This window comes from Rattus rattus, chromosome 6 (assembly GCF_011064425.1).
Source record: "Rattus rattus isolate New Zealand chromosome 6, Rrattus_CSIRO_v1, whole genome shotgun sequence".
In the NCBI taxonomy this organism is placed as follows: Eukaryota; Metazoa; Chordata; class Mammalia; order Rodentia; family Muridae; genus Rattus; species Rattus rattus.
Genome location: NC_046159.1, coordinates 42,136,661 through 42,208,749, shown reverse-complemented (window position 1 = coordinate 42,208,749; position 72,089 = coordinate 42,136,661). Strand labels below are relative to the sequence as shown.

The window sequence follows — 72,089 nt, the reverse complement described above, 5'->3', positions numbered from 1 at the left end:
CTAGACAAGGCTGCCCACTCTCTCATACTTATTCAATATAATACTCAAAAGTCCTAGGCAGACTCATCAGACAACAAAATGAGGTTAAAGGGGTTAAGTTTGGAAAGGAAGAAGGCAACATTTCACAATTTGCAGATGATATGATATTATACTTAAGTGATCTCAAAAGTTCCACCAGAGAACTTTTAATCCTGAGAAAGAACTTCAGCAAAGTGGCCAGGTTTCAGTTAACTCAAACAAATCAGTAGCCTTCCTCTACTCAAAGGATTAACATGTTGAGAAAGAAATTAGGGAAACGACACCAACCACTATAGTTACAAATAACATAAAATACCTCCATGTGATTCTGTCCAAGCAAATGAAAGATCTAAATGACCAGATGCTCAAGTCTCTGAAGAAAGAATTTTAAGATCTCAGAAGATGGAATAATTTCCAATGTTCAGCAATTGCCAGGATTGATACATTAAAAATGTACATTTTGTCAAAGCAATCTACAGAATCAGTGCAATCTCTATCAGAATTCCAACTCAATTTTTCATAGAGTTAGAAAGAGCAATTTGCAAATTCATCTGGAATAACAAAAAACCCAGGATAGCAAAAACTCTCAATAAAAGGACTTCAGGGGGGAATCATTATCCCTGAAATCAAGCAGTATTACAGAGCAATAGTGATAAAAACTGCATGGTATTGGTACAGAGACAGACAGATAGACCAATGGAACAGAATTGAAGACCCAGAAATGAATCCACACACCTATGCTCACTTCACCTTTGAAAAAGAAGCTAAAACTCCACCGTGGAAGAAAGATAGCATTTTCAAGAAATGGCACTGGTTTAGCTGGAGGTTAGGATGTAGAAGAATGCAAATCAATTGCTTCTTATCACCCTGTACAATATCAAGTCCAAGTGGATTAAGGAACTCCACTTAAAACTAGATACACTCAAACAAATAGACGAAAATGTCATCAAGAACCCTGAACTCATGGGCACTTGAGAGAATTTCCTCAACAGAACACCAATGACTTATGCTCTAAGATCAAGAATCTACAAAGGGACCTCATTAAATTGCAAAGCTTCTGTAAGACAGAGGACACTGTCATTAGGACAAAATGGGAACCTATAAATGGGATAAAGATCTTTATCAGTCCTACATCTCATAAAGTGCTGATATCCAATATATACATTGAACTCAAGAAGGTAGACTCCAGAGAATCAAATAACTGTACTTAAAAATGGGGTACCCAGCTAAACAAAGAACTCTTACATGAGGGATATTGAATGACTGAGAAGTACCTAATGACATGTTCAACCTCCTTAGTCATCAGAGAAATTCAAATCAAAACTACACTGAGATTACATCTCATACTAATCAAAATGGTTAAGATCAAGAACTCAGGTGGCAAGAGATGGTGGCAAGGATGTGGAGAAAGAGGAACACTTATCCATTGTTGATGAGATTTCAAGCTGGGACAACCACTCTGGAAATCACTCTGGCAGTTCCTCAGTAGACTGAGTATAGTACTATGTGAGGACAGAGCTATACCACTCCTGGGCACATACCCAAATGATGCTCCAACATATATCAAAGATACAGTCTTATTTATATTAGCAAGAAGCTGGAAAGGACCCAGATGCCCTTCAGCAGAGGTATGAATACAAAAAATGTGGTACATCTACAGACTAGTGTACTACTCAGGTATCAAAAACAATGACTATGAAATTCATAGACAAATGGATGGTACTAGAAGATGATATCCTGAGTGAGGTAACCCAATCACAAAAATTCCCACATAGTATCTACTGTCTGATAAGTGGGTATTACAACAAACCCTCGAATTACCCAAGATAAAACCAACCGATCACATGAACCACAAGGCGAAAGACAACCAAAGTGCAGATTATTCAATTTTTCTTAAATTGGGAATGAAAATATTCAAAGGAGGAGGTATGGAGCAAAGTTTGGGGCAGAGACTGAAGAAATGATCATTCGGATTCTGGCCAACCTGGGGATGCAGCTCCTATATATACACCCACCACATCCATACAATAATGATGAAGCTATCTTCTTGACTTTCTCAAAGAACCAATTTTGGTTCTGTTGATTCTTTCTATGGTCCTTTTTGTTTCTACTTAGTGGATTTCAGCTTTGAGTTTGATTATTTCCTGCCTTCTACTCCTCCGGGCATATTGGCTTCTTTTTGTTCTAGAGCTTTTAGGTGTGCTGTCAAGCTGCTGAGATATGCTCTCTCCTGTTTCTTTCTGCAGGCACTCAGAGCTGTGAGTTTTCCTCTTAGCGCTGCTTTTATTGTGTCCTATAAGTTTGGGTATGTTGTATCTTCATTTTCATTAAATTCTAAGAAATCTTTAATTTCTTTCTTTATGTCTTCCTTGACCAGGTTATCATTGAGTAGAGCATTGTTCAACTTCCATGTATATGTGGGCGTTCTTCCCTTATTGTTATTGAAGACCAGCTTTAGCCCGTGGTGGTCTGATAGGACGCATGGGATTATTTCTATCTTTCTGTATCTGTTGAGGCCTGTTTTATGACCAATTATATGGTCAATTTTGGAGAAAGTACCATGAGGTGGTGAGAAGAAGGTATATCCTTTTGTATTAGGATAGAATGTTCTATAAATATCTGTTAAGTCCATTTGGTTCATAATTTCTCTTAGTCTACCTATGTCTCTGCTTAATTTCTGTTTCCATGATCTGTCCATTGATGAGAGTGGGGTGTTGAAATCTCCTACTATTATTGTGTGAGGTGGGATGTGTGCTTTGAGCCTTAGTAAGGTTTCTTTTATGTATGTAGGTGCCCTTGTATTTGGGGCATAGATATTTGAGATTGAAGTTCATCTTGGTGGATTTTCACTTTTGATAGATATGGAAGTGGCCTTCCTTATCTTTTTGATGACTTTGGTTGAAAATTGATTTTTATCTGATATTGATAGCTACTCAGCTTGCTTCTTCTGACCATTTGCCTGAGGATTTGTTTCAAACCCTTCACTCCTAATTGTGTCTGTCTTTGTCTCTGAGGTGTGTTTCCTGTAAACAGCAGAATGCAGGATCCTCATTCTGTATCCAGTTTGTTAATCTATGTCTTTTTTTGGGAGAGTTGAGACCATTGATGTTGAAAAGATATTAAGGAATAGTGATTATTGCTTCGGTTGTATATTCATATATGGATGTGAGGTTATGTTTGTGTGCTTTTCTTCTCTTTGTTTTGTTGCCAAGCGACAATTAGTTTCTTACTTTTTCTAGGTGTATCTTGCCTCCTTATGTTTGGGCTTCCATTTTATTATCCTTTGTAGCACTGGATTTGGAAAAGATATTGTGTAGATTGGTTTTGTCATGGAATATCTTGGTTTCTCCATCTATGTTGATTGAAGTTTTGCAGGATACAGTAACCTGGGCCAGCATTTTGTGTTCTGTTCAGGAGGTCTGTTTGACAGTCCAGGATCTTCCCCAGCTTTCATAGTTTCTGGTGAAAAAGTCTGGTGTGATTCTGATAGGTCTGCCTTTATATGTTGTTGGCCTTTTTTCGTTGCACTGCTGTATTCTTTCTTTTATTTTTTGCGTTTTAGTGTTTTGACTATCCCCTTGTGTGAAGTGTTTCTTTTCTGGTCCAATCTATTTGGAGTTCTGTAGGCTTCTTGTATGCCTATTGGTATCTCTTTTTTTAGGGTAGGGAAGTTTTCTTCTATGATTTTGTTGAAGATATTTACTGGTCCTTTGAATTGGGAGTCTCTCTTCTATACCTATTATCCTTAGGTTTGATCTTCTCATTGAGTCCTGGATTTCCTGTATGTTTTGGACCAGTAGCTTTTTCCGCTTTACATTATCTTTGACAGTTGTGTCAATGATTTCTATGGAATCTTCTGCTCCACCAATTCTCTCTTCCATCTCTTCTATTCTGTTGGTATGTGCTTGTCTACAGCTCCTTGTCTCTTCCTTTGGTTTTCTATATCCAGGGTTGTTTCACTGTGTTCTCTCTTCATTACTTCTATTTCCATTTTTAATTCCTTCAACTGTTTGATTGTGTTTTCCTGGAATTCTTTCAAGGATTTTTGTGATTCCTCTCTATAGACTTCTACTTGTTTATTTTAAGATAATTATTGGTATATTATTGTTTTATTTTTGGGCAAGTAGTCTGATCAGTATTTGTAAACATTTCCCAGAAAAAACTTTTCCAATAAAATTTTTTTGAGGCAGAAAGATTGTAAGAGGCAGACAAGGTTGGTAACTAAAAAAAAATAACTTAATTCAGACACAACAGACTGATACACATATCATCTCACAAGATTTTGATAATAGACAGGATCCAGCACTAATTCAAACCAGAAAAAATTACTATCAGGGAAAAAGGGAAAGGAACACAATGTCCCTTCCCAACCATGAAGTTATTTGCAATTGGTACCTGCTGGCAAAGGAAAAAACAAAACGTTTTCTCTAATGAAGTGTCACAATTGAATATTGAAATAATTTTGTGCATTCCAAAAGTAGTTATGAATTACTTCTAAAACTTCCCTATTTTCTTTTCTGGTTTCTTTTCTTTTTAATTAATAAATGAATAAATAAATAAATTAATTAATATTCCAAACTTTGTCCAACCTTGTGACCTGCACCCCACACAGTCCTTTCTCCCATCCTCCCTCCCCATTTCCTGAGAGGATGAGGCTCCCTTTAGGACCCTGTCCCCCAGAGTGGAATATCAAGTCTCTACACATTTAAACACACCCTTTCTCACTGAGGCAGGACAAGGAAGTCTTGTATTTTTTTGGATGAGTCTCAGGCAATAAGAGCTCCCAAAGATCCAGGTTAGTTGGCTCTCTTGGTCTTCTTGTGGAGTTCCTATTCCCTCCAGTGTCTGCAATCCTTTCATCATATTTTCCATAAGAGTCCTTAACCATTGTCCAATGTTTTTCTGTAGGTATATGCATCTTTTTCTGTCAGCTGCTGGTAGAACCTCTCAGATGACATGCTAGGCTCCTGTCTGCAAGCATAAGAGAGTATCATTAATAGTGTCACAGACTGGTACATGCCCATGTGATATGTCTTGAGTTAGGCTGGTTATGAAATGGTCATTCTTTCAGTGTCTGCTCCATCTTTGTTTCTGTATTTCTTTTAGTCAGGACAAATTTGGGTTTGAAAGTTTTGTGGGTGGGTTGATGCCCTTATCTCTCCATTGGGTCCTGCCTGGCTACAGGAGGTAGCCTCTTCAGCTTCCATATCCACACTGTTAGGCATCTTAGCTAAGGTCAGCTGCATTGACTCCTAGTAGCTTCTTTCATCTCAGGTCTCTGGGACTTCCTAGAGAACCTACCCTCAGGTGCAGTATTTCCTTCATCCTCCTGCCCCTCTGGTCTTGTCCCCTGTCTCTACTAAGACCTGGTACTTACACCCCAACCCTCTTTTTATCCCTTCTTCCATCTAGTTGCCCCCTCTCTCTGCTTTCTATGGCTATTTTATTCCCACTTTTAAGTGAGAGCAAGCATCTTTGCTTGGGCCTTCCCTCTTGTTTAGTTTCCTTGGGTCTTTGTGGAATATTATGTTTATCCTGAATATATATATATATATATACATATATATATTTGTATATTTATAAATATATATATATTTATATATATTTCGATATATATATATATATATATATATATTGAAAACAAAACCAAATACACCAAACTTCTCTTCTGTACCTGTCTCAGTTTCATATTCTTTTGCACTCTTCCCTTTCCAGTTTATATTTTCCTATCTTCAACCCATACAAAAAAAAAAGAAATAAAGAAAGTGCTTTTCTCTTTTCAGGATAAACTCTTGCAAGATTTCTTAAAATTGAGCCTAGTATCAAAAGATTTAAGACTGGATTAGTCACAGCACGCTGAAACAAAATGGCTGTTATTTGAATTCCAAAATTAGAGTTGAAAAGGGAAAGTTAAGTATGTTAAACATGTTAAATTTGGACAGTGTAGAAATGTGTATCTTATTCAACAGAACTGGAATGAATAAAGAATAATACAAAATGGTCTCAATCTCAAGAATTTGAAAACTTTGGTTAACAGTAGTAAAGAGATTATGACATGAACATGTGGGAGTCAATCCTTTACATAGTCAGCATGTAACTTACACAGGGATGCTGCATCAGGTGAGTCAGTGATGGTTGATGAGCCAGATGTGAACTGACGTGTATTTCCAGTGGGGAAATTCCAGAGCTGCAGGTTATTTACTATTGTAAATGTAAGCTCTGGGACAGGTTGTACATCACACAGGACTTTGCCTCTGTAGTGATCGTGATGGTAATAACCTTCATGTTCATTCTCCTATAACTGTCCTTTCCTCAGAGGAAACTCTTAGCATACAATCTCCATTTATAACATACACATTTTATATGTGTATTATATTTTACCTTTCATACTGCAATGATTGATTAATTGAAATTATTAAATCTATAATTACCTACATAGACAATATGTTCATTTTGTTTACAGATACCTTGCCTAGGAACAATGTCATATAAAATAAGTCAAGTTGGTTAGAGGCCTTTATAATCTAAGCTTATATAAGTTTCCTTTGAGGTACTTACACAAAGAAAATTTGTTTCATGAAACTTAGAAAAGAATTATTTTTATAATTCAACAAGTTGTATATATGTATATAATGCATTGTGTGGATGATGCCATAATTATTTTTCTATTCATCTATAGATTCACAAAGGCCATTTCCCCCATTGATCTATCATGCATAATTCTGATGTAAACAGTAGTGTGCAAACTTTTACAGTGCTGTCAGGCCTCAGTTCTCCTTGGGGTGAACTTGGACAGTCAAATCACAAGCATGTCTCTGGGCTCTCTATTAGGTTCTATAGTTTCCATGGGCACTACATCATTTCCATTCACAGCTACTGATTTCTCCATAGCTACAATATTTGTCATTTTTCAATTATCATCTTAATAATAAATGTGAAGTAATATTTCATTATTGTATTGATTTGAATTCCTTAACAACTGAATGTTGAATCAGATCGCTTCATCTCTGTAGATATTGAAATGAAAAGGAAGCTTCTGCTCCTTCAGAGGCTGACAGTAGGCACTTCTCACAATGTCATATTCTGTTTGTGCTTCATATTTCATTTCAGCCTGAAGAAGTACAAATTGTGTAGAAAAAGTCTCTATTCTCTTCCTACAGATTTCAGGGATAATGCTGCCAAGCTTTGCAGAGCAATCAAGTACAGGGTGATACTGGTACCAGTATAACTGGATCAGGTGCTAAAGATCAACATGTGATATTCTGTACAATTGCTATGTGGAATCTTCTTTAGAGAATCCATACTATTACTCACAACATGCTATCACCATGAAGAGAAGAAAACTCAAGTTGTTTAAAAAGACAAAGCAGAAAACACCATGCTTTTCTACTTCTTGCAAATGGTTATGGGGCCTTACCAAAATAATATAGGAAAGGCTGCTTCACCAAAGCCACACACACACACACACACACACACACACACACACACACACACACACACACACAGAGAGAGAGAGAGAGAGAGAGAGAGAGAGAGAGAGAGAAAGAGAGAGAGAGAGAGAGAGAGAGAGAGAGAGAGAGAGAGAGAGAGAGAGAGAGAGCAAAAAAGTCATTTTGTATTCTGGGTAAATTTAAACAGATTTTTCAAAGTAATTAAATAAATTTTGGAGATAAATCACTTTCGTCTTTCTACATCTTCATACATTATATTTTTTCTGAGGCTATAACTAGGAGAATTCTGAAAACTCCTTTGTGGTAGAATATCTCATAAGAAAATTACACAGTTATAATAGACAAATAAGATATTTTCTTTTCAATCAGGTACTGTCAATGTTGTCTTAGCAAATTCTGTGAATGAGGAAACCTGGGTTCTTTGTTGAAAGCCTAAGGAACAGGACAGGACTTTAGGACTGAGGAAGCTGAAATTCAGAAAACTGAATTGCTCAATGAGAGACTGCACTAGAACTTGTAGGCCATGGTTTTTATTACAATCTAGAGACAGATACTATTTTTTATTTAAGAAATAATATTGTTCCAGTGAAAATATTTCTAAGAGAGACTATATGTAGATTTAAATACATATTCTTAAGCTGAGGCCTCAGGTCTTGTGTTCTAATATGGAACAAACATTGTTTAAATCTTCTCACTCTGAATTAGGTCAGAGATTTTTGTGTTTGCCTACTTGAGACCTGTAACTTTGTTGTAGAGATCCCACTCATCTAACCAAGCATTAGACTAAGTAACAACTGACTGTTGTGAATTATACATGTGATTAAATAACGATTTATTTTTTCTAGTTTTTAGTGTATCAGTATTCTTGTAGTAAATGGTCATAACAGAGTCATTGTCATCTGGAGACATGAGAATTACTTGCAACGTCAGTTTTCATTGTTCTGTTTCCAAATTTGACAAATCTAATAAAAACAACAAAAAACAATAAACAAAGAAATAACAAATCAGGTAGGCTTACGACCAGGTGTCATGCAGAAAAAAAAAGTGTAGCAAATAGAAATAGTTTAGAAAAAGATGGCCATGGTTTTGTTGTGCTATCTTGGAAAGCTTGGTTTTGTAGACTGTGTGTCTCCATTTATGCAGACCAGTCTTTCACACTGGAGTACAACTGTTCACAGCTGTACAGAAAGGCTTTCTCTACACACAGAAGAAACACATTTAAACACCTCACAGCTAAGAATGACTTTTTCTCCTTCTTGATATTTTTGACACACAGCTGTACCAACCAAAGGATTTGCATATTGCTCCCTAGAGTAGTCCTCTCATTACAAGACCAAGACAAAAGCTAGCTCTTCTTTCTGCCTTCCCTATTCAGTATTCTTCATATCAAGTGTTCAGAATGAAGTTTCCTGCTCAGATTCTTGGGCTGATAGTGCTCTGTATTCCTGGTAATTAAGAAACAAAGATGAAGGAAAATGTGGAGGAAGGGCGATTTCTGGGGTCCTATAGATGTGGAAGCATGTTCTTTTCATGTTTTACATTGCCATGCATGTTCTCCAAGAGTGGGCTTGTGAAGTTTAGAGGGTGAAAAGAGGAGAACCTGGGCATTAGTGGTAATTTTAACACGTTTCAAAGCAGAATACTAATTAGTAGGAAATTAATTAAGGAAGGGAAATAATTTTATACTAGCATTACTTTTGTATATAACAATTTATTTCTCTTATTGCAGGGACTACTGGGGATATTGTGTTGACTCAAGCTCCACTCTCTGTAGCTGTCACTCCTAGAGAGTCAGCTTCCATCTCCTGCAGATCTAGTAAGAGTCTGCTACATAGTAATGGCAACACTTACGTGTATTGGTACCTTCAGAAGCCAGGAAAGTCTCCTCAGCTCCTGATATATCGGATGTCCAACCTTGCCTCAGGAGTTCCAGACAGGTTTAGTGGCAGTGGGTCAGAAACAGATTTTACACTGAAAATCAGTAAGGTGGAGACTGAGGATGTTGGCGTTTATTACTGTGGACAGCTTCTAGAACGTCCTCCCACAGTGTTACAGCCTTGAACAAAAACATAACGCTTGAGGTGACATAACTGCCTCATAAACTGCTTGTTTCAGCTGTAGCATGGTATAACTGACGTGACAAAGTGAATATATATTTTAAGAGACACTTATTTTCCTCTAACTCAGCTATTGACACAATGGACCTTGGAAATTGGGCCTTCCATGAGGGTTCAGGCTGGGAGGAGGAGAAACAGTAACTTCTCTGCAGGGACAAGATTTCATACTGTCTTATCTGACAAAGTGCAGTCAGTTATGTCAATGATAGGTAGGACCAAACCTTAAACAGCACTTCTACAGTGTGCATCTCTTTGACTTTCCATTTCTTATTTAATCTCATTTCAGAACTACATGAGACTCAGATAGTTATCTAAATGTATTTGTTTCATTGGTCAATTTTCTTTTTTCTGGTTTTTAATTTCAGTTTGGCTTATTGAGGGCAAGTTGCTAGTCTAGACTTGGGGCATAAAGTGTACATTATGTAGCAATAGGAGATTCCTTGAGAATTTATAAAAGAAAGATGATGAATGATCCAAGATAATGAGTAGTTGATTTAGTGCAGAGAGAAAGAGTGAGAGAAAGAGAGAGAGAGAGACAGAGACAGAGAGAGACAGAGAGAGACAGAGAGACAGAAACAGAGACAGAGACAAAGAAAGGGGAAGGAGACTTATATGTCTGAACCAGGATGCCTGTTGCTTATACCTTACCTTTATGTCTTACCTTCTCTCATTTTCATGGTGGGAGATCATACTTTGAATGTCCCTATCATGTACACACTTGTCAGTGTTCATGATACTGGGAGTGGGAGTACTACCAAATTCTTTTGTCCTGTTAATTTATTCATTTTAATATCCCTGTCAATGACCCTGCTCCATCTCTGCCCCTCACAAGTCTCCCTTTCCCCTTCTCCCTTGAGAGGGTCAAGACCCTCTTTGGGTTTTCCCTGACCCTGGTGCATTAAGTTTCTCTAGGACTAGGTTAATCTTCTCTCACTGAAGCCAGAAAAGGCAGACCAGAAAGGGACTGGACTCCCCAGACTAGCAACAGGGAGCTCTCATTTTTAATTTTGCCATACCACCAGTTAACATATGAAAGAGGGGTAGAGCTACTATAAAGCTCTTACTAGATTCTAACATCATATTTTCCTTTTTTTTTTTTAGGAAAGACTTAATGAGCTGGGGAGTGCTGGCATATGCCTTTTATCTCTACATTCTCAAGGCAAAGACAGAGGCAGGAGTTTCTCTGAGTTCAACTCCATCCTGATCTGCAAAGTGAGTTTCAGAAGAGCCATGTCTACGCAGAGTAACCATGTGTTAAAAAGTCAAAATTGAGAGGGGGAGTAATTCTAAGGTGGAAAAAGGTAAAGAAGTAGCAAGAACATAACATAAAGGACAGACTGGCCTCAAGTCTATGATTTCGTGAATAAAAACCCTCAAACATCAATATGAGAATGTGTGGGTGTTTTATATTTCTGCAGATTAAGATAGAATCCAATAATATTTTCTATAGGATACCAAGATTGTCTCATATGTGAATCTCTGACACCATTTAAGAAACTAATTGCATAAAAAAATAAAAATTAAAAAAAGAAACTCATTGCATTATGCACCTAATACCTACATAGAAAATCAAGAATTTCATACTGCTGTAATTTTTCCATCATTTGGTTCAATGGTGGACTTTATTATTGCTTGGCTTTCCTTGAACAGCTAAATATATCTATACATGTTTCCCTCCATTGTAATCTGACATCAAAGTGCAGTTGTAGTCTTGCCTTGGCTTCCAATGGCTCCTCAGTTCATTTACCTAGAATGAGGCAACCCCACTTTGTTCCTGGTACTGCAGATATTCTGCATGGATGATAAGAACAGTAGAGATGAAAAAGGGGACCCAGAACTAGGGGAAATTCCTTAATTCAACAATATTTTCCACAGAGAGCTCTTAATGCAATCTACTTCAAATCCTGGGCAATATGACCCATTCAGAGAACAGCTACCCTACTACAACAAGCCCTGAATATCCTAACACAATGAAAAGAAAAGAAAATAACTTTCAATGCAATCTTATAAACAAAATAGAGATCTTTAAAGAGGAAAGGAATAAATCCCCTAAAAATACAGGGAAATACAGTTAAACAGGGGTATTTGAGAAAGAAATAGAAAACATCCCTTAAAGACATAAAGGAAAATACAATTGATAGGTGAAGGAAAAGCCTATAAATAAAAATAGAATCTTAAAGTGAATACAAACTGAAGAAATCCTGGAGATAGAAAACAGAGGAAAGAAAATAGGACAACTGACATAAGCATCACCAACATAACACACTAGACATAAGAGAAAATCTAAGGCAGAGAATATACAATAGAAGAAATTTATATATCAGTCAAAGAAAAATCTTAAAAAAATTGACACAAAACATCCAGAAAATTTTGGAACTGTAGAATAATAGAGAAGAAGATGAACAGTCCCAGCTCTAAGGCCCAGAAAATATTTGCAACAAATGATAGAAGAAAAGATTTGCAACCTAAAGAAAGAGATGCCTATCCACATACAAAAAGTGTATACAATACTAATTAGACTGGAACAGAAATGGAAATCCTCCTGACATATAATAATCAAAACACAAAATCTACAGAACTAAAAATAGCAGTAAGAAATATATGGTAGGTAACATGCAAAGGCAGATCTATTAGAATTACCCCCAACTTCTCAACAGAGACTCTAAATGCTAGAAGGTTCTAGACATATCTTGAGACCTCTAAAAAGAACACAGCCACCAATGCAAGCTATTATTATAACCAGCAAAATTCTCAATCTTCATAGATGGCCAAATGAGATATTTCAAGAAAAAACCAAATTCAAATAATATCTATCCCCAGATTCATCACTACAGAAAATAATAGAAGGAAAACTGCAACCGAAGAGGATAACAACATTCAGGAAACAAAGGTAGTTAGCAATTCTATGCCAATTAAAGCAATGCACACACACAAACAAACAAGCAAACAAACAAACACGCACACACAAACACATATTAAAAAACACAGATATTAGCAATCATTGCTCAATAATATCTTTCAACATCCATGGAATCAATTCCCAAATATAAAAAAAAGCTAACAGAATGGGTTTGAAAACAGCATCCATTATTATATGAAGTAGAATCATGCCAGAGGAATAGGATCCACAGTCAGGAAACCAGTTCAGGGCCAGCTCTCACTCCAGGTGCTGTGGACCAGCATTAAGATTTAAAATATTTTTTTCTTATTCGTTTACTTTGCTTTGTTTGTTTATTTGTTTTTAGACAAATATTTGTTTCTCTGTGTAGGCTTAACTGTCCTGGACCTCACTATGTAGGGTGGGCTGGCCTCAAACTCACAAAGATCCACCTGGACTCTGCCTCCCAAACGTTAGGATTAGACATGCGTACCACCACAAACATGTTGAAATACTACTTTCTCTCCTCTTTCACATATATCTTGTGCTCTCCACAACAATTCTTCACAGACCTTGAATGAGCAATTTTTAAATTCATATAGAAATATAAAAAACCCTGGAAAGCAAGAAAAATCAAGAACCATAAAAGAACTTCTAGTGGTGCATCATCCCTGAATATGAGGTGCAGTAATTCTAATAAAAACCACATGGTACTGACATAAAAACAGACTTGTTGATCAATGGAATCAAATCAAAGAAACTGAAATAAATCCACATACCTATTGACACTTGATTTTTGACAAAGAGCCAAAATCATACAATGAAAAAAAAAAATAGAGCATCTTCAATAAATGATACTGCTGTAACTGGATGACTTCATGTTAAGAATGCAAACAGATCCATGTTTATAATCCTGCACAAAATTAAGACCACATGGATCAAACACCTTAACATAAAACAATGTATATTAAATTTAATAAAAAAGGAAATGGTGTTCTTGGTGTTCTTTTGAAGATGTCAACTTTAGAAGGTAAGGTTTTGGTTTTTGTTGTTGTTGTTGTTGTTGTTTTTGTTTGTTTTAGCTTCTGTCTCCAATACTGAATAAATTGAGTATATCCAGGCAGCTTTTCAGAGGATGCGTCTACATCTGCTTTACATTTAGGGTGCTCAACAATAATACATCAAACCCACTGCACAGTGATATAAACCACCCTTGACCTAATCCCTCTTCTTGCTCATCACAGCATCTCTCCAGTTTCCTCCTTGCAGAGGCACTTTACTGTGTCACCTGACATTGCCCATGACAGCATCAATTTGTTTCTAATTCGGGAAATCATAGTATTGTATTATTTATTGAGTTATTTATAATTATTACTGCAATGTGCCAGATGTAATATCCAAGTGATTCAATATCGATCCTTTCTGTTGGCATGTATAGGAAACAGAGTTACCATTACTTATCTACCAAGTCAAACATTAGCAATGACCTCAACTGATAATAGCACAAATTCAAACTAATGTCTATGCTTTTGCTCTTCTATTTGCAGTGTGCTGGTCAATTTAGGTTCAGTGACCAATATTCTGGAAGAAGTTCCATTATGACCATCCACAGTAGAGTCTGAAGATGATGAAGCTTAAATTTGCCTATAGCATTATAGTAGACATTACAAAGGGATATGTCAAATTATAAACTAATCAGGGAAGTAGAGGTTGGAGGCTGTTTTGCCTCAGTTGCTCATCATTATTTTTCTATATTACCAGACTGTTTGCATGTGAAGTAGTGGATGTTCTAGAAAGTGGCAATATATATGCACATCAATCCTTGTCTCTCTGGTCCTCTGACAGCATTTAGTGTGCATCTACTGCACACTGCCAGGTGTGTGTGCTCACTAACCTTGCGAACCTTCAACAGTTCTAAGAAGTCTAAGAAAGATAGATGCTGATGCTTCAAACTATATTGAACACATCACAGGAGAGGTTCAATCTTCACCTCATATGGTTTAGAGCAGGTACTAATGGAGGGTGAACATCTTCTCCCTTGACTTAAAATTTTGGTGAGAATCTTTATTGAGAAATTCTACAGGAAGCAGATACTAAGTCCAATGCCTCTTGAGTACCATAATTCTAATCATCTCTGCCATATGCTTCTGGTTTCATGATGTTCTGTATCATTAAGTGACAAAAATGAGTAGATGGAATGGGAGAGTAGGAGGGCACTGTAGAGAGACATAGAAATATCTTTAACTAAAGGGATTAAATGCATTGTACTTGTTATGTTTATGTTCCCATGATAAAATAGTTTTTGAAAAAATAGAGAGGAAAGAGATTATTTTGCTTATATGTACAGAATACAGCCTGTCTTTGACAAAATGTAAGGCAAAAACTCAAGTAGGAAACTGGAGATAGAAACTGAAGTAGTGATCATGGATGAATGCTGCTTACTGGCTCATCCTCCTGGCTTGATCCAAATAGTTTGCTCAGTGTTCTTCTTTATAGACTCTAGAAATCTTTGTTGAGGTTACTACTGTTCTCAATGGGTTGGGCCCTCTCAAATAAATCATGAATCAAAAAAATGTCTCTCAGTCTTACCCAGAGGTCAAATTGAATGGAGACAAAGAGTTTGCTCAGAATTTCTCTTCAAAATGAGGGCAGCTTGATAGATCAGTTGATAATTTAACCAGCATATACCTATCCCATAAAAATTATGAAAAATCCTAAAGTATAAAGATATTTCTTTGAAGTTAGTGAAACTGTATTGTACTGACATACGTCAAATACCCGAATCAATGTAGTAGATTAGATATGCTAGAATTAGGCTGCCAATTAGTTTTTTAAGGGAAGAAGAAAAGAACACACAATTGAGAAAGACCATCTTTTAAAAATTAATTAATGAATGAAAATATTTGTTATTATAAATGTTTGTATATGAAAGTCTCTGTGTATATGTGGATATGTGTGCAAGTATAACATATGACAGGAAAAGAAACCTGATTCATGCAAATGGAGTTACAGGTAGTTGGCAGATACTAAATATGGGTTCTGGAAACTGCAAAGCACCATGGATCTTCTGGAAAAGGAGTATACGTTTCTAACCGTTGAGCCAACTATCTAGTCTTATGTATTTAGTTGAAATTACATTTACTTAATGTGTGTGTGTGTGTGTAGTACACAAACTTCAACACATATGTGAATATCAAGAAACAACATGTGGGACTCAGGGCTTTCATTCCATTGTGTTGTTCCAGGAACCAAACTCGGATCTCAAGGCTTGTCCTAAGGGGTTTTTGACCTGCATCTTTATCTATGTAAAATTCTCTGGCTTAGAATAATTTTTATTTATCTATCTATTACTAATAAATTAATTTTATTAATTTCTTATGTTTTAAGATAATTGTGAGAAAAACTGAACATTTATAAGCAATTACCGAAAAACAAACCTTAGGATTAAACCTAAGATATATGTTTATGAATATACTAGAATACAACCAAGTTGAAATGCTTTAGCACATCATTTTATTTACTTTACTTGTGGCTAAGAAAGCATCAGAAAAACTTTAGCTTTCCTTCCCTACTCTCCTTTCTCTTTTCATGAACATCATTTCTGTACTGCCTCTTCAGGGAACTCGGACATCTCTTCTCTTTTTCAATTTCACTGAGAATTTTCAGAGAAAGGCAGTTTCTATTATGATTATTTGTTTTTTGGTGAACACTGGATATTTATTACTTTTCTGCTCTGATACCATCAATCATTGAGTTTCCTAGATTGAATTGATATGTGTGATGTCCAATCAACACCTCCCACAGGTAAGTCATAGTTAGTTACAAAAATACTTCTGTGTCTCAAAGTTCCAGTCATTCTGCAACTTTCCATAATTATTTTTGAAATAAAAAACTTGGAAAATCATTTTCTGGAATGTGTGATCAAAACTATCATATATTTAGTAACAGGTACATATTTAAAGGAAGCAAATGGTGCCAGAGATTTGGGTCTTTTTCATGGTTTCAAATTTAACTGAGGCTCCTTCATGCAAAACAACAAAATAAATGGGGTAAATAAGTAGGGGTTACAATGGCTGAAAGGGCACATGGCAAACAGCATGTGGGAAGAGATGTAGTGGCAAAGGAGCTCCTTGGAGAATACCCATCACCCTGTTCAGGTTTGCTCGGGAGTGGCATGACCCCAGTGACATTGTCACAGAATTGCTTGTTGCTTCTGATGTGCCTTCTCATATTTGTCTTTGTTATAGTCCACATTTAATTGACTTGGCATAAGTGGACACCAAGAGATGCTCACTTCCTATCAATTTGTGTAATTACTTCCTGAGTGAAGGGCCATTCTGTTGAGCTGTTGTCTTGCAGATTAATATGGACATGGAAATAGTTGACATAGTGCTGTCTAGGTGAATTAATGATTTTATGGAATTTTTTGCTTGATTTAGGTACTTTTTAAAAGATGTTACTTCATTTTAAATAGTTTTGGGAAGTTATGGTAATTGATTGAAAACTTAGGTAGTTAAGAGAGCTATTAAAAATTTAATAAGTTAGAAGGCTGTTTTAAGTTACAAGTAATAATAATAGAATGCTTGGTGTTAAATAGAGAAAGCAGGAAGTGAGGGTTCTCATTATAAAGTGGTTGTAGAAGCGAAGGATGAGCTAGAAGCTTAATGATCAAAGTAAGCCCTAGGTGGGGCCAAAGTTTTTCATCTTGGATCCCCAGGGATGAAGTAACAGGTTTTGGTCTAAAAAATTAGGTCAAAAAAGAGCAAATGTAATAAGAAAATAGATGGTTAAACATTAACCAAAACAGAAAAAAATAATAGATGTAAGAAAGTTGATTTCTCCCCTTCTAATAGCTTTTGTTGTCAAAAGGTTGTTGACTTGGCTTTTTTATACCTTGTTAATCAAGAATTAAAAATAACTGCTTTGAGGTTTCTATTAGCTTTTGGAAAGAAATCATAAGAATTCTTTAATTATACATGTGCAAAACCCTGTTTAATTGTAGATTACTTCTTGAAAATGCAACTTCTGCATGAGATTGGGACAAGCAAATGATCAAGGGAAGAGTGTCTCTGTCTCTGTCTACACTCTCTGGTTGGGCCAAAATGTTTTCATCCTTTTGTGATCTAGGGATGAAGGTATCTGGATCTTCCCTGCCAGCTGCCTCAACATCCTCAGGTTTTTGTCTATGCTAGGAAATATTTATGAGTCTTAAACTAAAAAGAACAAATGCTTCCATCACTATGATGTCCTATAATAATTAATAGGATCAAAAATAGATAGAAACGGGTTATCCTTATAAGTCATTACACGAAACAAACCTTCAAAAAATGTAAGATGTAAGCAGTATAAATAGTCTTGCTCCTTAAATGTGATAAAAAGTGCATTATCCATGATAGAGTAGTTCCATTTGCTTTGGTTATACTTTATTATGTAGGTGATAGAAACAAGAATAAAATACTAAAATATAACAAAAGTCCTTCTGTTACAAATAGTTTAGTTTTGGATAAGATAATTTACATAAAATATAATTCACCATTTTTGAAAGCACAATCTGATTAGTTTTGATCAATGTGTTCATAAATCTCCATAAATTTTCTCATATTATTCAAAAATTAATCCAATCATTAATTATAATCTGCTATTCTTTGTTTATATTATTCTGAAATTTGATTTTTGGAAAGAAATATACATTTCCATCTTTTGAATTGATTTTTGTTTAATTATTCATTTTGAGTTACATTTGTTGTCTCAGGTAGAAAAAACAATAATCAAAGATAATGTTTTAAATATATCTTTTTAACTGTTGACTATTTTACATCTAAAACATGAACATCCATGCTTTTTTCTTTTTTTTCCTCTTTTTTTTTTTTTTTTTAAGTCTGACAGGGATCCTTTAATGCACTTGGGGCGGAGCCATAATTTTCACATGGATAGGAAAAAAATCTCATCTTCATGAACAGTTATAGAAACAGGGCTGTGATGAGGTAAGGCTTGAGGTGAAGGCTCTCTCTCTCTCTCTTGACAGTCACTCTGATGTGTGTGTGTGTGTGTGTGTGTTGTGTGTGTGTTCAATGACTGACAGGGGAGCTGGATACACTTGATGGACGGTTCCCTTTCAGAGTCTTCTTTTTAACACTTGCACCCCTGTAGGTATCTGGGACCTGGTCGATCTTCCGTGCCCTCATGCACGCTGACTCCCAATGCTTTCATCATTTAATGACCAAGAAAAGGGCTAGACTCACAAAGCATGGCTACCCATGACTTTAGCTGGATCCCAGGCAGCTCACTTTCAGTAACATACACTTCAAGGAAGAGCCTCAGAAGTTTCTGGGATGGGAATCCCCGCTGTCGCCACGACTGTGACGCCATCATCAAGATTCCAGGTCAGCACTTTGAATGCAGTGGCCTGGGTCCCTCAGGACCGCCGCCATTCTGTCGTGCCCGGTGACACCATCGGGGGACGCCAGTGCCCAGAGCACTTCACTCTTTAATTGTGTCCTGGTCTTTGTGTCATCCTCTTTTTGTGATGCCCACAAGGCACATTGGTCCATACTTAATGAGGACCTTGCTGCCCTGTGATGTCCCTTGTCATTCCATTTGTGAATAGAAAAGGTTTCCTGTGGTCAGGTCTGTCAGGTAATAGCCAGGACACGCCTGATGTAGGTCTTCTTTGAGTTAAGTCTGGGTAGGAACTCACTACAGAAACCTGGAGGCAGGAATTGAAGGAAAGACATTGGACTACAACCTAGACCAGCTGTTCAGGTAGAGCACTACCCACAGTGGCCTAAGTCCTCTCACACCAATCATTAGTCAGGAAAATACCCACCACAAACAATTAAGCTTACGCCAATTTGATGGAGAAAATTCCATAACTAAAATTCTTACTTCTCAGATCATGTATGTTTGTAGAAATCTGAGAAAAGCCATCAGTACATTTGAGCTCTTGAGTACAATTAAGTATGTGAATAAATGGAAGATGTAATAAATATGTTTCTTTATGATGTGGCTGACCAACCCTCAGGCTTTTAGAGTCCATTTTATACATAAGACTGCAAACTTATAGAGAAATGTAAGGAGGCTAGAGGATCGATTGTTATTAGATGTAAGAGGAGACACGGAAATGGGTTGTGGATACTGGACGAAACTACAAGTAACTAGAATCATGGAAACAGATTATGGTACTTAGATAATGGACTGATTTGACAGAATATCCAGTAGGTGGCACCAAGAAAACATGTCTTTCCAGTTAGGGGGGTCCTTAATGGAAAGGTTTGTCATCACTACAGTGCTAGAGTGAAACCAGGTTTTAAGGTTATTGATTTTGCTACCCTCTACACTCTGCAACCTAAAACCTTAGCATGCTTATTAGCTTCTGTATAAGAGGAGTCAGCTGGTCTCCACATGTACTCAACAAAACGAGAACAGAATGTCTTTTCACACATGGTTCAATTATTCATAAAAACTCATACAGGACTTTCAGAAAGGTCATTTCTTTTGAGCTGAACCAAATCAGAAACTTGATTTGCCAATGTTTTATGAATCCAATGCCTTGAATTCCTTGATAAGGCCATTAATTTCGATAATATACATTCACCCATGGCTTTGCTCACTCAGAGTGTCCTCTGCTTTATATCTTTGTATTTTTATCTTTGTGAATTCTTATGGTATCATACACCCATACCAGGTAACAATGACTGCTTTTCATTAGAAAATATAAATGATGTACCCAGAGGTATGTGTACCTTTGTAGAGCATACATTACTTATTTACATATTTTTATCTCTTTCAAAACTCAAATGTATATCTGTATCTTATCAATAATTAAGTCTATCTCTGATTATTGTACTTTTACACTTCACTTCATTAATTGGTGGTATACACAGGTAACCGAGGACTTAAATTTCAGAAATGAGCCCAATAACTCTTGCTTGCCTCAAGGATATCTAAATGAGAAAATAAAGATGACACCTAAAGCATCTTCCTATTATTTGAATGGCACCTGTGAAAGATGGACAAACATGCAAAACTACCAAGAAATACATGTCATAAACTATGTATGAAACAAACGAATTTTAAAAAAAATCAACTCCCAGGACAGCAGAGCCAGCGTGTTCTTTGAATCCTAGAAACACATTTTCTGCAGAAAATTTGATCATACAGAGAACATTGGTTTGAGAGGCTGGTTCAATGTCAGTTCCTTATCTTGAGACAATGTTGCAATTGTGCCCACATAATCTGGAGACTCTTTTGATTTGAAAGTAACTAGAGAACAACCTCTGGTCCTGAGGACTTGTTAATAGGCTGTCACACCTGGGCAGAAGTCAGTCCCACCAGAAAACAGCACAGACAAGAGAGCTCCTGCCTGTTTGGGCTGCTGATGCTGTGTATTCCAGTTATTGAGGACAGCATTGCTAATGGCAATTGGTCAGTGGTGCCTGGCTTGTCAAGAAACTTCTGTGTTGACCTGTGCAGGGAGTGTTATATAGTTTTGTGCTGTTTTTTCCCCTCATGCCACATTCTAGATGTGACATCCAGATGACTCAGTCTCCATTTGAAACTGTACTTTTAAGAGATACAGTCACCATCAAGTGTCAAGCCAGTCAATTGGCAATGCATTAAACTGGTATCACCAAAAACAAGGGACATTTCCTTAGCATCTGAAACAAGATGGATTCATTTTGTCTCCTGGGACCACATCAAGGTTTAGTGGCAATGGGTATGGAAAAGATTGACCCTTGGTATTATCAGTTTGCTACCACAAGACATTGCTAGTTATTACTGTGGACACCACAACAGTTAACCCATCCACAGTGGACCAGTCAAAACATAAACCATTTAGAAAACCAAAAGCATGAGGCAGGGCTGTCCCAGCTGCTCTTCCTGGTGTCCTATGTGTTCAGATCATTATTCAGATGAAGATGGTCTTGAGGGGTACTATGCCTTTGGAATAACTGGCTATAAATTTTCCTCTTCTTACTCAGTTACAACTGCAAAGGCAAGATCAGGTCATTCTTGATTTATTAAAGATATAATTTATTCAAAGGGGTATTTCATTTATGGCATCAATTTGTGTTCACACAAGAAAAACAAATTCAAGGGAGATTTAAAATAGAAGAAAAGAGGGAGAGGAGGGCAAGAAGGAGAAATACGAATTTACAATGATGTCTCCTATGAGGACTTTAATTGACATATATAGGATATATGTTAGAGCCTAGAACTTAGATTGCTGGTAGGCAGAAAGATGGATAGAAGGGTCACAAATGGACAATGAAGTTGATACATTTCTAGATAACTAAGATAGCAAACGTTCAGCCTTCTGGTTTGACTGGAGACAAAGGCCTAAAGGCCTGACAGGCTTTTACTTTTCTGCCATAAAAGGCCTTCCAACTGTCTTTCAAGTTCAAGGCTGGATAAAGACATATTTTCCACCAATTTGTGTGCTTATTAATTTACTTACCTTTCTTCAAGCTGACATATCTTAAATCGGGATAGGAAAACCCCTCAAAGTTCCTTAAAACCTCTAGGTGTTCAGGGGATTAAAAGCTTCAAATGGACTCCAGGGTTAAAATTTAGGTTGTCAGAGGTGGGGACAGATGAAGTTACTCATGTTACTCATGAAGTCTTTGTGACAGCTATCAAACCCATATGTCACCTTTATGCAATTTTTATTATTATCAGTGTATTATTATATATTGATACTTAGTAGTCTGATCAGTATTTTGTATAATGCAGCAGGAAAAGTTAGTTTTTTAACTTCCTTCTTGAGGCAGAAATGTTATAAGAACCAGAGGTGGTGGTAGGTAAGTACAAAGAATTAGCACCACCAAGTAACAATGCAGCTGATACACATACAACCTCACAAAGATTGTGATAGCTCACACTCACCTGTACAAATTCATCCCTGAATATGGAGTACAGAGTAAAAGAGAAAATTCTCAACAGAGGAATCTCTAATGTCATCAGGGAAATCCAAATCAAAATGTCTCTGTGATGCCACGTTACACCCATCAGAACTGGAGAGATTAAAAATTCAAGGGACAACATAGGATGGTAAGGAAATAGAGCAAAGGAACACGCCTCCTTTGCTGGTGGGAATTTAAATTTGTACTATCACTCTGAGAATCCATTTTTTTTTGGTTTCTCAGAAAATTTGAGATAGTTCTACATCAAGACCCCATTTGTATATATTTCCTGGGCATATAACCACAAGGTGTGCCACCAAACTACAAAAACATTTACTCAACTATATTCATGGCAATTTTATTTGCAATAATCAGAAGATGGGAACAACCCAGATGTCTCACAGCCCAGAAACAATTGAGATGTCCCTCAACTGAAGAATGGCTAAAGACAATGTGTTATTTTTACACAATATAATACTACTCTCCTATTAAAAGCTAGGACATCACTAAATTTGCTGAACACAAGGATGGAACTAGGAATCACCATCCTGAGTGTGGTAACCCAGCCCCACAAGTACGTGCAAGTTTTGTACTCCCGTATAAGTACAGATTAACTAGAAAGTGCTCTAGAATAAATGTTTTGGGAAATCTGAGTGAGCCCTCAACCTACTGATAGCAAAGATTGCCAGGTTATGAACAACATGCCCTCCTGGACTTCTGGATTGAAAGTAAATATATATTTTTCCACCTAGGCAACCGCCCTGTGTGAGTAACATTTCAGATTTTTCCAGAGCTTGTCTGTGAGCACTCATGCCTCTACAATATAGAAGAGGTTTTATGTCATTTCTACTATGATAAGAAGCCTGCACAACTCTTCCTTCTATACTGCCACACTACCAGGGACCTTTGCATATTGCTCTCCAGGGAAGGCCCGCCCTTGCTAGTGTGAAATAAAAGCTCAGTTGTTTTGTTTCAGTGACTGATCAGTCTTCTCAGTCTGTCTCCTCAAGCTCCTTTCTCACAATGAAAGTGCCTGGTAGGCTGCTGGTGCTGTTGTTTTGGATTCCAGGTAAAGACAGAGGGGGGTGAGAGAGAGAGGAGCATATGTTGGGATTATGAGCTGTGGGTGCCACTCCTCACTACATATAATATACAACGTGTGAGAAGATGGGTCTAACCCTCAGGATCAGGCCTCAGGGGTGTATATTTGTTAGAGGGAAGTTCCAGATTAAAACATGTGCTTTAATGGAGATTATGACATGGATGGATGGGATCATCTCAGTTATGCCTAGAAGAAGCACCTTGAGGCTTGCATTTCAATTTTTGGTATGAAGTTAATTTTAGTATATAAAAAAAATCTGTATGTAAAAATAAACATGGCTGTACTTCTCTCTCATTATTTCAGCTTCCAGGAGTGATGTTGTGTTGACACAAACTCCAGTTGCCCTGCCTGTCACACTTGGAGATCAAGTTTCTATATCTTGCAGGTCTAGTCAGAGCCTGGTACATAGTGATGGACACACTTATTTGGAATGGTACCTACAGAAGCCAGGCCACTCTCCACAGCTTCTCATCTATGAAGTTTCCAACCGATTTTCTGGGGTCCCAGACAGGTTCAGTGGCAGTGGGTCAGGGACAGATTTCACATTCAAGATCAGCAGAGTAGAGCCTGAGGATTTGGGAGTTTATTACTGCTTCCAAGGTACACATAAACCTCCCACAGTGATGCAGACCCTAACAAAAATTTCCTTGCTTGGGCATCCCAGCTGTCAAATATGTTATTTATGTGTGAGAGAGAGGTTCTGAGGAACTCCAGATTATTGGTTCCAGCTGAGGGCAAGTGCAGCTTGGTTACAGATCACTGGTCATTCATTTTTTATTTCATTGCCACAATAACAAAAATTTTGCACCTGCCTCAGGAAAAAAGCAAACAGGTGATCTCTCAGAAACAAGAAAAGAATGAGAAAATAGCTGAGTGAAAACACATTTGAATTCAACAGGCCTTGAGTGCTTTTTCACTTTTTATCCAGTAGAGCAGCAAGCAAGGCAAGATATATTCCTTTGTTAAACAGTCTTCTATTTATGTAATTGTGTCATTTGCCGTGTTTTATGCTTTTGACTCAGATCCATATAATTCCATCAAATTTGCTTTTTGTGTAAAGTTTAATCCATCATTCTAACTTTCATAACATACTTCTACTGATGAAGTGTTTCTTTTATAGCATACAAATGGTTTCTTTTTATTCCATTCAGCTAATTTAGCTGTATTGACTCCATGTTTAATTTCAATTATATGCACAATTTCAGATGAGTAGGAATATATTTATACTGGTATCTTCTGCTTTTTTGTGTCTTTTATTTCCTCTGGACCTACTAATTTGTGCTTATTTTAATATATTGATAAAATTTTATTTTTTGGTTCTGGTATTTGATCTTTTTGGAGAGATTTTTATCATTGAACTTATTTGAGATTCTCTGTTCTTCCAGGTTTTAAATATTGACATAATACTTCACTCGATATGTTTCTTTTATGTCTCCATTTTTCTTCTTTCATTTAATAATGAGTCATTATCTATTTAGACTGTTTGTTAATTTCATTTTAATTTTTATTTTAAAAATTAAATAATGATTTGTTAATTACTAATAACCTATTATTCTCTTCCCTTTACATGCCAAAACTTTTTCTTTTCTTCTCCTTATTTATTAGTATTATGATTTTTCCTTATTCACTTTACATACTTTTAACTTCCCCCCTCCCAGTCTGTCCATCTCATGATCTTCCTCCCATCCTGGCTCCCCTTTTCAGCTCATTACCACCCACTCCAGTATTCCCCCACCCTAGCCCTTAAGTCTGTGCAATGCTAGGTGCATCCTCTCGCACTGTATCCTCTCCCAGATAAGGCAGTCCAGTGAGAAGCACATAGCCCACATACAGGCAATAGTTTTTGGGTTACCTCCTACCCTGGTTGTGCAGGAACCACATGAAGATCAAGATGTACATCGGCTACATATGTGCTGGGAGGCCTAGATCCATACCACGTATGTTATTTGATTGGTAACTCAGTCTTTTGAGTGTTCAAAGTGTCCAGGTCAGTTGATTTTGTTGGTCTTCCTGTGAAGTTCCTATCTCCTTCAAATCCTCAGCCCGTCCTCCTGTTCTTTAAGAAAGGTCCACAAGCTCCATCCACTTTTTGGCTCTGGATGTCTGCATCTGTCTGAGTCAGTGGCTGGGTGGAACCTCTCAGAAGTCAGTCATACTAGCATAGCATAACAAGTATAACAGAGTATCATTAATAGTGTCAGGAATTGGTGTTTACCCGTGGTATAGATCTCAAGAGGGCCTTGTTATTACTTGGCCATTTCCCTAGAATCTGCTTCATACCCCATCCCTATATTTCTTGTACATAAGATAAATTTGGGCTTGAAAGTTTTGTGAGTGTGATGCTGTCCCTATTACTTCACTGTTGTTCCTACGTGGCTAGAGCAGCTAGCCATTTCAGGTTCCCTATTGTCAATTCCCAGCTGAGGAAAACTCCATTAACTCTTGAGTTCCTCCCGTATCTTGTGTCTATGTCTCCTTGCAAAGATTGCCCCTACATTCCCAACCCTGTCTGTTGCAGATTTCCATTCATTCTCACAGCCATCTTGCAATGCCTCCTGTCCCTTCTACATCTGATCCTGAACCACCCCATTCCCTTCATATCACCACTCCCACCCAGTTCCTTCCATCCTTTTTCCTCTTATGACTATTTTATTTCCCCCTTCTAAGAGAGATTCAAGGATCCTTGTTTGTGCCTTCCCTCTTGGTTAGCTTCTTTGGGTCTCTGGAGTGTAGCATGGGTATACTGTATTTTATGGCTAACATTAATTTTTAAGTAAAAAATTCATGATGATATTCTTTTTAAAAAAAGATTTATTTATTTCATGTATGTGAGTACACTGTAGCTATCTTCAGACACACCAGAAGAGGGCATCGGATCCCATTGCAGATGGTTGTGAGCCACCACTTGGTTGTTGGGAATTGAACTCAGGACCTCTGGAAGAGCAGTCAGTGCTTTTTAACCGCTGAGCCATCTCTCCAGCCCTCATGATGATATTCTTAAGATCCATCTATTTGCCGGCAATATTCATGATGTCTTTTGCTTTAATAGCTCAATACTATTCCATTGTGCAGAGGTCATACATTTTCTTTATCCATTTTTCATTTGAAGTATTGTAAGCTGTTTCCATTTTGGCTGTTACAAATAAAGCTTCATGGGATAATGGAATATCTTATGGGTATATTCTCAAGAGTGGTATAGATGTGTCTTTAGGTAGAACTCTTTCCATATTTTGAGAAACTTCCAAACTTATTTCCAAAGTGTTTGTAAAAAATGTGCTCCTATCAGTGATGAATAAATATTCCCTTTGGTCCACATACTCATCAGCATGTGTTATCTCTTGAGTTTCTGATCTTAGCCATTCTGATGGGTGTAAGATTGAATTTCAGAGTTGATTTGATTTTCATTTCTATGATTATTAAAGACTTTGAACAATTCTTTAAGTGTTTCTCAGCCATTGGAGATTCCTCTGTTGCGAATTCTCTGTTTATATTTGTGCCCCATTTTTATTTAAGTGATTTGTGTTGTTGGTGCTTTTAATGAATCTTGGATATTAGTCCTTTTCAGATGTAAAGTTGGTGAATATCCTTTCTCAGTCTGTAGGCTGCCATTTTGTCCTTTTAAGACTATCCTTTGCTTTACAGAAGATTTTCAGTTTTATGATGTTCCATTTATCGATTGTCAATCTTAGATCCTGAACCATTAGTGTTCTGTTCAGGAAATTGTCTCCTCTACCAATTTGTTCAAGGGTATTTCCCACTTTCTCTTCTATAAAATTTAATACATCTGGTTTTGTGTTGAGGTTCTTGATCCACTTGGTCTTGAGTTTTGTGCGGGGATATGTATCTATTTTCATTCTTCTACTTGCAGATGTCCATTTGGATTTACCATTTGATTAAGATGCTCTCTCTTTTTGATTGCATAATTTTAGGTTCTTTGTCCAAAGCCAAGTATCCCTAGGTGTGTAGATTTATTTTTTTTTTATTTCACTTAATTTATATTTTGTTTTTATTTTATTTCATTTCTTAGTTCAGTATATATTTCTATACTAATACCATGCAGTTTTAGCACTATAGCTATGCAGTATACTTGGAACTCATAGATCATGATTTCTCTGAAAGTTCTTTTATTGTTAAGGCTTTTTTTTATTATAAGGACAGGAATTGTTCTTTCAACGTATATTACAATTTGTGTTGGACTATGAATAGGGGCTGCATGGAATCCGTAGATTGCTTTTGCTAAGCTGGTCATTTTTGCTAAGTTATTCCTTCTTATCCATGAATATGAATAATCTTTCTGTCTTCTGATATCTTCTTCAATTTATTTCTTCATGGACTTGAAGTTATTATCATAATAATCTTTTACTTTTGTAGTTAGAGTTACACCAAGCTATTTTATATTATGTCTGGCTATTGTAAAGGGTGTTGCTTCCCTAATTTCTTTCCTGTCCCGTTTATCATTTTTAAAAGGAGGGCTAATGATTTCATTGAGTTAATATTGTACCCATTCTGTTTGCTGATAGTGTTTATCACTTGTTAGGAGTTTCCTGGTAGAGGTCATTTATGTATACTACCATATCATCTACATTTATTGAAATTTTGACTTCTCTTCTGATTTGTATCCCTTTGACCTCCTTTAGTTGTCTTTTTGCTCTAGCTAGAGCTTCAAGAAATATATTGAATATATAGGGAGTGAGTGGACAGCCTTGTTTTTTCTCTGAGTTTAGTGGAATTCATTTAAGTTTCTCTCCATTATCTTTATGTTGGCAATAGGGTTGTTGTACATTGCTTTGATTATTTTTAAGTATGTGGCTTGTATCTCTGATGTCTCTAATACGTTTAACATAAAGGGATGTTAGATTTTCCAAAAGTTTTTTCAGCATCTGATGAGATGATCATGTGTCCCTTTCAGTTTGTTTATGTGGTGTCTTGCCTTGATGGATATTGATATATTGAACCCTCCCTGCATCACTGCAATGAAGCCTACTTGATCATAATGGGTGATGTTTTCGTTTGGCTCTTTGATTCAGTTTCTGAGTATTTTATTGCATATATTTCATCAATGTTCATAAAAAATATGGTGTGATGTACTGGGTTTTTCTTTGTTGTTGTTGTTGTTGAGTCTTTGTATAGTTTATGTATAAACTGTATACTTATAACTGTAGTTTCATAGCATGAGTTTGGTAGTGTTACTTCTTTTTATATTTTGTGGAATAGTTTGAGGAGTATTGATATTAGCTTTTCTTTGCAGGCCGACAGGAGCTGGATGTAGATCTCTCCTGAGAGACACAGCTAGAATACAGCAAATACAGAGGCGAATGCCAGCAGCACACCACTGAACTGAGAACAGGACCCCCGTTTTAGGAATCAGAGAAAGAACTGGAAGAGCTTGAAGGCTCAAGACCCCTTATGAACAACAATGCCAAGCAACCAGAGCTTCCAGGGACTAAGCCACTACCTAAAGACTATACATGGACTGACCCTGGACTCTGACCTCATAGGTAGCAATGAATATCCTAGTAAGAGCACCAGTGGAAGGGGAAGCCCTGGGTCCTGCTAAGACTGAACCCCCAGTGAACTGATTGTTGGGGGGAGGGCAGCAATGGGGGGAGGATGGGGAGGGGAACACCCATAAAGAAGAGGAGGGGGAGGGGTTAGGGGGATGTTGGCCTGGAAACCGGGAAAGGGAATAACACTCGAAATGTAAATAAGAAATACTCAAGTTAATAAAAAAATAAAAAAATTTCTCAAGGTAAAAAATAAAAACGACCATATTGTAGAATAAATGTTATCATGACTAGAAGATCCAGCAATAAGGACAATTTATTTATTTACCAACAGAATATGAATTAACCTTAAAAATTAAATTATACTGAGAAAATGAAGACACTGAAGAACATACCCTGTATGGTTTCATTCAAATGATATTTGAAAAGTGAAAATATACATAGGGGAGAAAGGAGATTAAAAAGATGAGACAGCATATAATATGAATAATAATATGTAAATGAAGTATATAGTTATTATATATTATGTTTGAATAAATAGTATATCAGTTATTAATTGATATATAAATAAGTATTTCAAAATAAAATATATTACACACATACACACACACACACACACACACACACACTCACACACACAAAGACTCTGCTCTCCTTAAGTAAGAGATACTCAGTGTAAATGGCCCCAGACCAAAAGATTGACACTTCCAGGAGCCTGATAATGGACTCAGTAGTTAAAATTTCTTAGAGTGTATGGTAGCATGATTCTGTATTTGTGTTGTGGAATGTCAGGATACTGTTTTTTTATGTAGGCCTGCTAAAGACACAATCTTTCCCTTCTCAGAATAATTGAAGCAATTAGATTTGAGGCTATCTCTTCTGTTATAATATTATCAAGGACATGGGGATTTTTTTTCTTTTTCCCACCTCCCATTGTTTTATTCAGCACTGGCATCTGATATTCTCAACTTCACATGTAGCTACATGCCTCTAGTTTCTTCCTTCCTTCCTTCCTTCCTTCCTTCCTTCCTTCCTTCCTTCCTTCCTTCCTTCCTTCCTTCCTTCCTTCCTTTCTTGATTCCTCTTCAGGTAATTGACACAAGATTGTGAAACTCATTCACATGTTCCCAGCAATAATAACTCCATGATGTGGCTCTTGGGAAATGGCAGGCACCTATCCCTGCATTACCAATGTCTCCTACAGAATTGATCCTTTCCCTTATTAAACTCACTTCATGCAACTTTCATGGATACCCCAAACTGAAATTTGTCCTCTGGGAAATTCATAGGATTCCACTGTATGTTTAGAACTTTGATACATTTTGTTTTACTTTTGTGAGCAGTGTAAGATTATCCCTAGATGTCACACTTACGTGGCTATTCCAGAAAATGCAAAGGGGTCATGGTAGGAAGCCATAATGGCTGTTGAACTTGTGCTCTGCCGATCGAACTGGAGTACACCCCCACATTCCTGTTTGTAAAGAACAGTTGCTCACAATTACCTTTCCTGATTGTTGCTACCTGGCTGGGAATCCTTCTTGATGTCCAGAAAGAAAGAACAACAATATCAAATAGCCTTAGGATACAGAATTCCCAGTAACTAAACAACCAAACAAACATATGAAAAACATAAGAAATGTCAAACATTACACAAATCCAATCAAGAAATACTTGACACTTTTGTCTGCAGTGCTACACTTTTTATCACCTGCAGAATTATATCTATAGGGCAGTTCCCCAAGTCCTAATCATATGCCTATGTAGAGTTTGAAAACTGAAAAAAATTAATCATATGATTCCTTTCTACTTAACAAAAGGCATGCATTACATTGGAGGACTTTGTCCTCCAAAATACCCCGAAAAACTTTGGTCTTCGCTTACTTCTGATAATATCAGTATTTGAGTAGACATGTTCAAAACAAACAAACAGTCAAGCCAAACAAAAGTCCTTGGCCTTGAACACTGCAATTATGTGTGATGGGTTAAAATCTCTAAGTATCACCAGCCTTATGTAACTGACATGTTTTCGTGTGTTTTTCTTAAAATTCTTTCCTGAACATGGAAATTGATTCCTCACTTTGTCCTGTGATCTATATTTTTGTACCTTTAAAATAACATGACCATGGATAAAGGATTTTTATATATTGGCAAAAATTTTTACTTTGTATATTTTTTTTCATTTATGGTACATAAATGAATTATAAGCCTGTTGGTGAAAAGATGTGTCTCCTCTTTGGCTGACACAGAGAGTATGGGTTCAATGCATTTAGCATTCATGGAAATCAAGTAAATCTGGACCTATATGTGGCATCAAGAAACACAGATACTTAGATTATCTTTGTTCATCTGTGGGACAATCAAGTTACTTACAAAAAACTCCATATTCCCTTTGAGAGTTGCATAAACCCCCTTTGGGGGAGGATGTTGTATTGGTCAGAATTTCTAAAGTCACAGAACTTAATTTCTCTCTATATTGTGGGAATATATTGTGATGACTTACAGTCTGTAATCCGACTAACCCAATAATGGGCAGCTGTGGATGGGAAATTCAAGAATCTAGTAGTTGCTCAGTCCCATGAGACTATGTGTTTCAGCTGTTTTTTTCTAGAAGCAGGTTCCAACAGGTGTGCTGGCAAGTAAGTGCAAGCAGTCTAAAAAGAGTAAATCTTCCTTCTGACAAAGTCCTTATGCAGGCCTCCAGCAGAAGGCCCAAATTAAAGGTGTGTATCACCACTCCTGGATCTGGGACTTTCTTTGCCCTAGGCTAACATTCAACTCAGAGATCTTGCCTCAGTCTCCTGGCATTATATATGTATACTACCTTGCTTGGACCTACATTTTTAATAGCTAGTATGCCTTAAGATCTCCATGTCAAGATCCATGTAAGAAACTGTGTCTTCCAGCCTCAATATCTGGATTATAGGTGTGCCCTAAAATTCTGGATTGTAGTTCATTCCAGATATAGTCAACCATCAGGAATGCCATCACAGATAGTTATTTTTCATGTTTCAGAAACATTGGTAGTAGTTTTCTGAAATAAGTGAAGCACACAGAAGTCTAGAAATAAATTTCAATGCAGAGGCTAGTGTTTTAAAATGGCAATATACATACCTCCATTTACTTGTGAATATTTTGTACGGGAAACCAGATCACACATCATTTGTTTTGAAGTTAAGAAAAAGAGTGAAATGAAGGAAAACAAAATTTAGTAGTAAGTAAAAATTAGGATTGAGAAAGGATAAATTATGATCAGGATATATTAATAAAATAAACATTGAAAGCAAATAAAACAAATCAAAACCATAGAATATTAATATAAAAGGAAAAAGCATGTTGAAAGGTATATTTTAGGAGATGGAACACTGACAAAGTATCTTACTTTGTATCTCAGGTTGGCCTGGAACTCAAGACTCCCAGTCTCCTCCCTCTACTTTTAGAATGTTAGAGAAAAGAAATATTAGAGTACTGTTTTGATGCACTAGGGAAAACTACTTTGGAAAAAAGGCATTTTATTTTCTTTCCCTTCTTGTTTTCTCCTTTGTTAAAATAAAATTCAATCATGATGGTTTTTTGTTTTGTTTTGTTTTGGTTTTTAATTTATCTTCATTTCAAATGCTGTCCCCTTCTCTGTTTCCCTCTGCAAATGCCCCTTCTCATTCCCCTCCCCTTTGCCTCTGTGAGGGTGCTCCTCCACTAACCCAGCCAATCCCACCTCAACCCTCTACCATCACCCTATGCTGGGGAATCAAGTCTCCACAGGACCAAGGGACTCTTCGCATATTGATGTCAAAGAAGTCAATCCTCTGCTACATATGTAGTTGTAACATTGGATCCCTCCATGTATACTCTTTGCTTGGTTTTTTAATTATTGGGAATTCTGGGTCCTAAGGTTAGTTGATATTGTACTTCCTATCCGGTTTCAATCCTCTTTTTCATTGGGGTCCCCTGCTCAGTGCAAAGGTTGGCTGCGAGCATCTGCATCTGTAATGGTCAGAGCCTCTCAGGGGACAGCTATTCCAGGCTCCTGTCAGCAAGTGCTTCTTGGCATCAGCAAGAGTATCTGAGTTTGGTATCTGCAATGGGATGGTTCCCTAGGTGAAGCAGTCTCTGCATGGACTTAATTTCAGTCTTTGCTCCATTTTGTGTCCCCGTGTTTTCTTTAGATAGGAACAGTTCTGGGCTAAAATTCTTGACAAGTTCCCAGGACACAACAGGGATGACTTTAGTTAAAATAACCAACAAAGTGAGAAAAGAACGTGTAGAGACCACCTCCATTAGATAGCTTCTACCCCCCAGTTGACAAAGACATTTTCTAAAGGAAGCATTTTGAATCTTACATAATGTAACTCTTCGATGTACTAACTCTGCTTCTTACAGCATTCAAACCATGGCTGCATTTGTTTTCCAATGAGATTTTAATACATAAAATAACATCCTGCACTCTACTTAATTTATTCAAAATGAGTCGCAGGATGTCTGTGTCTTCTATTTCTTAGTCTTTCTTACACATGATTCTCATTAATGTGTTCTTCTGTCCCATATGTTTCTTCAAAGATGACCCCGACTTTCATTAACCCACGTTATTGTATGTAGTTAGGGCAATCCTGAATGCAGTCCTAATTCCATCGTTTCTGGTTTAGTTCAAGACCCATTGTGAACTATGTTGCCTTGTGTTAAAGGGAAATTCATTTCATCACATAGCATAGTTAGACTGATATAAAAGAGAAATATAAGGTGTCTTCTATATTGCTCTATACTTTCACCTTCAACTGAATCTACTTTGCATAGAACCTCCTCAAAATTCTACACTCCTATTGTCCCCTCAGAGTATCAATAGATTTCAAGTTTCTTCTTTATAATTTTTGGCTGTTTGTCTGATTCCAACTTGGAGTTAATATCAAGGAGATTTACTCAATATAATCTACTTATTCTAAGGCAGTTTTAACCCTTATTATTGGTAAAGTAGCCAAAATCATATTTATAACTTTTCCTTGTGGCAGAACAGCATAGTATTTAACAAAGGCTTTCAAATTTCAGAATCCTAGTACATGGGTAAAGCATGAAACATGGGTCATTAAGCATCATTATAACAACTTTAAGCACTTCATTTGCTTTTTATGGGAGCAAACACACCCAACTTTGTTACTGTTGATTTTTATCCCTAAAGATATCCAGTTACTAATTCAAATGAAAAAATGGGAAAACATATGAAGGTTCTAAATATATCTAGGTAGTAAATTATTCACTAACACTGAAAATACATATTTTGATTATGTTGTTATATTTAAAGATACACCTCATTAGGCCAAGGACCCAACGATTATCAAGAATTCAAGAGTTCTTACTGAGTAGATATGTACAGAATGGATACAGATACATAATGGTCCCATTGTGTTTGTAATTAGTGATACCCTTCAAGTAAGTTTGAAGACAAATTTAAGCTTATTTTTTATACAGGTGTCAAAAATAGACATTTTATGTAAATTGAATATTCATTTCAATAAGTTAGTATTTAAAAACTATTTGTTCCATTGAGGTATGAAGAATCATTGTAAAACCATACAAATTATACACTTCTATTTCTCTCTACACAGAGACATATCATATCTCTATAACAGTAGGCATGAGTTCCAATGAATGTCTCCAATTGCATTCCCAAATCACACCGTTTATTTAGGATTCTCCTTTCAAATAATCATCCTCCATTTCTTTTCATTTCATTTCATTTCTTTTCTTCTCTTCTCTTTTCTTTTCTTTTCTTCTCTTCTCTTTTTCTTTATTGGATATTTTTTATTTACAATTCAAATATTATTCCCCTTTCCAGTTTCCCAACCATAAGCCTGCTACTCCATCCCCTCTCCCCCTTCTTCTATGGGGGTGTTCCCATCCCCAACCACCCACACTTTCCATCTTAAAATTCCTCTACACTGGGTATTTCAGCCTTGGAAGGACCAATGGCTTCTCCTCCCTTTAGGGCCCAACAAGGCCATCATCTGCTACATTTGCAGGTGGAGCCCTGGGTCTGTCCATGTGTACTCTTTGGGTAGTAGATTAGTCCCTGGGTAGTTTGGTTGGTTGATATTTTATTCTTATGGCACTGCAAGCATCTCCTTCAAACCTTTTTCTAACTCCTCAAATAGGGGCCCTGTTCTCATTTCAATGGTTTGCTGCTAGCATTCGCATCTGTATTGTAATGCTCTGGCAAAGTCTGTCAGGAGACAGCTATATCAGGCTCCTGTCAGCATGCACTTATTGGATGTATGGATGTTTTCTAGTTTTGGTGGTTGTATATATATGGGCTGGATCCCCAGGCGAGGAAGCCTCTGTATGGTCATTCCTTCAGTCTCTGCTCCAAACTTTGTTTCCATATATCCTCCCACGAATAATTTTATTCCCCCTTTAAAGAAAGACTGAAGCATCTGCACTTCAGTCATCCTTCTGTCGAAGAGCATCTGAGTTCTTTCCAGCTTCTGGCTATTATAAATAAGGCTGCTATGAACATAGTAGAGCATGTGTCTCTGTTATATGTTGGATCATCATTTGAGTATATGCCCAGGAGTGGTATAGCCTTGTCCTCAGGTAGTACTATATTCAATTTTCTGAGCAATCTCCAAATTGATATCAAGATTGGTTGTACCAGCTTGAAATGCCAACAAAAAATAGAGGAATATTCCTCTTTTTTCACATCCTCACCAGCATCTGTTGTCACCTGAGTTTTTTATCTTAGTCAATCTCATTTATGTGATGTGGAATCTCAGGGATTTTTTGATTTGCAATTCCCTGATGACTAAGGATGTTTCTTTAGGTACTTTCCCGCCATTCGATATTAGTCAGCTGATAATTCTCTGTACCACATATGTAATATGGTTATTTTACTCCCTGGGGTCTAATTTCTTGAGTTATTTGTATATATTGGATATTAGCCCTCTATCGGAAGTAGGATTGTTAAAAAGTCCTTTACCCAGTCTGTTGCTTGCAATTTTGTCCCATTGACAGTGTCCTTTGCCTTACAATAACCTTGCAATTTATGAAATCCCATTAGTTGATTCTTCATCTTTATTTTCTTTTATTGAGTATTTATTAATTTATATTTCAACTATTATTCTTTCCTGGTTTCCTGACACAAACCCCTGTCCTATCCCTCTCCCCCCTACTTAAAGGTGTTCCTCTCCTCTTCAGCCCCCTTTCTGCACCCTGCACCCACATTCCCCACACTGGTCCAACATTGGCAGGACCAAGGGCTTCTCCTTCTCATGGTGCCCAACAAGGCCTTGCTCTGCTACATATGTAGCTGGAGCCATGGTCAGTCCATGTATATTCTTTGGGTAGGACTTTAGTCCCTGGGTACTCTGGTTGGTTGGCCTTGTTTTTCTCATGGGGTTGCAAGCCACTTCAGCTCTTTCAATCCTTTCTCTAATTCCTCCAAAGGGTGTCTCATTCTCAGTTCATTGGTTTGCTGCTAGCATTCGCCTCTGTATTTGACGTGCCCTGGCTTTGTCTCTCAGTTGCATACATAAGGTGATTTTGATGAATTCTGCCCAGTTACATTGTCTCCTTTTTGTTCAGCATTATTTTTTATTGGCTATTTTTTTACATTTCAGATGTTATCCCCTTTCCCAGTTTCCCATCCATCAACCTCCTATCCCATCCCCTCCCCTTCTTTTATGAGTGTGTTCCCCCTCCTCAACCATCTGCCCCTTTCTGCCTCCCTTCCCTGACATTCCCCTACACTCAGGGTCCAACCTTTGCAGGACTAAGGGCTTCTCTTCCCATTGGTGACCAACAAGGCTATCCTTTGCTACATATGCAACTGGATTCATGGTTCTGTCTGTGTATACTCTTTGGATAGTTGTTTAGACCCTGGGAACTCTGGCTGGTTGGTGTTATTGTTCTTGTGGGGTTGCAGCCCATTCAGTTCCTTCAATCCTTTCTCTAACTCCTCCCATGGGGACCCCATTCTCACTTCAATCTTTGGAAGCTAGCATTCACTTCTGTATTTGTCATGCTCTGGCAGAGCCTCTCAGGAGACAACTATATCAGGCTTCTGTCAGCATGCACTTCTTGGAATCAGCAATATTGTTTGGTTACTGTTGATATGAGCTAGAGAGATGGCTCAGCTGTTAAAGGCTAGGCCCTCAATGAAAAATAGATTCTCTTTTTAATTCTGGTTGTCATAACTGATTACATTTCAATTCAAGAATATTAAGGAGATAGGGCTAGGAAAAAGACCATTAGTGATCAAGAGAATTGACAGGAGCATATGATGGAATTGTGTGAACTTGCTTACATTCTGAGATTGTTGCCTAATGAACAGTGCCTGTCCTAGATGAACTAGTAGAAAGAGTCATGGGTACTCTTTGGTTGGTGGTTTATTCTGTGGGAGCTCTGGGGAATCAGGTTAGTTGATATTGTTGTTCTTTCATAGGGGGGCAATTGCCTTTTGCCCTTCAGTCCTTCCCTAACTCTCCTGTTGGGGTTCCATTTCAGTCTGATGGTTGACTGTGAGGTCCATATGTGTTTGCTGGTCCTGGCAGAGCCTGTTAGGGGACAGCTATACCAGGCTTCATTCAGCAAGTGCTTCTTGGCATCAGCAATAGTGTTTTGTTTTGTTATCTCCAGATGGGATGGATCCCAACATGGGGCCAACTTACATACAGAATTCACCTGCCAATGAAAATATTAGCTGGTTATGATACATGCTGAGACATGTTCCATTGTCCAAGGTGGAGATGCTGTTGCTCCATCTGAAAATATAATACTAGCATTTTCACAGTTCTTTCATATATCCATGCATCTATCTACAAATAGCTGATTACCAAAGCACACACTGTCTTTCAAATATGATTCAAAATATAATGCAATCTTTTACTTTGACTGGACATGATTATTTATATCAATAGAATTCCATACTGTCAGGGTCTAACTCAGTGCTATTGTTTGTACTATCATCAAAATTTGACTAAAAAGTGAGGAAATATCAATAATAAGAAAGGTATCGTTTTGTTACTGAGCTATGCCTTACTATGAATTTACCAAGGCTGTGCCCTGTTAGTTCCATTCAAAGCACACAGTCAGAATCATTAATGTAAATACAAACTAAAGTATGCATGGGAAATAGAAGTATTAGAAATTCTACACTAGTATACTTGAAGGATACTGTGTGAATGTTATTTGGGTCACAGATAGGAATTTTTTTCGGCAGACAAACTTGTATTGCTTTTGTTTTTCTTGGGTCATATTGGACTTCAGACATGTGCTGATTCATTGAGATGATCATAGGCCATCCTACAGCTGTACCCACAGCAATATCTGCTGATCTGCTTGTGCCCTCAAAACTTACTAATAGCTTAGTCACAGTGTGTGCAGGACTCGGTCCTAGTCAGAATACAGCCTGGGAAAGTCATGAGAAGACGAACTTTTCTCTTTCTATCAAACAACATGAGTTTGCATTTACAACCACCTAACTCTGGTTTTCCTTAGATACCTCGGATTACTGTACCTGCTCTCTGTATTCTCTTTGCATAGCCTTTGTTAAAAAAATAGAGAACCTCTGTAATCATTATCCATTTAATTATTGCATATTCAATGCTCCTTGCCATATACTACCTTTATAAAATCTGTTCCAGTTCCTAAGAGTGCATGCTTCTCAATGATTTGGACTCTTTTGGAATATCATCATCCTGAAACTGTAGGATTAGAATTGTGGTCATTTTGATTCTTGGGGAGAGATGTGGTCATGAAGTAGAAAGCTTTAACAGACACATCACTCATGGAACAAATCCCAAGATGGGTAGCTTCTTTTTCATATTCTTTTTCAAATCTATACTGTATATAAATTATGATCATATAAGCTTTTGTCCATCATTTGGCTTTCTTGGGCCCTTTAGAAATTGATCCTCCTTTGGATATTAATCTCTCTTCATGTCACATAATATCTTTGTTCTGAGAAGAGTACCAAATATGGTGTAATCCATTATGATATTACATTTTCAAAGATTTGGCAATAGAAGCTGAGAGATGAGACAAATCAAAATGCAAACTTAGGCTTTATTTCTCTAAGTTATGTAAATCTCTTTTCTTAAAGTGTTATTAGCCCAAGTTATTATACTACAACAGAAATTCCTATAAAGCTACAGGAGGAAGGAATATAATGAGATACACAGAAATGATTCTGTGTTTCCTCCTAATAGACTCAGAAGATTCACAGTAACCACTTCTTAGGGTGATGTTCCACTGTTCCACATTTCAGTATTATTCACTATTTAAAGTTTTACCCAACTCTTAATACAACTACAGTAGAGAGCTTAGGTCCAGCACATAAGCACATGGGGAAAAGCACAGAAGGTCATACAAATAATGTTCTAGGCCATTGAAAAATGTTAATCTGTCAGTTCCTGAAAAAAATGGAAATAGTTCTACGAGAAGAGCCAGCTATGCCATACTGGGCATATACCCAAAAGATACTTCAAAATATAACAAGGACACCTGCTCCATATGTTCATAGCAACTCTATTTATAGTAGCCAGAAGCCGTAAAGAACCCAGTTAGTATGAAAGTACCCCAATTTTCATATGGAGATTGAACTTCAAGTAATATAGATATTCAAGTAATAATCAAGATATTTTAATTAAACCTAGTGTATATTTCCTTACTTTGTAGTATAGTAAGCACCGTTAAAGCTATAAAATCTCTTGTCTTAACTTATCAAACTTTGAGTTGAAAATTATACTGTTAACTAAGAAAAATTGTAACTGAAATCTTAAATCCTTTCACAAAGAGGACACATAATACATTTTAGCTCATCAGAATTATTTGAGTGAGTTAAAAGTTTGAAACTCCCTTCTCTTTTATATTCCTTCACAGCAGATCTTCTTCTATATACCCCTAATATACCTTTGAAATCCATTATTCAAGTAATAGATATTACAGATTAGAAATGCCATCTATACATTTTTAAAATAAAATGGTTTCTCTAGTGACATACATGTTCTCTGACTTCCTTCATCTAGGGGTCCTGGGATTGTACGAAGTGCTTAGATGAATGAGCCTTGCAGCTATGCCCAACCCTGTTTTCAAATGCTTTGCATGCTCTCACTGTACAGTCTTGGGGACTTCTTCATATGCCAGTCACACCCTTTACAGTTGTCACTGTAGTCAGAACTTAACATGGACATGTGGGCCCATGTTCAGTTTCTTGGGTTCTTGTTGCTATGGTTTCCAGGTAAAATGAACTAAAATGAGAATTTCACTGAATAGTGTTGATGGGCATTTGGGCAATGTCATTCTTTATAATGCTTAATGGTGGGGGTATTCATTATGTCTCCCACTCCTAGGTGCCAGATGCGACATCCAGATGACCCAGTCTCCATCCTCCCTGTCTGTATCTCTGGGAGACAAAGTGACTTTCACTTGTGAGGCTAGTGAAAATATTTATGGGCTTTTAGCATGGTATCAACAGAAACTAGGAAAAGCTCCTAAGCTCCTTATCTATGGTGCAACTAACTTGGAAGATGGGGTTCCAACAAGGTTCAGTGGCAGTGGGTCTTGGACAAATTATTCTCTCACAATCAGCAGCCTGGAGCCTGAAGATATTGCAACCTATTACTGTCAGAATAACCATGTGTATCCTCCCACAGTGATGCAAGTCATAACCTAAACCCAAATGGAAGCAGAACTAACAGGCTGGGCTTCCCCAGATGGTCCTTCTCATGAGTCATCCACTGAAACTATCTCACAGGTCACAGGACGTTAAACAAAGCTTGTAGAGAATTATTTGTTTTGGTTGAAGAGTAACCAATCTTTCCTGTACTCTATCCTTTTTCCTCTCCAACAAGGGAGAGTATCAATGTCTTTCTGCCTTAACATAGAAGACAATTTCTTTGAGAAGTCTGAATTGTATCCCCTGATGAAACCTACAGAAGAGTGGATGCTACTGTGTATATTCCAGCACACATTAGATAAACACAGAAAATTAGCTGTGAAGCAACAGCATTTAAAAGATAGAGAAATGTCACTCAGAGGTATCTGGTAGTAGAAAGAATTTTTAATAATTTTCTTACAAAAGGTAGAGAACATAAGTCAAGGAAAGAAAAGTCTGTATAATCATGATCTTCTACTGAAGTTCCATCAGCGGGTGTTGATGCTCTTGGCTGTTTGCTGTTCTTTACACAGGATTCTTCCAGCTCTTATGTTTATTGGTCTGCTTAAAAGTATCAGACAACATTGAACAACACCAACAATATGACTTCAAATTCCACTATGTGAAGTTGAATACAGATTTTTTCCATATGAAAACATATAGGATAAAGGGTTATCTTAAATATGCTTCTAGAAGTGATATTAATGAAGAATTTATATTCTAGAACATAGTTCGAGAAACAAAACATCAGTACAATAATAGTGATCAATACTTCTTTCTTTTTTTTGACATATTTCTTATCTTTTTATGATGTTCCATTCATCAACCTGTCAGCCTGTGGAACCATGTTACATGCAAACTTAATTATACAAAAGAGAACAATCAGGTCAGAAGTTAAAATTTCACTTTTCTAGGCTTCAGATTTTCTTAGTTATGCTGTCCTTTGATTTTCTACATAAAGTTTAGATTGAGTTTACCAAGTTTAGAAACTATTTCAGGAATATTAACTGAATTATATTATGTTTATCTGCAAGTAGGAGATGATATACATTTAAAAGTGGCACTTGGCACCAGAGAGAATAACCAGTGATTAAGAGCACTGCACTGCTTTCCTTGAAGCGAATCTAGGATTGATGTTCAGAACCCACATAGTCACCCAGTGCTATTTTAAACTTCTGTTCCAAGGCATCAAGCACCCTATTCTGATTTTTGAGGGACCTAGATATGTGCACAACATACTTAAGAAAATGTAAGCAAAACAGTCATACATTCAAAAGTATTGTTCTTGAGTCATTCATTCCAGGAGTTCTCGCATATGACATTAATCCCATATTCAGGGACAGAGGCATGTGGGACTCTCTGAGTTCTAATCTTGCATACTTATCAAAGTGTGTTCCAGAACAGCCAGGACTCTTTTATACAAAGAAACCCAGTTTCAGTAGTTAAAAAAAGTAGTTATTCGTGTTATAATCATTGATATGTTCTCTATTCACATTTGTATTCTTTAATATACAAGGACTATTCTAATATCATCAGCTTATGTAGAGAATTACAATTACTTCTAAATATTTGTGTTGAGATTCCTTTTTTATGAATTTGTATACTAATAATATAAGCAAACAGTTTTTAGAGATTTATTTATTTTACTTGTATTAATATATTGTAGCTGTCAGACACACAAGAAGAAGGCATTGGATCCCATTACAGATGGTTGTGAGCCACTATGTATTGCTGTGAATTAGAACTCAGGACCTCTTGAAGAATGGTCAGTGCTCTTAACCACTGAGACATCTCTCCAGACCACAAGCAAACATTTTGTTTAATGTCTTTCATTGCTCATTTCTTTCTACATTTGGTGTATCTGTACTATCATTTTAGATACAAGAAGCTAGAGTGAACATTCTGTCCTTCTGTGAACTGTGAAGTGTAAAGTGCCCAAAATTTTCCCAATTGGTAATATACTTGCCTGAGCTTTATAGACAGCACATGATAGTAAGATATTTTTTGCCAGTAAGCTTTCTTTTATAGTGATTCATCATGAATTACTATTGACTCTTATAGAAATGATTTTTAAGACATTATACAGGTAATTATGCCATTTTTCTAAATTGTAGATGGATATGGACACAGCAAGTAATGTTAAACTAGCATTTATCTTATGGAATACATTCAACCAGTTCAGGGTGCAACTCAGGGGGTAAGCAAGGTAGTGAATATGAAGGATCAAATCCGGGAAGTAAAGGAGGAGGAAGAACATGAGGAAGAGAAAATAAAACAGAATTTATTTTTTCTTTATATTCCTTTACCTCACATACCAATCAAAGCAACTATGTTAAAAAAAAAGGCATTTTTGAATTTTTTTCTTGGTTGTTTTATTTATTTACATTTCAAATGTTATCCCCTTTCCTGGTTTCCCCTCCTCAAACCTCCTATCACATCCCCCTTCTCCCCACTTCTATGAGGTTGCTCTTCTACTCACCCACCCACCTATCCCTGCTTTACCATCCTAGCATTCCCCTATACTGGTGCATCGAGCCTTCATGGGACCAAGGGCCTCCCCTCCCATTGATACTAGATAAGACCATCCTCTGCTACATATGCATCTGGAGTCATGGGTTCCTCCATGTGTACTCTTTGGGTGGTGGTTTAGTTCTTGGAAATCTGGGGAGTCTCCTTGGTTAATATTGTTGTTCTTCCTATGGGCTTGCAAACCTCTTCAGAAAAATGCATTTTCCATAAAATAATGAAATTTCACTTTTATGTAAGAGATTTCAGGGTTAACACCTACTTGTCTCTAAGGGGAGCTTTATTGGTAAATGTTTACAGTGTGCATTCCCTATGGTCTCTTAGCATAATGGCAATAGCATCAAAAGATGAGCCTTACTCCTAACAGTGTTTTTGTCTCAGTGAATATTTTGTCTTAATTGCATTCTGGAATGTACTACGGCACTGATAGGTGGTGGTGGCTACCTCAGATGAGATTTAAAAGCCCTTTCTTCCTTAGTCAGTATCTCTCTTTATATTATATATTATCAGAAATACAACTAAAGGTAAAACAGAAGGGAGAATTTAGTGAGAGAAAAATAATAAAAATATCTTGCTGTATCTAATCTCATCTATTCCCTGTTTTTATATTTTTAGGATTCAGGAGTAGATGTTGTGCTAACCCAGATTTCACGGTTGGGGGCCATCACTCTTCAGTCAGCCTCTACTTACCTGAGAATTGGTCAGAACCTGATAAAGAATAGTGTAAACACATATTTGAGTGGGTACCTATAGGGACTCTGTGTATCTTCACAGCTCCCGATACAAAAGGTGTCTAGCCAATTTTCTAGGGTCCTAACAGACTTAGTAGCAGTATGACAAGGCAGAGTTCACACTCAAAATCAGCAGGGTAAAGCTTGAGGATTTATCAATTTATTATTACTTTCAAGGTCCACGCATTCCTTTCTTGGTGGTACACTTCTAAAGAAAAACATCTGGAACTGGGTAGGCCAGCTGCCTTCATGTATTTCTACAGATTGAACCCTAGCATGTCCTTCAAATTCCTACAAAAAGTAAAGGATAACTTACTCAGAAGGAGAGGTAAACCTATATTTTCCAAGTTGCCAAGCAGTTACCTTGACTTTTCTGTTGATGTCTTCACTGTTTATATGGCATAAGCTAGAACAGAATGGAGAGGTGCCAAGTGTGCTTCTAACTACCTAGACATGAAGGAAGGAGTAGCAGACTGGTTAGTCTTCTTAACTAACCCCAATTTTTCACATGCAGAAATTAAAATTATCCATGAATATAGTCAAGTAAATGATGCCGTTGCGACACATGTCACATAAAACACATATTTTAAATATTTTACTGTGTGTGTGTGTGTGACAGCATGCATGTGTTACATTTCAAATGTTATCTCCCTTCCCCCCTCCTCCATGCTCCCTCCTCCACTGCTCTTCTTCTATCAAGATGATGCCACTCCCAACCACCATTTCCATCTCAGCAGCATGCTATTCCCCTACACTGTGGAAACAATCCTTCACAGGACCAAAGGCTTCTCCTCCTATTGATCCCAGACAATTCCATCTTCTTCTAATATGTGGCTGGGGTCATGGGTCCCTCCAGGTTTGCTCATTGAATGGTGGTTTAATTCCTGGAAGTTCTGAGGGGTCTGGTTGGTTGATATTTTTGTTCTTCATATGAGGTTGCAAACACCTATATCTCCTTCAGTCCTTTCTCTAATTCCTCCATTGTGTTATCCATGCTCAATTTGATGGTTAGCTGCAAGCATTCTCATCTGTATCAGTAAGGCTCTGGCAGATCCTCTCAGGAATCATCCATATCAGGATGCTGTAAGCAAGCACTTCTGGACATCAGCAATAGTGACTGGGTTTGGTAGTTGCATGTGAGATGGATCACCAGGTGGAGCTGTCTCTGTATGAACTTTGCTTCTGTCCCTGCTCCACTCTTTGTCCGTGGACTTCCTTCCATGAGTATTTTGTTCTTCCTTCTAAGAAGGACTGAAGCTTCCATATTTTCCTCTTCCTTCTTTAGCTTCATATGATCTATTAATTTTTTCTAGGGTATTCCAAGCTTTTGGGCCAATATCTACTTATCAGTGAGTGCATACCATGTGTGTACTTTTGTGACTGGGATACCTCACTCAGGATGATATTTTCTGCATCATACCATCCTGAGTGAAGTAACTAAGACTCAAAAGGACATGCATGGTGTGTACTCTACTCAACATCTTGGGAGTTATTACAAACTTGGGAGAAGGCATTTTATTTTGCAACCTAGAGCTTTTGAGATGTATGGAAACTCCACTTAAACTCTTTTGTATTAGGAAGAATGTATATAAATTATATCAAATAATACATTTCACGACTATTTCCAGCATGCTCAATGTTAATTTTTCTTTCCTCAACTCCTTCCTCAGCCTCATTCTTCCAACCATCTCCACACTTTACCCTCAGTATCTATTACCCTTTTTCCCTTTCATATCACCTGTGCTCTACAGGATCTTTCTTTTCGTTCCCTACCCAGTGATCCATATAGTTTCCTGGATTCAATGGCCACATCAAATTAAGCATAAAAATCTAAGATTTCCTTTAACATACTCTTTTGCAGCTATTCCTATATTTCTTGAAATTTTATACATTTATTTTTCTTTTTATCCAATAAATGATTTTAAATAACAAAGAAATGGAAGTTACAGTGTTTTCAGGAAACTGGTTATAACTGAATATTATTATATTAGTTGATTTGAATAGGCACTAGAATTAGAAATCAACTAAAACAAGGTTTCCAGCATTTGTGTTTATTAGATCCTGTATAAAAATATAATCACATGTCTATGAAACATGAATTATAAATGGACTTTTATAGGGAATCAAATTTTTAGGTTCTGGATGTGTTGTCATTGCTTTAGAGGACACCGACACAAATAACTGGGGACTGATGGATTTATTTTTTAAAAAAAAGTGTTAATGATGTGAATGGAAAAACCAAGGAAAATCTTATTATGGCACACTCTGGTAAGAGCTTAGTCCATAGTACCAGAGACTGACAGCATGGGTGCCAACCCATGCAGGAAAGCTCACCCTGGTCCTCTGGGTGGAGGAGAATTGGCAGATAGACCAATTCATCTCCCAATCATGTTGAGAACCAGGGCTTTGAGTTGGCGCACCCCAACATCTACTCCATCTCAGAACTTCTGGCATGCATGAAGGGGCTGTTGCTATTGATCCAAAGCTGGAAGATCTCTATAATATAGGGTAACAACAGAATATCTGAGTGGAGTCCTAATGATGATCAACTATTGATAGTATAACAGAAGCCGGGGGCTTTGAACCAGACTTAAACTCTATTCAAGTAAAGATGTATTATTAAAAGGACATACTGTGTGACACACTGCCACTTCCACAAAGAGATTTTTAAATATTTTTCTATTATTTTTTTTCAAAGGAGAATTGCAATGACTGAGAGAAGATACAAAGTTATGGAGACTAGGATTGCAGTACATGATGTGAAATTTCCAAAGAATCAGTAATTTAAAAAAAAAATCAAGACCAGACTGAAAATATCAAGTAAAATTTATAGACTCATTGGTGCTGTGTCTTTCTCTGATCCCCAAAGTTTCAAGCCTATGATAAGTCATGTTTTCTGTGGAAATCTAGAGACATACACTATTGCTTTTTTAATATAATAAACAAAAATATAATTGCACAGATTTCTAGAAGAAAATACTATTTAGTAATAAACATATAGTTTTCAGTGAAGATCTCAGGACTTGAGTCTCAGAAACTTTTTCCCAATTAGTTGAGTTTGAATAAGGAACAAATCTTCCCAATCTGAGTCAACTCATAACTTATTGTATCAGCCTGTTTGAGTCCTATAACTAAGTTGTTGATGCTCTATTCTTCTGACCAATATTGGACTAAGTAACAGCAGTCGAGTCAGAACAACACATGTCTTTTTGTAGCCTCATTATTCTTTGTCAATCTTTAATGTGTCGAAATTCTTGTGATAAATGGCCCTTAGAGAGTGTTATTTGTCATGCCCCTTCAGTTTTCTTTACTAGGCTCCCAACTTTAGCAAAATTAAAACAAACTAGTTGACAAAATTAGACAGGTTTATATGGGAAGATGCTATGATAAAAATATGAACAAATAGAATGATTATTGGAAAGATTGCCTTGATTCTGTGGGACTCTATTGGGATGCTATGTTTTTAGCTTCTGTATATCTCTATTCACACAGATTAAAGATCTCACAGTGAAGTCCTTCTGTCTATAATATTGGCAAAAACGACTGAATTTAATTTTCTGCAAGCATGGGAGATACTTTATGTCAATTGATTCTTGAGAATGGGATTTTTTACACATCGGTACCAACCAGAAGATCTGCATAATGCTCCCTAGAGAGGACCTTTTCTTACAAGTCCAGGATAAAAGCTAGCTCCTCTTTGTTTCTTTACTAATCTTGACTCTTCATATCAAGTTCTCAGTATGAAGTACCCTGCTCAGCTTCTGGGGCTAATTGTGCTCTGAATCACTGGTAATTTGAAAAAGATGAAAGAGAATGTGGAGGATGGAAATTTCTGAGGACTTGAAGTTCTGTCCATGAATGAGATACAGAGTTGTATTCTCCAGTAATGAACTTGTGAAAAGGTAGGTAAAAGGGTGAAGAGATAAAAACCCATGTTTTTGTGGCAACTCTTACAAATTCCGAAGCCAAATATCCAGGTGATTTCTAGAGACTCTGTGCCACTCTACAAATGATACCTATACGTTTAAAAAAGGAATTACTACCTTCAATATACACAGAATAAAACATATAGTAAATCCGTAATTGAGTTATTAAATAGACTGCTCTCAAAAGTAAAATACAAGTGAACAATAAACAACTTCTGGCTCTTATATCTATACTCCTCTTCTCTAATGGTCCATGAGCCTTGGAAATGAGAGGTGAAGTAAATGCCCCATTTTAGACTGAGCAAAACACTGATACTTATTTTATGGATTCTGACCATTTATTATTGTCTCTCAGTCACCATTCACTGCACCAAGAAACTTTTCTAACAAGGTCTGAAAGCTGCGCTAATATATATGTACAGAAATATAAACTTGGAAGATAGTTTGGCACTAAGTCCTTTCAGCAAATATAGTAGTAAATTGGGTTTTGAGTGCCTTAAGCTCCAAAACTTTTTGATTTGGGGCAGATTTGCAACACCATTAATTCATTGTTTCCTGTGAGTCAGGTCTTAAACCTAATTTTAAAAAGCTGTAGGATAACCAATAATGTTTGTGTCAATCTTTGTCAAATGATCAAATCATACATTTTACATGCAAAGTCATAATTGCAGTTCACAGGATTCACATCACCTGCATAAATCTGCTTATTATTTTTCCCCTTAGCAGCTCATATAACACCTTTGATACTATAAAATCTATCATGGAGGATCTTCCTTGTCTTGGTTAATACTGACTTGATTTTTACATCCTTTTACAACTGTGTGTTGTGTATATATAAGTAACATTTCACCATAAAATGCTGATTGGGAACTCTCTTAATTTGTACACTATAGTTTTGACAAACATGATGACCACAAGCAATTAAAAATGAGTGGGATAATTTAGATTTATGGTTCAGGAGGTTTGAATATATGATGATGTAGAGAAGGCATAGTTGCAAGAGCAACAGTTGGGAACATACATTGTAACTGCATGTAGAAAGAAAAAAACAGTTAAGGAATGTTATGTCTCATTTAGATCTTAAGCTTTGGCCCCTATAAAATACTTCTTTTAGCAAGCCCAAACCTCTAGTTAGTACAGTGACAGACACTGGGGATCAAGTATGATGGTTTTTATATGCTTGGCCCAGACAATGGCACTATTAGGAGGTATGGTTAGAGTAGGTGTGTCAATATGGGTGTGGACTTATGTCCATCAACCTAGCTGGCTAAAGGTCAGTTTTCGAATAGCAGCCTTCAGATGAAGATGTAGAACTCTCAGCTCTGCTTGCACCATTCCTGCCTAGATGCTGCCATGCTCCTACCTTGATGATAATGGACTGAACCTCAGAACTTGTGAGCCTACCTCAAGTAAATGTCCTTTAAAAGACTTGCCTTGATCGTGGTGTCGTTCACTGAAGTAAAACACCAACTAAGACAGAAGTTGGAGTCAGGGACTGGGATGGTTGGTAGGTCTGACCCTGCTTTTGTCTGGAAGAATGTGGATTTGGGGACTTGGGATTTGAAAAGCAGTAGAATACTTTAAATCGAGCATCCTAGTAAGAACATGGAAGATTTTATTTCTGAAAATAACTTGAAATGTGCAGAAATGGCCAAAAGTTTCAGAGGAGAATTTAAGCATGTGGTCTAGAGACTGTTTCTGTGGTGTTTTTGGTGCAGAATGTGGCTGCTTTTTTCTCTTGTCTTAAGAGTCTACCTGAGGTTAAGGAAAAGGAATTTACATTAATTGCATTGACCAAGGAAGTCTCAAAAAAACCCAGGATAGACTTTGTTTTCTGGTTAAGTCTCATGAAGAGCATTTTGAACAAGCATAGCAAGGTTATAAAGGAAAAATATAAGATATATGGTTGAGTATTAAAGGGGCACCAGGAAGTGAAATGGAACTGAATTCTGTGTCCTAGGAGGCAGCAGATGAAGGGACTGGGAATTTGGCGCAGGATCCTACTCAGGAAATTTTAGATCCATGGAGGTATATACCTTCATTCCCAGGAAGGCATGCAGATCTCTGAGTTCAAGGTCAATTTACAGAGCAGGATCTAGGACAGCCAAGCTTAGGCAGTGAAATAGTTGGAAAACAGGAAGCTAGTGATAATGTAATAGAACAAGGTGGGGTGGTGTTCTAGCTCCTGCAAGTAGCAGAACTTGGCAGGTTTGGCCATGTGGCTCTGGCTTTAGAGTGAAGAAATAGAAAGGACTACAGGGACAACTGATACTTGTTAGCTGGGTCTAAAATATTAGTGATTAAGAAAAGACCAGCATCACTGTGGCGGAATCTTCTGTGAAGTATTTTCTGAGCGTACAAAGAACCTATGTTCCAGAGATAGCAAAAGTTGTACCTTGTGCTACAGCAGTACAAAGGGTCACCCATGTGGTACTTTTTTGAAGAGATGAAGGGTTCATGAAGAATAGCAGAAGCTTGGTACTGTGAGAAGCCATGGAAGGACATTAATTAAGGACATTAGCCTGAGTTGGGGTTGGTGGCCCAGGATTAAGGGGTCATGAAAAGTATTTAAGGCTTGGTCTCATGAAGAGGGTCTATGAGAGCTATTGGTGAAGCCCAGTTGTAGTGGAAGAGCACAGTACTATGAAATGATTACCAAGAACAGCAGTGGCAGTAGAGTGGATCAACCTGAACTTAGAGTGCGACAGAGGTAAGAGCTGGAGAAGTGATGCAAGCCCTTTGGAGAAGCCCAGAAGATCATGTGTGGATCATATTGACTCAAGTAGCTGTAACATTGAAATTTCCCTGGAGACTCCAAGATTTTCGAGGTGCTGGAACCATAGGATATCGGTGGAAGAATGTTTCTACAGGAAGTAGAATCGGCCCTGGAAAAGAGGTCAACAAAGATGAAAATGGAGTTGGAGATCTAAAGACCTCTTTGACATTAGACTTGAAAATGTAGAATTTGAAGTTTTCCCTGCTGGTTTCCTGTCTTGATTTGGTTATTACTGTTAAGTTGAATGGATCTCAGAAGAGACTTTAAACTTTGGACTTTTAACATTTTTGACACTGCTATAGACTATGGAGACTTTGGAAATTGGACTAAATGCATTTTTTATTATGCTATGGCTAGATATGGCCCCATAGACTCATGTGTTTGAACAAGCTTTTGGGGATCAGAAAGTAAAATATGATTGTTTAAATATGCTTGACGTAGGAAGAGGCACTATTAGGAGATGTGGCCGTACTGGAGTAGGTGTGGCACTGTGGGTGTTGGCTTAAGACCCTCATTCTAGTTACCTGGAAGTCTATCTTCCACTAGCAGCCTTCAGATGAAGATATAGAACTCTCAGTTCTACTAGCACCATGCCTGCATAGATACTGCCATGCTCCTACCTTGATGACAATGGACTGAACCTGTAAGCCATTCCCAATTAAATGTTGTCCTTTATAGGACTTGCCTTGGTCATGGTGTCTGTTCACAGCAGTGAAACCCTAACTAAGGCACCAAATTTTCAAATAATTGAATTCTTGGAGTATATTCTCATTCAAGCCACCACAGTAACAAAGAACAATGATAATCACATGTATTGTTTGGGGGATCTTCAGTATACTTCTAATCAACATTGTGAAGGAAAATAATACAATCCTGGAACAGTGTTTTTTAATTCAGCTACCCAAAGCTTTTGGGATGAGTACTATACCCTGTGCAGGTTAACTGTATTTAAACCCTTTTATATTAGTAATATCAACATACATGAAAATTATCAAATAATAGGGTTTTTAAGGCTGCTTACAACATCCTTAATGTTAATTTTCCCTTCCACAACCCTGTTCTCAACACCGCTTAGGATCTTTCTTTCCCTTCCCCATTCCAACAGGTTTTTCTAATTTCTCAGATGCAATAACTACTCCAAAATAACTAAACAACGTAACAGGTTACCTTATGTAATATAATTTTTCCAGCTACATCCATTTATGTGGAAATATTACATTTTCCTTTTTTCTTTTTTTTGAATAAAGAAATGTATTTTAAAGTATAAATATAATAAAGTTATAATACTTGTAGGAACCTGGATGCCACTGCAGACACTCATATTATTTGAATTAAATGAATATCATCCTTTGTAGTTTCAGCTTCTGCCTCTCTTCTTATGGTGCCGGGATACCTCCATTACAGAAGTTTGGAGAGGATGGGAAAAGTCTGAAGTGGTTTGGGTCTGAAGTCTACCTCTTCCTTTTAGGATATTAGACGCTGCTGCCCACCAGGCCTGTAGGGGGCGAAGCAGCATCGAAGAAAAAGTGGGGATCCTGTTACTCTAGTCCAGCCAGGAATGCTGGGAAGTTTTTAGCTCTAACAAAACGAATAAAATGATTCAGGCAGTAGGTGCTCACTGGGTTCCTGATCTCATGGTGGCAGTGGTGATATCGGGGGCCTACACTCTGAAGAAAGCCTCTGCAAGAGACAGGAGCCTCTCCAGTCCAAAAGCCCAAAGAGGAGTGGTTTGTGGCAGAGGGGTGTTGGGTGGACTGGAGAAAGTTCCCCAAATATTACAGCTCAGTAAAATCAGCCAGTCTCTGGTAATCCTTTTGGAAATAACATGTGCTTTATTACATGTCTACTGGGACTCTAAGAACCTTGGGGAGTGGAATGGGATTTGGGGGATGAGTTCATCCTATTGCCCCAGGCTGTTCTATTTGCATGGAGATGAACTCCAGATGCACAACTCCAGAAGCAGAACTCCAGAAGCAGAGAACTCCAGAAGCAGAGTTATTTCTCCTCCTGTAGGTCTCAAGTTATGAGGTTTCTGGAGTTTGAACAAGCTTGATCTCGTCAGTTCCATGTCAGTTTCTCTGTTGAATAGTCCATGTGTGCCTTAATCCATCTTCACACTTAACTCTCCCTATTCATCAGTTTCTTTGCCTGTTCATATCACCTGTGTGCTATCTCCCCATTTATGATCTTTCCTTTTTTCCCTCCATCTTTATTAAATTGGGTATTTTTTATTTACATTTCAAATGTTATGCCCTTTACTGGTTTCCAGGCCAACATCACCCTAGCCCCTCTGACTCCCCTTTTATTTGGGTGTTCCCCTCCCCATCCTACCCCCACTACCACCCTCCCCCCAACAATCCTGTTAACGGGGGTTCCAGGCTTAGCAAGGCCAAGGGCTTCCCCTTCCACTGGTGCCCCTACTAGGTTATAAATTGCTACCTATGAATTTGGAGCCCAGGGTCAGACCAAGTATAGTCTTTGAGTAGTGGCTTAGTCCCTGGAAGCTCTGGTTGGTTGGCATTGTTATTTATATGGGGTCTCAAGCCCCTTCAGCTCTTTCAGTCCTTTCTCTGATTCTTTCAATGGAGACACATTCTCAGTTGAGTGTTTTTTTTTTTTTTTGTTTTTTTTTGTTTTTTTTTTTTTTTGCTTGCACTTGCCTATGTTTTTGGCATATTCTGGCTTTGCCTCTCAGGAGAGATAAACATCTGGTTCCTTTCAGCCTGCACCTTTTGCTTCTTCAAACTTATCTAGTTTGGTGGCTGTATATGTGTGGGCCACATGTGGGGCAGGCTCTGAATGGGTGTTCCTTCAGTCTCTGTTCTGAACTTTGCCTCCCAATCACCTCCAAAGGGTATTCTTGTTCCCTTTTAAAAAGGAGTGAAGCATTCGAATTTTTGTCATCCTTCTTGAGTTTCATGTGTTCTGTGCTTCTCCGGTAATTCGAGCATTTGGTCTAATATTCACTTATCAATGAGTACATATCATGTGTTCTTTTCTATGATTGGGTAACCTTACTCAGGATGATATATTTCAGTTCCATCCATTTGCCTATGAAACTCATAAAGTCATTTTTTGATAGCTGAGTAGTATTCCGTCGTGTAGTTTTACCACATTTTGTGAATCTATTCCTCTGCTGAAGGGCATCTTGGTTCTTTCCAACTTCTGGTTATTATAAATAGGGCTGCTATGAACATAGTGGAGTATGTGTTCTTTGTATGTTGGAGCATCTTTTGGGTATATGCGCAAGGGAGATATAGTTGGGTCCTCAGGTAGTCCAATGTCCAATTTTCTGAGGAACCTCCAGACTGATTTCCAGAATGGTTGTATGAGTCTCTAATCCCACCAACAATGGAGGAGTGTTCCTCTTTCTCCACATCCTCGCCATAATCTGCTGTTGCTGGAGTTTTTGAGCTTAGCCATTCTGATTGGTGTGAGGTGGAATCTCAGGGTTGTTTTGAATTGCATTTCACTTATAACTAAAGATGTTGAACATTTCTTTAGGTGCTTCTCAGCAATTTGATATTCCTAAGCTGTGAATACTTTGTTTAGACTGAACCCCATTTTTAATAGGTTTATTTGTCTCTCTGCAGTCTAACTCCATGAGTTCATTGCATATTTTGGAAAAAAGTCCTCTCTCAGCTGTAGGATTGTTAAAGAACTTTTCCCAATCTGTTGATTGCCATTTTGTTCTAATGACTGTGTCTTTGCCTTACAGAAGCTTTGTAGCTTTATGAGATCCCATATGTTGATTCTTTATCTTAGAGCATAAGTTATGGTGTTTTGTTAGGGAAAATTTCTCCAGTGCCCATGTGTTCGAGATTCTTCCCCACTTTTTCTTCTATTCATTTGAGTGCATCTGGTTTGATGTGGAGGTCCTTAATCCATTTGGATTTAAGCTTTGTACAGGGTGATAAGAATGGTTTGATCTGCAATCTTCTATAGGCTGACATTCAATTGAACCAGCACCAGTTGCTGAAATGCTATCATTTTTCCATTGAATGGTTTTGACACCTTTGTTAAAAATCAAGTGACCATAAGTGTTTTGATTCATTTCTGTGTCTTTGATTCTATTCTACTGCTCTATCAGCCTGTCTCTGTACCAATACCATATAGCTTTTATCACTATTGCTCTGTAATACTGGTTGAGTTCAGGGATAATGATTCCCCTGGTAGTCCTCTTATTGTTGAGGATTGTTTTAGCTATCCTGGGTTTTATGTTATTCCAGATGAATTTGCAAATTGTTCTGTCTAACACTATGAAGAACTAAATTTGAATTTGATGGTGATTGCATTGAATCTGTAGATCGCATATGGTAAAATGGCCATTTTTTATATTAGTCCTGCCAATCCATGAGTATTGGAGATCTTTCATCTTCTGAGATCTTCTTCAATTTCTTTCTTCAGAGACTTGAAGTTTTTATCATACAGATCTTTCACTTACTTGGGTAAAGTCACACCAAGGTGTTTTATATTCTTTGGGACTATTACGAATGGTGTCATTTCCCTAATTTCTTTCTCAGCTTCTTTCTCTTTTGTGTAGAGGAAGGCTACTAATTTATTTGAGTTAATTTTATACCCAGTCACTTTGCTAAAGGTGTTTATCAGGTTTAGTATGTCTATGCTGGAACTTTTGTGGTCATTTAAATATATAATCATATCATCTTCAAATATTGATATTTTGACTTCTTCCTTTCCAATCTGCATCTCTTTGATCTCCTTTCGCTAACTAATTGCTCTGTCTAGGTCTTCGAGAACTATATTGAATAAGTAGGGACAGAATGGGCAGCCTTGTCTAGTCCCTGATTTTAGTGGAATTGCTTCAAGTTTGTCTCCATTTAGTTTGATATTAGCTACTGGTTTTCTGTATATGACTTTTACTATGTTATGTATGGGCCTTGAATTCGAGCTTTTTCTAGGACATTTATCATGAAGGGAAAGGAAATAAACAATACCATCCTGGTATTTAAATTGGAAATAGAAACAATAAAGAAAGCAAAAGGGGAGAGAAACTTGGAGATAGAAAACCCTAGGGAAGAGATCAGGAATCATAGATAACAGCATCACCAACAAAATACAAGAGATAGAAGAGTGAATCTGAGGAGCAGAAAATACCACAAAAAACATAGGCACAACTATCAAAGATAATGTAAAACAGAAAATGCTCCAAGCCCAAAACATACAGGAAATCCAGGAAACAATGAGAACATCAAATCTAAGGATAATAGGTAGAGAAGGGAGTGAAGACTCCCAAGTTAAAGGGCCAAATAATATCTTCAAAAAAAAATCATAGAAGAAAACTTCCCTAACCTAAAGCAAAAGAGACCCATAAATATACAAGAAGTCTATACAACTCCAAATAGATTGGACCAGAAAAGAAACTCCTCCTGTCACATAATAGTCAAAACACCAAATGCACAAAACAAAGAAAGAATATGAAAAGCAGTAAGGGAAAAGAGTCAAGTAACATATAAATACAGACCAATAAGAATTACACCAGGCTTCTCAACAGAGACTATGAAAGCTAAAGTATCCTGGAAAGATGTCATATAGACCCTAAGAGAAGACAAATGCCAGCCCAGGTTACTGAATCCAGCAAAACTCTCAATTAACATAGATGGAGAAACCAAGATATTCCATGACAAAACCAATTTACAGAATTATTTCTAGCAACCCAGCCCTACAAAGGAAAATAAATGGAAAAGCACAAAACAGGGAGGGAAACTATACCCTGAAAAATGCAAGAAAGTAATCTCCTTGCAACAAATCTGAAAGAATAGAAGCACACAAAGATAACTCAACCTCTAAGTATAAAAATAACAGGAAGCAACAATCACTATTTCTTAATATCTCTCAACATCAATGGACTGAATTCCCCAATAAGAAGACAAACATTAACAGACTAGATATATAATGAGGACATAGCATTTTGCTACCTACAGAATCACAGCTTCAATGCAAAAACAGACACTACCACAGAGTAAAAGGCTGGAAAATCACTTTCCAATCAAATGATATGAAGAAGCAAGTTGGAGTAGCCATTCTAATATCAAATAAAATCGACTTTCAACCAAAAGTCATCAAAAAAGATAAGGAAGGACACTTCATATTCATCAAAGAAAAATCCATCAAGATGAACTCTCAATCCAAAATATCTATGCTCCAAATACATGGGTACCTACATTCACAAAAGAAACCTTACTAAAGTTGAAAGCATACATTTCACTTCACACCATAATGGTAGGAAATTTCAACAACATGCTCTCATCCATGGACAGATATTGAAACAGAAATTAAACAGAGACATAGAGATACTAGCATAAGTTATGAACCAAGTGGACTTAATGGATATTTATAGAACAATCCATCCTTAAACAAAAGGAAATACCACCTCATGGTACCATCTCCAAAACTGACCATATATTCAGTCACAAAACAGGCCTCAACTGATACAGAAAGATAGAAATAATCCGATGCATATTAGCAGATTATCATAGATTAAGGCTGCTCTCTTTGAGCAACAATAAGGAAAGAACGCCCACATATACATGGAAGTTGAACAATGCTCTATTCAATGATAACTTTAACAAGGAGGAAATAATTAAAGAAATTAAAGACTTCTTAGAATTTAATGAAAATGAAGGAAAAACATACCCAAACTTATAGGACACAATTAAAGTTGTACTAATAGGAAAATTATAATTCTCAGTATCTACAGAAAGAAACAGGAGAAAGCATACACCACCAGGTTGACAGCAGATCTAAAAGCTATAAAACAAAAAACAGCAAATTCACATAAGAGGAGTAGAAGGCAGGAAATAATCAAACTCAGGGCTGAAATCAACCAAGTAGAAGCAAAAGGGACTGTACAAAGAATCAAAAGAACCAAAAGTGGTTTCTTTGATTAAACCAACAAGATAGATAAACCCTCAGCAAGACTAAGCAGAGTCCACAGAGAGAGTGTCCAAATTAACAAAAACAGAACTGAAAAAGTAGACAAAACAACAAAATCTGAGGAAATTAAAAAATTCTCCAGATGCTCCTACAAAAGACTATATTCAAGAAAACTGGAAAATGTGGAGGAAATGGATAATTTTCTAGGCAAATAACAGGTACCAAAATTAAATCAGGAAGAAATAAACCATCTAAACAAACCCATAACTCCTAAAGAAATAGGAACAGTCATAAATATTTCCCAAACAAAAAGAGCCCAGGACCAGATGAGTTTAGTGCAGAATTCTATAGATCTTTATAGAAGACCTCATACTAATACTATCCAAAGTATTCCACATAAGAGAAGCAGAGGGAGGACTACCAAATTATTTCTATGAAGTAACAATTACTTTTATACATAAACCACACAAAGACAGAATAAAGAAAGTAAACTTCCGACCAATTACCCTTATGAATATCAACGCAAAAATACTCAATAAAATTCTCAGAAACAGAATCCAAGAACACATCAAAACGATCATCCATCATGATGAAGTAGTCTTCATCCCAGTTATGCAGAGATGGTTCAGTATACAGAAAACCATCAATGGAAATCCCTCCATAAATGAACACAAAGATAAAAACCACATGATCATTTCAATAGATGCTGAGAAAGCATTTGACAAAATTCAACACCCCTTCATCATAAAATCAAGGAGTAGACAAGGCAGCCCACTCTCCCTCTACATACTCAGTAGAGTACTCAATGTCCTAGCCAGAGCAATCAGACGACAAAAAGAGGTCAAAGGGATGCAAATTAGAAAAGAAGAAGTCAAAATATCTCTATTTTCAGAAGATATGTGAGTATACTTACGTGATCCCAAAATTTTCACCAGAGAACTACTAAGCCTGATAAACAACTTCAGCAAAGTGGCTAGGTATAAAATTAACTCAAACAAATCAGTAGCCTTCCTCTACACAAGAGATAAACAGGATGAGAAAGAAGTTAGTGAAACGACACCATTCATAATAGTCCCAAATAATATAAAATACCTTAGTGAGACTTTAACCAAGCAGGTGAAAGATCTGTATGATAAGAAATACAAGTCGCTGAAGAACAATATTGAAGATCTCAGAAGATGGAAAGATCTCACATGCTCATGGATTAGCAGGATTAATATAGCAAAAATGGCCATTTTGCCAATAGCAATCTGCAGATTTGATGCAATCCCCATCAAAATTCCAATTCAATTCTTCATACAGTTAGAAAGGACAATTTTCTAATTCATTTGGAATAACACAAAATTCAGGATAGATAAAACTAATCTCAAAAAAAGGACTTCTGTTGGAATTCACCATCCCTGACCTCAAGCAGTATTACAGAGAAATAGTAATAAAAACTGTAAGGTACTGGCACAGAGACAGGCAGATAGACAAGTGGAATAAAATTGAAGATTCCGAAATTAATCCACACACCTATGGTCACTTGATTTTTGATAAAGGAGCCAAAACCATCCAATGGAAAAAAGATAACATTTTCAACAAATAGTGCTGGTTCAACTGGAGGTCAACATGTAGAAGAATGCAGATCGATCCATGCTTATCACCCTGTACAAAGCTTAAGTCCAAGTGGATCAAGGACCTCCACATCAAACCAGACACACTCAAACTAATAGAAGAAAAATTGGGGAAGAATCTGAAGCACATGGCACTGGGGAAAATTTCCTGGACAGAACACAAATGGCTTATGCTCTAAGGTCAAGAATTGACAAATGGGACCTTATAAAATTGCAAGGCTTCTGAAAGGCAAAGGACACTGTCATTAGCACAAAATGGCAACCAAAAGATTGGGAAAAGATCTTTAACAATCCTACATCTGATAGAGGTCTAATCTCCAAATTATACAAAGAACTCTTGAAGTTAGCCTCCAGAGAGACAAATAACCATTTTAAAAATGGGATACAAATCTAAACAAAGAATTCACACTTGAGGAATATCGAATGACTGAGAGGCACCTAAAAAATGTTCAACAACTTTAGTCATAAGGGAAATGCATATCAAAAGAACCCTGAGATTCTACCTGACACCAGTAAGAATGGCTAAGATCAAAAACTCAGGTGACAGCAGATGCCAGCAAGGATGTGGAGAAAGAGGAACACTCCTCCATTGTTGGTGGGATTGCAGACTGGTACATCCATTCGGGAAATCAGTCTGGAGTTTCCTTAGAAAATTGGACATTGAACTACCTGAGCACCCAGCTATATCATGCTTGAGCATATACCCAAATGATGCCCCAACATATAACAAAGGCATGTGCTCCACTATGTTCATCGCAGCCTTATTTATAATAGCCAGAAGCTGGAAAGAACCCAGATGCCCTTCAACAGAGGAATGGGTACAGAAAACGTGGTACATCTACACAATGGGATACTACTCAGCTATCAAAAACAATGACTTTATGAAATTCATAGGCAAATGGATGAAACTGGAAAATATCATCCTGAGTGAGGTAACCCAATCACAGAAAAACACACATGGTATGCACTCATTGATAACTAGATATTAGCCCAAATTCTCGAATTACACTAGTTGCACAGAACACATGAAACTCAAGAAGGATGACCGAAATACGAATGCTTCACTCCTTCTTTAAAAGGGGAACAAGAATACACTTGGCAGGGAATAGGGAGGCAAAGTTTAGAACAGAGGCAGAAGGAACACCCATTCACAGCCTGCCCAACATGTGGCCCATACATATTCAGACACCAAACTAGATAAGATGGATGAAGCAAAGAAGTGCAGGCTGACAGGAACCGGATGTAGATCTCTCCTGAGAGACACAGCCAGAATATGGAAATGCATAGGCGAGTGCCAGCAACAAACCATGGAACTGAGTACGGGACCCCCATTGAAGGAGTCAGAGAAGGGACTTAAAGAGCTTGAAATGGCTTGAGACCCCATATGAACAACAATGCCAACCAACCAGAGCTTTCAGGGACTAAGCCACTACCCAAAGACTATAGGGCTCCAACCTCATAGGTAGCAATGAATAGCCTAGTCAGAGCACCAGTGAAACAGGAAGCCCTTGGTCCTGCCAAGACCGAACTCCCAGTGAATGTGATTGTTTGGGGGGAGGGTGGTAATAGGGGGAGGATGGGGAGGGGAACACACATATAGAAGGGGAGGGGGGGAGGTTAGGGGGATGTTGGCCTGGAAACCAGGAAAGGGAATAACAATTGAAATGTATATAAGAAAACTCAAGTTAATAAAAAATGGAGGAAAATATTTCACACACACACACACACACACACACACACACACACACCATAAAATTCCACTTCACACCAATCAGAATAGCTAAGATCAAAAACACATGTGACAGCAGATGCTGAGGACGATGTGGAGATAGAGGGACAGTTCTCCATTTTTTGTGGAATTGCATAAAGGAACAACCTGTCTGGAAATCAGTCTGAAGGGTTCTCAGAAAATTGCACTACCTGACAACCCAGCTATACCTCTCTTGGGCATATACCAAAAGATACTCCAACACACAACAAATACACATGCTCCACTATGTTCAGAGCAGCCTTCTTTATAGTAGTCAGAAACTGGAAGAACCCAGATGCCCTTCAAAAGAAATGGATACAGAAATATGGTACATGTACACAATGGAGTACTACTAAGCTTTCAAAAACAATGACTTCATGAAAGTCCTAGGCAAATAGATGGAACTAGAAAATATCATCCTGAGTGAGGTAACACAATCACAGAAAATCATGCATTGTATGTACTAATTGATAAGGGAATATTAGCCCAAATGCTCAAATTACCCAAGATGCAATGCATGGACCACAAGAAACTCAAGAATAATGAACAAAATGCAGATGCTTCTCTCCTTTAAAATTGGAACAAATATATAGGAGGAGATAGGGAGTCAAAATTTAAAGCAGAGATTAAAGGAATGGCCATTCAACAGGAACAAGATACAGATCTCCCCTGACGGACACCATCAGAACATGTCAAATTAAGAGGTGAATACTAGCAGCAAACCACTGAACTGAGAATGGGACACTCATTGGAGAAATTAGAGAAAGGATTGAAAGAGCTGAAAGGGCTTTCGAACCCATAAGAACAATGATGACAATCAACTAGAGCTTCCAAGGACAAAACCACTTCCCAAAGGCTATAAATGGGCTGGCCCTGGGCTCCAACTGCATATGTATCTGTGAAAAGCCTTGTTGAAGCACCAGTCAAAGGGGAAGCCCTTGGTCCTGCCAAGGTTGGACTCGCAGTGTAGGGAACTGTTTGGGGGAATAATGGGGGATGGATGGAGAGTAGTACATCGATATAAAGTCAGGGGAATAGGATGGGGTTAGGGGACTGATGGACTGGAAACTAGGAAAGGAAATAACATTTGAAATGTAAAAAAGAAATACCCAATTTAATAATATTGGGGAAAAAAGAGGCCATAGTCATTCAAAATTGGCTAAGCATTTAAGAAAATTTGAGCATCAGAATATGCAGTGTATGCTAAGGAACCTTGGAAGAGAGATCTATACAATGCACATTCATTAAAAACGCCCAGGTCAGTGGATTTAGCATCTATCCATTCGTTGAAAGATGCTTATACTATTTTAAAAACTCAGCCAGAGATTTTCCCAGTAGGTTCCTTCTGTTTGGACCAAGCCAGAACTTTTGCACACTTAAGTTCCTCCAACTGCAGAATAAATGAAGAAGATAGAAATTCATCTCCTCTGTAAAAGATAACTACTCTTTGGGAATTAATGTAATTTCCTTTTTACTTCATTCATATCTTTCCAGGGTCATCCTAATTTGATACTTTAGTGGCTGAAGAGATGGCTTAGTACATAGGAGTACTCTGTTATCTTCCAAAGGTCCAGAGTTCAATCCCCAGAAACCTCATGTTGACTCATAATGTGAACTGATCTATAGTATGAACTGATACCCTCTTCTGATATGTTGGTATACATTCAGAAAGAGCACTCATCTACATTAAATAAGTAAATAAGTAAATAAGTAAATAAATAAGTCATACTTTAGGGACAAGAGAGAAAGCATTACTCTCAGTCCTACCTCACCCCTGCAAATGTGAGAAAGAATATGTGCAACATACCTGTTTTTCAAAGAAGGCTAGAATCCTAGTAACCCATAGGTTTGCAGTCTGCAGGTGTCACAGTTCACAAGAGGGCAACACATATAATCTTGTATGTGACTTGATTCTACCTGTAATTCAAGATGTTCCCACACACATTTTTCAGAATCTTTCCAGAACTTAAAAGAAACATATGATTTAGATGGGATACATCATCATTTTATTGAGAAATGTAAATTGATACTCTTGCTGAAACGGAACTCACAATAAAATACTAGGGTTAGATTGTTCGGATTGTTTTAACTTACTGTCAGATGATTACATTTGGTAAAATTATTCAGTTCACAATCGATGGGAAGGCTCAAAATGTTTAAATTTTTAAGTAAACCACATTTTTCAGAATCAACATATGCTCAGATTTAATCATGTTAATTAATTATAGTAATTTAATAAAGTGCTGTGAATTTGCTTTTATCATACAGACTTAATACAAAGTTCCCAAGCTGAAATTACATTACAGAGCAAAACAGACATTTTTTTAGTACTCAAGAGGAGAGAGGAAGCTTGTTATATAATTAAGTATTAGAAATTTCTTACATTTTCTCTATCTTTTTATACCTTTTAATTGGTTATTTTATTTATTTACGTTTCAAATGTTATCCCGCTTCCCAATTTTCCTTCCATAAACTTCCTATTCCCTTCCCTCTCTCTCGCCTCTTTTAGGGTGATTCCCCACCTGCCCATCGACTCCCTCCTCAGTGCCCTAAGATTCCTCTATGCTGGGAAATCAGAACACCACAAGACCAAGGGCTCTGCTTCCACTGATGCTAGTTAAGGCAATCCTCTGCTGCATATCCAGCTTGGACCATGGATGCCTCCCCATCTGCAACCTTGGGCTGGTGGTTTAGTCCTTGGGAGCCTTGTGGGGGGATATTTGGTTGATATTCTTGTCTACCTGTGGGTTTGAAAATCCCTTCAACTCCTTCAGTCCTGGCCCTAACTTCTCCATTGGGCTTTCTGCGCTCAGTCTTATGTTTGCTGCATGAATTCACTTCTGTATTGGTCAGGCTTTGACAGAGTCTCTCAGGAGATAGCTATATCAGGCTCCTGTAAGCAAGCACTTCTTGGCATCAACAGTAATGTCTGGGTTTGAATCCATAGTATGGATCCCTAGGAGGATCAGTGATGGTCTTTCCTTCAGACTCTGCTCCACTCTTTGCCCCGCATTTCCTTTCTATAGGATGAATTTGGGATTGATATTTTTGATGATCATGGGTCACCTCATCCCTCAACTGGTGTATCTGTCAGCCTTTTAATGCTGTGAACAGACACTCTGACCAAGGTAAGTCTTACAGGTCAACATTTAACTGGGGCTGCCTTACAGGTTCAGAGTATCAGACCATTATCATCAAGGTAAGAACATTGCAGCATCCAGGCCAGCATGGTGAAGGAGTATCTGAGAGTTCTACATTGTTGGAAGGCTTCTAGTGGATGACTGACTTCCAGGCAGCTAGGATGAGGGTCTTAAAGCCCACACACCACAGTGACACATCTATTCCAACAATATTGTACCTCCACATAGTGCCACTCCCTGGGCCAAGTATATTTAAATCCTGACATTCCATGCCTGGCCCCCAGAAGACTTGTTCAAATATGAGTCTATGGGGGCAATACCTAAACATAGCATAATGCAAAATACAATTATTCCATCTTGAAACTCTCCAAAGTCTATAGCAATCTCAAAAAATGTTTAAAAATCCAAATTTCAAAGTCTTTTCTGAGATTGATACAGTCATCACTTAATTGTGATTCCTAAAGCAAGACCAGGAACCAGTTTGGCAAACTCCAAATTCTTCATCTCCATATCTGATCTCAAAGTAGGCTTCAGGTCTCTTACTCCTTTTTCATCTGTGTTGACTGCAACAAACTGAAATCTACTCTGCTGTTTCCACTCACTCTTTTTTTCCATCTTTATTAACTTCAGTATTTCTAATTTACATTTAGATCGTTACTCCCCTTCCTGGATTCTGGGCCAACATCCCCCAGTCCCTCCCCCTCTCCTTCTATATGGGCTTCCCCTCCCCCTCCTTCTCCCCATTACCACCCTCCTCCCCAACAATCACGTTCACTGGGGGTTCACCACTCATTCTTGGAAACATTCCTCAGCATGTATTCCATCACTCTGGCCTCTTAAATATCTTGGGGACTCCAAGTCAACTTCAATGTTATAGCTTCCTATTTCAATGTCTGGTATCCACACATGATCACCTGGTCTCCTCCAAAGGGCTGATGTCACTTCTCTAGCCCTGCCATCTGTAGCTCAGTTTGATCCACTCCTCTCCCAATGCTGTTCTTGGTGGTCATTTTATGGTACTGGCATCTCTGATACACTGGTGTCTTCTACTGCAATTAGGCTTCATCAATAGCCTCTCATAGGCTCTCATCATGGTGACAAGCCTCAAATCTTTTGCAGGTCCCCTCAGTTCCGAGCCATCAACTGCCACTGAGACTGTACCTTCACAGATGGCCTTCCAAGGACTCTCACAGTTTCACACCTCAGCAGCTTTTCATGACCCCCTTTTTCCTCCAAAACCCCTAACACCTGGGTGACTTGCTAGCAAGTATAGCTTCAGTATGAGATACAACTTGGCCATCTATGGAACACAAGTTCTTTTTGCTCTCAGTGCACACTTCCCAGAAGATTTCACCTCAGTGATGCTGGTCTCTTCTTAATCACCACTAATTTAGCTCCAGCAAACCAGCATCAATTGAACTTGTGGTCCCTTCTAGTCTGTACTTTAAAGACAGAGCCATATTTCTGAAGCTATGAAATTCTGCTATTGCTGGAACTGAAACATGTCTCCCATGCGCTATTACTTTATAACCAGCTCTCTGTTTTCCATCCCAATTCACTGCTTGAGCTTGACTGTCCTAGTACTTGCTGTGTAGACTGACTTTGAACTGCATGAATTTCTCCAAACTGTGGGAAATAAGGTGTGGTCCCAAATGCCTGGATATACTATGCCTAGAATTTACTATGTTCTAGGATGGCCTTCACCTCAGAGATCTGCTTGTCTTTGCCACCTGGAATTAAATACTTGTACTACTGTGCCTGACCTACATTTAGCTAGATGGTATCTTTTCCCAGGGTTGTTACCCCTTAATTCAAATTTAGTATCCTTGAAAAGAGGATCCAACTCCATTTCACTTCCTTGTATCCCTTTCGCACTCAAATCATATATTTTTATTTTTCCTTTCAACTTGCTCCTTTTCATGAAAATGCTCTTCATAAGTGTATACTTTAGCATTCACACTAGAGAATTTACACCAGACTCTTTTGACAATTCCTTTTCAAAGCAATTAATCTAAATAACTTCACCTTAGCCTCAAACAGACCCTTCAGACAATGGCAAAAAGCAGCCACACTTTTCCTCAAAATAACACAAAACCAGTCTCTAGGCCATATATTGAAATTCTCCACCAAAACCACTTGGGCCGTTTAAATAACTCTCAGTTACAAAGTCTACTAAATTAACCCATAAAGCACCATTTAAAGCATTCCATTCCTTTCCAAATCCAAAGTTCCCGAATCCACATTCTTCCAAACAAAAGCATGACCAGGCTTATCACAGCAATATGCCAGTTCCTGGTACTTAGGGTTTTACTGCTGTGAACAGACATCATGATCCAGGCAATTATTCTCTAGGACGACATTTAACTGGGGCTAGCAGACAGGTTCAGAGTTTCAGTCCATTATCGTCAAGGCAGGAACATAGCAGCATCCAGGCGGGTATGTTGCAAGAGTATATGAGAGTTCTATATCTTCATCTGAAGGCTGCTAGTGGACTGAATTCCAGGCAGCTAAGGTGAGGGTCTTAAAGCCCACACCCACAGTGACATACCTTGTCTAACAATGCCACACCTCCACATAGTGACACTCCCTGGGCCAAGTGTATTCAGATCATGACAACTGGATATGTTCTCTTCATGTTTTCTCCCCTTTGTTAGGTCTTTAAGCTAATCTCCTCCATGTCCGGTCCTGGAAACTTTGTAGGGCCCTGGTATCAGGGACTTTCTAGTGACTATCCCACAGTTACCCTTCCTATAGACACTGTTACCTACCTCATTTCAAATTCCTAATCCTCTGTGCTTCTCCCAGATATCCTCCTGTGTCTGAACTGCCCCCCTTTTCCTTCACCTCCTCTCTCCCTCTACTTCCTGAGATTTTCTTGTCTTCTGAGTAAGACTGTGGTATCTGCACTTTATTGTGGTCTTCCTTCTTCTTGGGTTTCATATGGTCTATGAGTTGTAAACCTAAATTTCATGATAAATCAAAATGAATTGTGGTAAATCACTGCCAATGTCATCGTAATTTGTTGAGACTGAAAAAAAGCCAGTCTCTGAGGATGGACAGTTAACTAAATTCTCACTATGTTTATGGCAATTCTGTGTAGAGTAATGCTGGGATCATAACTCGTGCATTAATCCAGCACAGACATTCTTGCATGGATATAAATGAAGAACTTTTAGAATGGGAGGTTTAAAAGAGTAAGGTTCAGCCTATGCTATTGGATTACTATTGAGATAATGAGGGAGAAACGTCTATCCTGCACCATGCTGCTGAGGACTGGGTAAAAATTGGGATAGGATACTTCTGGTGAGGGGATCCAGAAACTTGTGTCTTCAATACTAAGGAGTGTTGAACTAGGTCAGGCACTATAGGTATTCTGAGAATCTGAGAGACAAGTACCTCAGAAGTATGCCAGGTGCTGCAGTGCCTGCTCTACTAAGCTTGGTTCTTACTGTTCTTGAAGGTATATAGCCAAAAAGGACCAGAAAGTGATACCACAGCAGAATAAGGTCTCAATCTAATTTAGGGAAGATTGTAGCTGTGAAGCATATTGAAATAAGAATTATACTGTTTGTATATAGATAATTATTAAATTATTGTTAGATATTTTACTGCTTGTATAACATATTATTACTAATTCTGACTAAGTATACATGAAGATTAATGTCCAACCACTGTGATACCATCACAAACACTTTTACAGAGCATCAGCTTTATTACATGGTCACATTTCCTTTCCCCTGTGGACAATCAGGGAGTAGTTCATTGGTGCACTGTCAGAGACAAGTTGGGAAGGGTACTGAAGCTGCCACTCCTTGCTTCTTCCCATACCTTCCCTGCTTCAAGGCACATATGTGAGGCCTGGTTTCTGAACCTTCCTGTCAACCAGAAAGCATGAGCTTCCCCAGAGTCAAATCTGCCTGCCTTGCCTGCTAAAACCTTACGGGATCTGTGCAGCAGAAAATGTGCCCCTCCCTTTAAAATAAATAATTGATAGGCATTACTCTTTCTGGAACATTCTTTACATGTTAATTCCCTCTCATTCTTAACATCCATCCTAACAATTGTACAAAATGCTTTGTCTCAATGGACTGATGAGAACACATAACACTTCTACTGCCTCACAGTAACAGTCCTTAGGGCAAGAGGCCTAAGTTTCTTTAACCTCTAATTTCTATTTAAAAAGAATTTTATTATCTTCTCTGAGGTTGTGTCCCTCATGTTCCGCACCAGCTGTGGGTGTCCCTGCAAATATTATGGATGGCAGAGAAACCAACAATGTTTAGCAAGAAGGAAAATCCAGTAAGAATGAAGTAATTAGCTGATAGTATTTGAAGTGTCTAAATTCTGACTTCAGGGCAGTATACTTTAGACATATTTAAGCACAGCATAATATTCAAAAACAAAAACTATTAGATCAATTTCATGTGCATAATGAACCTAAGACATGACAACATTGAAACTCTTCGGCAGAGTACATGCAACTTCTCCTTTAAGAGCGGATTCAATTGACTGAGAAAGGAAACTAAAGATTAAGGTCTATGAAGGGAGATTCTGGGAAATCTGGGTGAGGCCTTAAAGATTGAAAATGGCATCAGGTTACTAAGCACATCAATTCCCAGTGTTATGGATGAAAACCAAGTATATATTTCCTCTGCTCAGGAGGCAGATGTATGTGATTAACTCTCCTAGTTTCTCCAGTGCTTATCTGAGAGGACTAGTGCCCTCTGTAACTAGAAGAGGGTTGTTATTTTTGAAGTCATGAGAAGCTGTCAAGGTATTTTCCTCTATTTGTACTGCCACACAAACCCAGGCCTTTGCATATTATTCCCCAGGGAGGACCCACCCCTGCCAGTTTTGGATAAAAAGGTTGGTTGTCATCATGCTGTGAGTGAAAGTTCTCCCCAGGCTTCCTCATCAAAATGAAGTGGCCTGTTAGGCTGTTGGTGCTGTTCTTCTGGATTCCTGGTGAGGACAGAGGGAAGTGAGAGAGGAGAATGGGGAGGGAGCACAAGTCCCGGGTCATACTGCTCACTTCATGTGTTGTGTCATGTATGAGTAGACACTTATTATCCTCCAGGATAGGGCCTGTTGGGTGTGTATCTGTGAGTGGGAAGTTCTAGATGAGAGAGAACCTATGCTATAATGAAGATCATGAAATGGATGAACTGGGAAGTTCTAAGTTATGTGTAGAACTACCTGGTGCCTCCTTTTCACATGTTGTGTTAGGACTGATATTTTAATATAGAGAAATATTCTATGTAAAACAAACATCAGTTTAAATATATAACAAAAAAGTCACAAGATTGTTTGTGAAGTTTTTGTGTAACTCTGTACTTTTCTCTCATTATTTCAGCTTCCAGAGGTGATGTTGTGATGACACAAACTCCAGTCTCCCTGTCTGTCAGCCTTGGAGGTCAAACCTCTATCTCTTGCCGGTCTAGTCAGAGCCTGGTACACAGTGATGGAAACACCTATTTGTATTGGTTCCTGCAGAAGCCAGGCCAGTCACCTCAGCTCCTCATCTATAAGGTTTCCAACCGATTTTCTGGGGTCCCAGATAGGTTCAGTGGTAGTGGGTCAGGGACAGATTTCACACTCAAGATCAGTAGAGTAGAGCCTGAGGATTTGGGAGTTTATTACTGCTACCAAGGTACACATTATCCTCCCACAGTGATGCAGACCCTAACAAAAATGTTCTTGGTTGGGGCATCACAGCTGTCAAATAAGTTGCTCATCTGTTTGAGAGAAAAGTATTGAGGAACTGAAAATTATGGGTGCAGCTGAGGGCATATACATGTTGGCTACAGCTCACTGGTCATTCTTTTTTGGCTTCATTGGCTACAATAATAATGATATTGCATCTGACTCATGAGAATAGTGAACAAGTGTCCTTCCAGCCACCAGCAATGATGGTGATAAAGCTGACCGTAAATCCATCTGTTCCTACAGGCCTCGTCTTCCTTTGTCAATATTATCCATTAAAGAACACAGAAAACTGACACATATTCTGTTGTTAAGTTGCCTCACTTATTAAAATTTTCATTTGCCACATTTTAAACCTTACATTTAAATTCAATTGTGTATATTTATCATCTCACTTAGGTTTGTTTTTCATTTTCATGAAGTATGTCTGTTGACTCTGTAACTTTTGGCAAATGCTTTTACCCATCATGTTTTTCTGTTCTGACATACTTTTCTCATTGTATCACACATCAAGTCAGCAAGTTATATGTCCTGCTAAATGGATGGGCATTATTGTTGGATATGTAGTCCAGAGCTGAGCAAAATGTATGATAACATTCTTAATCCAATGGGAGATGGAAAGGTACCTTCTAGAACTGTGAAATTTATCAACCCAGCAGTAGACCTTCAGTTTAATTCCATGATTATTTTTCTGTTCTTCCACTAAAATGCATGGAGTGTTTAGAACTTTAGCAATAGGCATTTGTGACCTCCTTCTGGTGGTCACTCAAAAATACAAAACAAACAAACAAACAAAAAACTGACAATAGCCTGTATTGTTTGTTTGAGGTCTCTATTATAAGGAGGATTCCTGTACTTGACATTATGAAACTGTTACTTCTAAAGGATCATTATTCACCGTAGAATTAGAAAATGAAATATTTTGTGGTGTTCTTATATACACTCTTACCTTTGTTTAGTCTTCAATATACTTTCCTTTCCTATTCTCTGCCATATCCTTGTGGAAACTTATCGGCCACTAGTATTCTCACTGTCTACTTTTATAATACACACATACATTCTAGAGTTAGGGTCTGAGAATCTGAAACAAACAAAGCAGGAGAAGAGTTCACACAAAGCATGATATTTACTTGAATTAGGCAGCAAAACCTGACCTGTCAGGGCAGGAGCTTAGACTCAAGAGCTGCATGTGTTCCCAAACATTCATCTTAGCAATTATTTCAACAGTAAAATGAAAGCCCCACAAGTATCTGTGCCACGATTTTGCAAGAATTGTTCATCATTCCGAATCACTTACTCTTTTGTGATTAGGAAAAGTCATTCATTGGGTTTTGGCAAACAACAAAGAATGAGGAACAAGTAGGTCAGCAATTTTAGAAAGTTGCCAGCTTCCTTATAGCCTGGGAACTTGAATATAATTTTACCTTATGATCAACTGTTGTGTGAAAACAAAATGGTAGAACATTATGCCTCCCTTGATCCCTACGCCACTACCTCTTCTTCTTTTAGGTCTATTCTCAATTGCCCTGTCATCATCTCTTTCTAACTTCTAACCATTATAGACTCCAGATAAGTCATTCAAATTTCACAATTTAAAGTTAGGATTCACTTACAAAAGTGAACACATGCATCAATCTTTGTCACTCAGTAAAAATTTTTTGATAGTTCCAAACATTTCTTACAAGTCTCCTCATTTCAGTTTCTTTGTAGATGAATAAAATTCTACATGTATGTGCATGCATCACTTTTTCTTTCTTTTGTTTTTTGCATTTTTATTGGATATTTTATGTATTTACATTTCAAACGTTATTGGCTTTCCTATATTCCTCCTCTCTCATCCCTTCTCCCCATTTCTATGAACATGCTCCTCCTCCCAATCACCTAGTCCCACCTCATTACCCTGGCATTTCTCTATACTGAAGAAACAAGCCTTCACAGGACCAAGGGCTTTTCCTCCTATTGATCCTAGGAAATGCTATCCTCTGCTACATATGCAGCTGGAGCCATGGATCCTTCCATGTATACTCTTTGGTTGGTGATTTAGTCCTTGGGAGCTCTGCAGGGCCTGGTTGGTTGATATTGTTCTTCCTGTGCAATTGCAAACCCCTTCTGTTCCTTCAGTCCTTTCTCTAATTCCTCTATTTCGGTTCCTGTGCTTAGTCCAATAGTTAGCTACAAACATCCTCATCTTATCAGTAAGGCTCTGGCATAGCTCTCAGGAGACATCCATATCAGGCTCCTGTCATCAAGCACCTCCTGGCCTCAGCAATAGTGACTTGTTTTGATCGCTGCATATGGGATAGATTCCCAGGTCGACAGTTTTTGGATTAACTTTCCTTCTGTCTCTACCCTATTCTTTATCCATGTATTTATTCTGTGAGTATTTTGTTCCACCTTCTAAGAAAGATTGAAGCATA

At 37.7% G+C, this 72,089-nt stretch overlaps 3 gene segments (V, D, J or C); all 3 read left to right on the top strand.

Moving 5' to 3' along the window:
* The first annotated feature begins 8,868 nt into the window (after positions 1-8,868).
* On the top strand, positions 8,869-9,530 carry LOC116904283. The segment is given in 2 exon segments: positions 8,869-8,917; positions 9,199-9,530. Coding segments are annotated over 2 exon segments (381 nt in total).
* Positions 9,531-40,138: 30,608 nt separating this feature from the next.
* On the top strand, positions 40,139-40,628 carry LOC116904282. The segment is given in 2 exon segments: positions 40,139-40,193; positions 40,306-40,628. Coding segments are annotated over 2 exon segments (378 nt in total).
* Positions 40,629-68,863: 28,235 nt separating this feature from the next.
* Positions 68,864-69,726, top strand: LOC116904281. The segment is given in 2 exon segments: positions 68,864-68,934; positions 69,323-69,726. Coding segments are annotated over 2 exon segments (450 nt in total).
* The last annotated feature ends 2,363 nt before the right edge of the window (positions 69,727-72,089 follow it).